General features: G+C 41.5%; 2 protein-coding genes across 4 annotated transcripts; one reads left to right on the top strand and one right to left on the bottom strand.

Annotated features, from left to right (window-relative positions):
• Positions 1–13,305: 13,305 nt before the first annotated feature.
• LOC109428592 (uncharacterized) lies at positions 13,306–22,025 on the top strand. Of its 2 annotated transcripts, XR_009998857.1 has the most exons (5): positions 13,306–13,403; positions 13,519–13,834; positions 20,010–20,206; positions 20,266–21,354; positions 21,570–22,025. XR_009998857.1 is itself a non-coding variant. In XM_062857114.1 (4 exons), the coding sequence occupies exons 1-4, from the start codon at positions 13,391–13,393 to the stop codon at positions 21,177–21,179; spliced, it is 1,440 nt and encodes a 479-aa protein (XP_062713098.1). In that variant the 5' UTR covers positions 13,306–13,390; the 3' UTR covers positions 21,180–22,025. The 2 variants fall into 2 exon arrangements, 1 of the variants encoding a protein (XP_062713098.1); XM_062857114.1 differs by having other exon boundaries at positions 20,266–22,025.
• Positions 22,026–23,511: 1,486 nt separating this feature from the next.
• LOC109428591 (uncharacterized) lies at positions 23,512–43,719 on the bottom strand. 2 transcript variants are annotated; one of them, XM_029877237.2, is made up of 6 exons: positions 43,356–43,719; positions 43,083–43,245; positions 42,764–43,015; positions 27,352–27,690; positions 24,750–26,110; positions 23,512–23,679 (listed from the first exon to the last, which is right to left on the bottom strand). In XM_029877237.2, the coding sequence occupies exons 1-5, from the start codon at positions 43,356–43,358 to the stop codon at positions 24,765–24,767; spliced, it is 2,103 nt and encodes a 700-aa protein (XP_029733097.2). In that variant the 5' UTR covers positions 43,359–43,719; the 3' UTR covers positions 23,512–23,679; positions 24,750–24,764. The 2 variants fall into 2 exon arrangements, with proteins under 2 accessions (XP_029733097.2, XP_062712975.1); XM_062856991.1 differs by having other exon boundaries at positions 23,512–26,110.
• Positions 43,720–72,089: the final 28,370 nt, after the last annotated feature.

The following is a 72,089-nucleotide window of genomic DNA, read 5'->3' as shown; positions in this document are numbered from 1 at the left end:
TGCACATTTTAGGCTATATTTTATTGACCGTTGAAAATAAGAACGATAGGTATTGAGTATAGTGAGGCGTCTGTTTGTATGTGGGTCTAATTTGCCAAGATTTTGCTCTCTTGCACATATTTATCGCTTGCATTGATTTTATTTACTTTCGTAGTTGCGGCGAAGCACCAAACGCTGGTTGTGCAATGCTACTGGTAGTCTCTAATGTGGTATGAGCCTATTTTCTAGTTAGTCGTTACTCGGGTTATTGAAAAAGCCGTAATGTGATGTGTCGCATGGTACATTTGGTTACTTTCGATGCAGTACCGGAACAGGTTCCGGAGCACTACCGGGTCTCCCAAATAGAGTCTGAGACTATTTCATTGCTAACGTTCATTACGTTACCTCAAAAAAAAAAAAAAAACCATTTGATTTATCTCATGCGTGGGCATAGATTACTTTTACATTTGACCACTTCCAGTGGGACACCCAGAACTGGTTTCGGGACACTACCGGTTGTCTAAAATATGGTCTTACGGATCAATCATCGTGTTATCAAAAAAGCTGCTATTTGATGTACTGTCAAACCCCGCGTATTCATCACTCTTTAATACGACACTTTTTAATTCGTACCCCGCTCATTCGACATTTTTCGAATTACAAAATGATCAAATGTCAATACAAATGATCAAATGTAAATACAAATGATCCGATATTGTGATGTTACTCACACCCGCAGCGGATCCTCGTGCAGCTGCTACTTCCGGAAGTTTAAATTTGGTGCTATCCGACACCTGATCAACCGCAGTGAACTTTGGAAGCCAACAATCGTAAAATGAACAAGCTATCAATTCGTATCACCTCCATATCTGTAGGATTTGTGTTCAAAAACAAATCCTACAATGTAAACAAAAACTGAGTTAGTTTATCGAATTAAAAGTTTACCCAGGTTATTTGACAGCAATCATTTCGAATTAGCGTGGTTTTATGGTACCACACGCATGGGATTGGTTCAATTTCACATTTTATCACTTTCCAAGTCACTTTCGGTTCACACTTACCGATTGTCCCTGATGTGGTCTTAGTCTAGTTTCATGCAAATTGTTAATCAGTTTTCCTAGAAAGTCGCGAATTGATTTACCGCATGCATGTGTGTGGTTCATTTTTGTATTTTGCCAGTTCCGGCGAGACACTCGAAATTGGTTCCGGAACACTACCGGTAGTCTTAAATGTGGCGTGAAACTATTTTCTTGCTGACCGTTCTTCGCGTTATCGAAGAAGCCGTTATTAATTGTGCTGCGTGCATGCGTTTGGTTCCGTTTTACATTTGACCACTTCCGGCGGGGCACCTGGAACCAGTTTCGGCACACTAATGGTTTTCCAAAGTTTGGTCTATGATTGTTTTTCTTGTTAACCGTTCATCAGGTTACCTAAAAAGTCATTCAATGTATCGCATTTATGGGTTTGGTTCTCCTTTACATTTGACCATTTCCGATGGGGCACCCGTAATCGGTTGTGGAATACTACCGGTTGTCCCAAATATGGCCGGAAACTTTTTTTGCCAAATCAAGATGCCTAAAAATCTGCGATTTCATGTGTCGCATGCATGGGTTTTGTTCACTTTTTTATTTGGCCATTTCCGGCGGGATATCTCGAACCTGTTCCGGAACACTACTGGTTCCGATACGGTCTGAGAATGCTTTCCTGCTTACTGTTCATCAGTTTATCGAAAAAGCCGCGGTATGATATGTCGCATGCATGGTTTTAGTTCAATTTTATATTTGGCCACTTCCGGCGGGACACCCGGAACTGGTTCCGGAACACAACCGGTCCAAATATGGTCTCAGAATACTTTCCTGCTTACCGTTCATCAGGATATCACAAAAGCCACTATTTGATGTCGCATGCATGGATTTGGTTAACTTTTATACTTGACCACCTCCAGCGGAACATCTGGAACCGGTTCCGGAATACTACCGGTTCCGATATGGTCTGAGAATGTTTTCCTTCTTACTGTTCATCAGGTTATCGAAAAAGCCACGGTTTGATATGTCGCATGCATGGGTTTAGTTCACTTTTATGTTTAGCCGCTCCGGCGGGACACCCGGAACCGGTTCCGGGACACTACCGGTTCAGATATGGTCTGAGACCATTTTTCTGCTTACCGTTCATCAAGTAATCGAAAATGCCGTAGTTTGATGTGTCGCATGGATGGGTTTGTAGCGTTTCCATATCTGACCCCTTCCTGGGGTACCGGTCCGGAACACCTAAATGGCCATACCTCCGGAACGGCTGGACCGATCCGAACCATTTTCAATAGGAAACAATGGGACCAGATTCCGCGTCGAATGAACCGTCGGTCATTAAAATCGGTTGAGGTTTAGTTCAAAAAAGTGATGTGAGTTTTTTTGGTCCACACACACACACATCACCTCAATTCGTCGTGCTGAGTTGATTGGTATATGTGACTCCACCCTCCGAGCCTCCTATCAAAAAGTCATTTTTGGAGTGAACATATAGCCTTTCCAGTACACTTGGTGTACGAGAAAGGCAAAAAAAATAGTTGATCCTTTTCAACAAGGGACTTAATTACTTAGTAGTTAGTACAAGACAAGATTCCACACAAACTATGCTCGACAGGCAAATTTACAGGCATCGCAGATTCTTAAAATCAGAACACAAATTGCTTACACTATTCAAAACACAAAAAAAAAACAAACACCACATGAAAGGACATCAAACAATATAAAAATAACACGAAGCAGGTTTTCTATCTAAAAGTTGACAAAGCAAACACAACAGTAATCATGAACGAAGACGATTACGACAAAATATAGAAAAACAAGATTCAAAATGGACAGAAAACAGAAAACTACTTACAGATTTTCTTCCAGATATGGTAAGATGTGTTGAAAAAATTCCTAAACGTCTATAAGATCGGTGTTCCTCTACAGACGCGAGAGAGATGGACCATGTTTTCGAGCGACACGCGCTAAGGACGATCTTTGGCGGTCACGAATAGGACATAAACGCTGTAAAATTGGTGTAAGTTCCTCAATGTGTCCGCAAATGAAGGAAGAATTTTTCCTCATCCAAATTGCCCCAGGCCCAAGGTGCGCAATTCAATTACAGTAATCTTTCCAAATAGCATTTCATTTTAATGGAAATGAACATCTTTTACCTGGGCTTCGAAATATTTTGAGATTCTACAGGGGATAGACAAAATGATCGGGACAGGCAAAGTTATCACTTTCCAAAAAATGTTCAACTAGCTGTAACTTTTCGAAAAGTGCATCAAATATTCTCAATTTTTTACTGTAAGTTCTTCAACTAGTTGTGTATCATTGGACAAAGTTTGAAAAAGATCGGACAATTCTTCACGAAGTTATAAAGATTTCTGAAAAAGATAAAATTATCCGATAGCCAACTTTGAGCTGCTGTATCTCCGGATTCAATGAACCGATCTCAATGAAATTTTGACAATTCATGACTTATATAATGAACTCTGGAAAACATTTGACTTAACTTGAAATTTTTAACAAGCGAAAAAGTTATAGCGATTTTATTTTTTTCACGATTTTTTAGTAAATTGGTCTGTTTTTAATATACATCCCATTACTTTTTCAACTTATTGGCGACTATGTTGTTACTTTCCTTCAAAACGCATTTATATATAAGTCAATTAGAGGGAAACTAAACGAACTATAATTTGCATCTTGAATTTTGAAACGATGTTGATGTTTTGGATAATTTGGTGTTTTATTAGAAAAATAATCTAATCGTTATAATTTTCTTTCGTATTAAGAATACTAAGTTAAGTCAATGGTTTTTCATGGCTCATTATATAAGTCATAAATGATCAAAATTTCATTGCATTCGGTTCATTGAATCCGGAGATATAACAGCTCAAAGTTGGCTATCGGATAATTTTACCATTTTCAAAAATCTTAAAAACTTCGTGAAGAATCGTCCGTTCTTTTCCAAATTTTGTTCACTGATACAAAACTAGTTGAAGAACTTACAGTAAAAATTTGAGAATATGCGATGGACTTTTCGAAAAGTTACAGCTAATTGAACATTTTTTGAAAAGTGAAAATTTTGCCTGTCCCGATCATTTTGTCTATCCCCTGTATATAACCGAATTCTACAAGAAGCAGACTCTATCGCAGTGGAAAAGCAGCAGATCCTTCACGAACGTAGTTTCCATCAACGCGTCCTACTCGATGAAGTTACTGTACTACCAATCGCTGGCGCTGCTGTCAACGACGAGCTTAATGACAAAATGATCCAAACGCATTTTATTTTATATTTTCAATTTCCTCCGTAAGCGTTAATTCCATTGAGTTTCCGTAGCTACCTTCCTGCGTTTCATCGTCACACTCTGTGCCGGGAGCTATCTGGTACCACCACCACCAACGCATTGACAGCTTCGGGAAATTGAGTTTTGCTTGAAATCTGAAAGCGCTTTTATATTAATTATGAACAGAAACAGCGTTGTGTAGAGATTGAATATTTATTGAATTCCAGGAAATTAGCTGAAACTGGATGATTTGTCCCTAATTAATCCACCTAGCGGTGATGGTGCCTTTCTCGTGCTTTAAAATATCCTTTCAACAAAACTCGAGCGACATGTTGATGACATTGACATAAATACAAAATGAAAACTGCTTGCTAAATCTACTCAATATGGATACATTTTATATTAGCATAACATCCAATATTCAGAAAATATAAGACAACGATCCAAAACTCAAACCAAACAAGTGTCATGAAGCCGCAAAATTTTGAAACGTCATTTTAGATTTTCCAGTCATCATTTTATGACTCCGGATATCTACCCCAACTAAACTCACCGCCATCTTGAACATTGAGACACCATCTTGGATGTTCTGGTATTCATTTTTGGACTCTGCACCTAAAATTACATAAAATAGTCGCCGTATTGAATTTTGGCATGTCGTTTATGATTTTCTGGTTACCAGTTTTGGACGAAGACCGGCATTCTTCCCCATTCAAACTACAGGGGATACTCAAAATAACTGGGACATGTGAAATTTTCACTTTTCAAAAAATGTTCAACTCGCTGTAACTTTTCGAAAAGGGCATCAAATATTCTCAAATTTTTACTGTGTGTTCATCAACTAGTTGTGTATCAGTGGTCAAAATTTGGAAAAGATCGGGGCATTCTACACGAAGTTATAAAGGTTCTAGAAAAAGATATTATTATCCGATAGCCAACTTTGAGCTGTTATATCTCCGGATTCAATAAACCGAATGCAATGAAATTTTGATCATTTATGACTTATATAATGAGCAATTAAAAACTTTTGACTAAACTTAAAATTCTTTACACGAAAGAAAATTATTACGATTGGATTATTTTTCTAATATTCCACCAATTTATCCAAAAATTCATCATCGTTTCAAAATTCGAGATAGTAATTATAGTTCATTTAAATTCACTCTAATTGACTTCAATATGAATATGTTTTGAAAGGAAGTAACATAATAACCGGCATTAAATTGAAAAAGTAATGGGATGCATATGAAAAATAGATAAATTTACTAAAAAATCATACATTTATTCTAACCGCCATAACTTTATTTTTGCCTTTCTCGTTCACCTAAGTGAACTGAAAGGCTATATGTTCACTCAAAAAAAAATTTTCGATAGGAGGCTCGGAGGGTCAAGTCACATATACCAATCAACTCAGTTCGACGAATTGAGATGATGTCTGTATGTGTGTATGTATGTGTGTCTGTGAACAAAATAAGTTTTTTTTTTTACTTAATCATTTATTTGCAGGCTTATGCGCCATTAGGCATAACGAAGCCGAGTTCATTTGAATATTTTTTTTAACAATTTCATGTTGGATTCTTATATACTATGTTAATTTTGGGGAACCGTAAAACTCGCGGTTTGGTCGAGGTTAGGGAGAACAAAGTTTTTCTTTGGGAAGGATGGGATTATGGGATCTTTCCGTTGACATTCAGCAGCGTAGAATATTGGCGTTTCACTGCTGGTCAAACGAAGAGTGGACAGACGACCTGTAACGATACAAACAAACGGGTTTCGAGGGGAAACAAGGTGGACAACCAAAGCGACAAGGGGGGATCAAACAACTACATTAATGTTCTTTAAGTACTCGTAAACGAGCCTCAAGTATTCTAGATCCCGCTTACCCAGCACATCTCTAATGTCTTGCTTTTCTGGTTTCCCTCGGGCCCTGAGGGATGCACATAAATCGGATCTGGCAATACCGTATTCGGGACATTCCCACACAACATGGTTGATGTCTTGATAGCCTGCACCACAGCTACAACGATTGCTATCAGTGAGCTTTATTCGATAGAAATGTGAGCCAAGAGAGTAGTGATTGGACATAAGCCGACACATTACCTTGATAAAATCTCGACCTATATCCAACCCTTTGAACCACGGTTTCTTCGACACCTGCGGGAGAATGGAATGTAACCATCTGCCCAAATCTCCATCATCCCATTTTTGTTGCCAACTGATCAAGGCATGCTGACGAGCAATTGAAAAAAATTCATCAAAGGCGATTTGTCGGTCATAAATATCGCCTTCCATAGCGCCCACCTTGGCAAGCGAGTCCGCCTTCTCATTGCCCGGAATCGAGCAATGCGAAGGGACCCAAACCAAGGTGATATTATATGCTTGATTCGATAAAGCACTCAGAGTAGATCGTATTTCACTGAGGAAATACGGAGAGTGCTTTACCGGCCTCATTGAACGAATAGCCTCTATCGAGCTGAAGCTATCCGTAAAAATGAAGTATTGATCAGAGGGAAGAGAGGCGATTCGCTCTAATGCGTAGTGTATAGCCGCCAATTCTGCGACGTATACTGAGCAAGGACTTTGAAGTTTGTGGGCGGCGCTATGAAGCTCATTAAATACACCAAATCCAGTGGAATCATTTGTTTTTGACCCGTCGGTGAAAAATCTTCTGTCGCAGCTGACATGACCAAACTTGCTTGCAAAAATTTTTGGAATGTGCTCCGATCGGAGCTGATCTGGAATTCCACGGATTTCTTGCTTCATGGTCAGATCAAAACCTATAGTGGAATTGAAGAAGTCTGGGAAGCAATCGCGGTTGAGAATATTCGAAGAAGGGCTAACCTCCAGAGTCATGTACGAGTAGTACACTGTCATAAATTTTGTTTGATGAATTCGTTCGATAAGCTTTTCAAAGTTTTCAATTACCAATGGATTTAGTACCTCACAGCGGATGAGGAACCTCAACGACAACTCTACGAATCGATCTGATAAAGGCAATACTCCTGCTAGAACCTCTAAACTCATTGTGTGAGTCGAGTTCATGCAGCCTAACGCGATTCTAAGACAGCGATACTGGATACGCTCTAGCTTCAGGATGTGTGTTTTCGCGGCGGACTGGAAGCAGAAACTACCGTACTCGAGAACCGACAGTATCGTTGTCCGATATAGCTTTATCAGATCTTCCGGGTGGGCTCCCCACCATGTTCCGGTGAGTGTACGCATGAAGTTGATTCGTTGTTGGCACTTCTGATACAGATAATTAATGTGCTTTCCCCAGGTGCCTTTAGAGTCGAACCAGACCCCTAGATACATATGTGAAAGAGCTTGAGAGAGTTCCTTACCCAAAAATTGAAGCTCTAGATCGGCTGGATCTCGCTTCCTAGAAAAGACAACTAACTCAGTTTTCTCCGGAGAGAATTCGATACCCAGCTTTACAGCCCAAGCAGACAAATTGTCCAGAGTATCTTGCAATGGTCCTTGCAGAGCTTCCGCCTCTGGTCCGGTGATAGAAACCACGGCGTCATCCGCAAGCTGTCTTAACGTGCAATTTTCCACGAGACATTCGTCGATATCTCTGACGTAAAAATTGTAAAGAAGAGGGCTTAAGCATGAGCCCTGGGGGAGACCCATGTAACTAATTCGTGAAGTTGCCGAGGTTCCATGAGAGAAAAACATGTGCTTCTCAGACAACAAGTTGTACAAGTAGTTGTTTAAAATCGGAGAAAGCCCACACTCGTGGAGTTTGTCTGAAAGGACATCAACGCAAACTGCATCAAAAGCCCCCTTAATATCCAAAAATACTGAGCCCATTTGCTCTTTTTGAGCATAGGCCAGTTGAATTTCTGTAGAAAGCAGCGCCAGACAATCGCTCGTTCCCTTGCCTCTGCGGAAACCGAATTGAGTATCTGAAAGAAGGCCGTTCGATTCAACCCATGTGTCGAGCCGATGGAGAATCATCTTCTCTAGCAGCTTCCGTAAGCACGACAACATCGCAATAGGACGGTACGAGTTGTGATCCGACGCGGGCTTCCCGGGCTTTTGGATGGCAATAACTCTCACTCGTCTCCAATCATCCGGAACAGTGTTGCTCTCCAGGAATAGATTGAATAAGTTCAACAAGCGCCTCTTTGCGACGTCTGGGAGGTTTTTGAGCAAGTTGAATTTTATTCCATCCATTCCAGGGGCAGAGTTGTTACATGATAGAAGCGCGAGTGAGAATTCCAACATCGAAAAGGCTGAATCCATAGAATCCCTTTCGGGTGGATGACGACGAATATTCGCTTGTACTTGGACCGAATCCGGACAGACTTTCTTCGCGAAGTCGAAAATCCATCGAGGAGAGCTTTCTCTGTCCTCATTAACCGACACCGCGTTGCGCATTCTTCTTCCGACCGTCCAGAGAGTTCGCATTGACGTCTCCCGCGATAACCCGTTCACGAAATTTCTCCAGTAACCACGTTTCTTCGCCTTCACGAGGCCCTTGAATTTGGAGACGAGAGAAGAATATCGCTCGTAGTTCTCCCGTGTTCCACGCTTTCGATATAATTTGAACGCGGCGGATCTTTCGCGATAAACTGTGGTACATTCGTCATCCCACCACAATGTGGGAGGTCGTCGTCGTACCGAAGTTCCCGGAACCGGTCTACGCTGCGCTTGAAGAGCACTGTTAACGATCAACTCGGACATGAACTGATATTCCTCCTGTGGGAGGAGAATATCAACCGACTGCTCGCCCTCGGAGATCAACTCAGCATATTTTCCCCAATCAATATGCTTTGTGAGGTCATATGCGATGTCGATCTGGTGAGCCTGACGCGTATCATTGGTAATCGAAATTTTGATCGGCAAATGATCACTACCATGGGGATCCTGAATTACATTCCACGTGCAATCCAATGATAGTGAATTCGAACATATTGAGAGGTCTAACATGCTTGGAGGATCTGGAGGTTTAATTCGCGTTGCTTCCCCGGAGTTCAAAATTGTCAAGTTGAAATAGTCACAGAGGTCGTATATCAATGTTGCGCGATTGTCGTCCTTCGGAGACCCCCAGGCTGTTCCGTGAGCATTAAAATCTCCTAGGATCAACCATGGCGCTGGCATAGTACTGCATATGTCCGCAAGATCTCTTCGAGATACTCTTGTGCTGGGCGGTATATATACACTGGCTATGCTTAAGCTTTTACCCCGTATAGTAATATGACATGCAACTATTTCAGTGCCGTTCATCGCGGGGAAATCAATTCTATAAAAGGAATGGAGCTTATTGATCCCCAAGATCACCCCTCCATACCCATCCCCTCGATCACGACGAATAATATTAAAATCGTGGAAAGAGATATCTTTATCGGAAGTTAGCCATGTTTCACTAAGAGCAAATATGTCACAGCGTGTATTGTGGACTAAAAATTTGAACGCATCCATATTTCTGATTAGGCTTCTACAATTCCACTGTAGAACTTCTATCATATCTCCGACCTCACTGGACAAATTAGCCATCGAAAGATATGAAAGATTCAAGGATTGGCCATTTTGAAGCCAGCTGCTTCAGAAGAGGATTCACAAAAGAAAGGACCATGTTGATCAAATTTCTTATAACGGGCGAGACATCCAACGTTTCGAAGATGATATCCACTATCCCAGAAAGAGAAATTTTTCCGGAAGCGTCGGTTGGATGCTGTCGACGTTCATTTTGTCGAGTTTGTTTGCTTTCTGAACGAGAAACTGGGACATCTGGGGTTTTAGATGTTCCCGGAAGTGACGGGAAATCCTCGGGTGAGAATTTAAAACCCGGAGGTGTAACCTTTTTCGTATTTCCGCCACTTCTTAATTTTGTCAGAGGGACGGGAGGAGCTTTTTGAACAACAGGAGCGATTTTTGAAGCCTGCTGTTGCATGTGCCGTTTTGCAACAGCACGCTTCCTTTTCGTGCCTGTCTCAATAATCGTGTACTCTTCTCCACCCTCAGAGTCAGAGCCTTGATCATCTTCCGGCAGGGATGCGAAGATGTTGTTACTAGCAATAGGCTGGGCCGATGGAACTACGGCCGGGGTAATCTTTTTCAGCATTTCTGCATAAGACCGCCTCGACCGCTGTTTTAGGGAGTTTATTGTACGTTTCTCCCGCTCTATGTACTTCGGGCATGCACTTAGCTCGTGTGGCGGTGTTTCACCACAAGTTATACACCTTGGTCCCGTGTTGCAGGGACCCTCGGCATGTTGTTCGCCGCATTTACTACAGCGTGGCTTGTTGCTGCAGTAAAGTGCGGTGTGGCCTAACTGCTGGCATTTTTCACAGTGCATGACCCTTGGCTCATAGAGACGCACAGGTAGTCGAAGAAGCCCAACTACGAGGACGCTTGGAAGAGCCGATCCGGAAAAAGTCACCCGAAAGGAATTAGATGGTTTTTTAGTTCCATCTGAGTAGTTTTTATTCAATTGCTGGACATCAAGCACTGGAACTAGTGGGACGGCACGATTTTTAAACCCACCAGCTCCAGACTTGATATCAGCACATGTTACATCATCTTCGGTGACCACTCCGTAACACTCTACCTCGATGCTGGGAACGTATACTTTCCATTCCCTCGAAAAAAGCTCATAGGCAGCAATTCTATTTGCTTCTTCGCGATCAGTCACGATAACACGCAACTTATCGCGACTGGGTGAGTCTATTTCGAGAATACCTCGAAACGATTTTGCCAGATCTTTTCCGATTTGGAGTTTGTTTAAACGTTTTCCATTAGCTTTGGGCCGAAAGAAAACCAGAAAGGGACCCTTAGATCCGGGCGGGTAAGCTTTCGGGCGGGGGTTCGCCGTATTAGAGGAGGAACCGGAAGTAGAGGGGAATACAGGGGGTTGAGTTGGAAAATCATGCAGTTCAGAATCGGTGTTCATCGTATTCACCGTTTGCCATGTTTCGTTTATCGGGGAGGTAGTCAAAGCATTTTCGGGAGGGACGGTACATGCAATCAGTTGGGGAACCACTGGAGCGATTGAAAATGCAGCTTTTTCAGTTTCTCCCGTATCCATGGCTTGAGTATTCTGGGAATGTACTATTGACTCAGCTGCCTGAACTGAGGCTGGCTCATCGTCCGATGAGATAACATATTCCGGCGAACCCCCACCGGTATCATTTGGCTCCATTGTGGGAAGCCACACAGAAAGTAAAAAACTTAACTATTTTTGTTGTTTTTTAATAATAATAATAAGGTGAATTAAAGACGCAGTCTAATGGGAATTCAATTCTTAAATCTACGTCTAAGATAAATAGCGAAAAAAAAATGCAGTCAAAAAAAATCAGACTGGAAAAACAAGAAAAAAAAAAAAAAAAAAAAAAAAGGAGGGCTACTCTACTTGGGGATGCCGGCGACAAGAGAGAGAAAACAACGAAATATTTACCACAGCAGTCAGCAGGGCGCGGTGACCTTGATTTGCTTTGCACTCGAAACAAAGCCCGTGCAGATGTCTGTTACTGCCGCCTGGTAGGTAATCGATTTGCTCGCACGCCGGCGAAAGCTGCTGTTTTGTCGTCCGTTCTGGGTGCGCCTGCACCCAGCGTGTTGGATTGAACGGCCTGCCGCCGCGACGACAATGGTGATGATGTTGATAACGGCGATGGTAGTAACGATCGGTAATTAATTACCGGATGGACTACAGATGAATAGTACACGTGTAAACACGTGTCTACTTCCTGCGTCTTTCACGGGTCGCCTTAGGCACTTGTACTTCGTCCACAGTGGGACAACACACGATATAAAAACCACTTGGGAAAAAAAACTCCACCGGCTACGAAGCCAATGCCTGCGACTCAGACACGGTAACACAACCGGCTGCTTCAAGCGAACGACGAGGAATGAACACAAAATAAGTTCACTCACTTTTAAGGCACTTCCCATTGGCCGATTTTTTGGATTATAGCTCGAATCGAACCGGAATTTTACCGCATTGTTTGCTATTGAAAATGATTCGGATCGGTCAAGGCGTTTCGGAATTATGGCCAATTTAGTGACCCGGACCAGCATTTATCACCCGAGCGACAGGTGCAATAGCCTGCTTAAGTTGGTGCGCGACGACCGCGACGACGGACGCCGCAGCCCTCAGCGCACCACCACGAGAACGAAAGGAAGAGAGAATGTGAGAGAAAACGACGACAAAAGAGCGGCGCTAACGTGCTATACATATAAGCATAAAAAAAGCCTAGAGTTGTCACCCATCACTAACGAACCACGTATGAGTGTAATGATGGCAACATGTCCTGATATTTCGGGAAATGGTCAAATTTTGGTATACGTGGTTTATGAACAGGCCCTTCGGAATGACGAATCAGTCGTACGGCCGATTGCTCCCTCCCCCAAAAATAATACGTCATCGAAATGGAACAACTGGCATGGATACCCAGCGCTTCGACGCCGACCTAAACCCACCCAAGTGCATGGGCTGGGTTGAGGAGGCTGACCGAGCATAGCACCCCACCTCACTGCCATTCATGGTTCGATAGCGATGGCGATGCTAAGTGACGGACGGGAGGCAGCCGAAGGTTTTCACAGGGAAAAATTTCTACTCAGTGACTGAGTTGGTCTTACTCAGAAATCGAAAAATCCTTTGTTTTCTTACTCAGTTTCCGTTAAAAGTGGGACAACCCATTGCCAATGGGTTGTCCCACTTTTAGCCGAAACTGAGTAGGAAAACAAAGGATTTTTCGATTTCTGAGTAAGGCCAACTCAGTCATTGAGTAGAAATTTTTCTCGGTGTTCGTTTTAAATTACGTTCCTATAGGATATTTACCTAAACGATGTCATGCATGTCCAAAATTACACTGAGAGGAAATTTCATTTCAATTGGAAAAAGTCAAATAACCGTTCGAAAATGATTTTATCAGTGAATTTACATGGATTAAGTGAAATTCGCTTGAAAACATAGTGAAACTCAAAAGACAACTTATAGAAGAATCCAAGTGAAACTTATGCGAGACTGGTGGCGGGAACCAACACTAGTCGGTGGTGATAAATTTTGACAGCTAAATTTCGTCGCCGTGAATTTGGGATCGGTTTCGGTGCGTCGTTTAATTTGGTAAAAAAAACAGTGGAAAAGCCAGCGGAAATTAATTTATAATGGACGAATCAGGTAGGAAATTGTTGATTTAATATTAGTTAGTGCAATTTTTAGTTGGAAACTTGCTCTAATTGTAAGAAAATATCATATTTAAGGCAAAGGTATTGAGGGTTATGTTTTGTTTCAGATTTTCAATCAGAGGTCGATGTCAACGTCGGGTTGGTCGATATTCTGGATTACGTGGGGGACTCGGTGCGGCCCATCCGCGAAGGACTGGCAGTTTTGGAGGCACAGCACATCGTATGCTTGGGGTACACCGCACGGTCAACCTCATCAGTGACTGCAAAAGGGTTCGTTTTACAAAGCTCCCATCCGGCAGAACGTCCTCATGAAGTGAGCCTGAAGCTGTCGCAGGATAACACGGCCTGGGATTTGGGCTGTTCCTGCAAAGCAGGGACGAAACGCTGCAAGCACATTATCGCTTGCCTGCTTCAAATCAGCCAGTAAGTATTTTCCAAGAGAAAGGTTGGAGTTTCTGTTTTGGCATATTGACCACAATGAATTTCATTTTATCATAACGCTTACATAGCATTGATTGCATTTGTGGAAAAGTTGTTGTTTGGATCGAGTCCGTTGCCGCGCGGCCAACAGCAAACCCAGATCGATACAAAATCCATTTAGGGTATTGTACCATTTGGGCAGGTGTACCTATTTTGGGCACACAGAGTTAGGTACTGTATAAAAATTCAAATCAATCGGTTTGAAATTGACTTAGTTATAGCGGCGAGTGCCCAAAATAGGTACACCTGCCCAAATGGTACCAGACCCTACCTGAGGTTTTAACACTGCTTTTTTACGCGGATTCACGAATTAACAACGAATTTCAGCATTATCGTATCGTTAAACGATGTAAGGGGATTTCGGGAGAAGAGTTGTCGGAATTGCGGAGGGTTGGACGAGAGTGGTTCATAGATGGTTCAAGGGATTTTGGGGTGTGATGTAAGGGCTTTCATGGGTTGATAAGGTGTGGGTAAAGAGGTTGGCTGGTGTTTAAGCAGGGAGGGCCAAAAAGGGATTCAAATGATTTTTGGGTGAATCGGGAAATTTCAGGAGGCTTCAGGGGCGTGTAAAATAGTTCCCTAGAAGTGTCACCGTACATTAGAACACCGCAGATCTTCGCAGGAGTTTCAGATGGTCTGTAGTTATTTGACTCTGATCTTCCGCAAGATTTTGCTGAGAATTTCTGTAGGAGTTCAAGAAAAAAAATCTCGAGGAGTTCCATCGATTATTCTCTAGGAGTTCAGCAGGAAATTCATATGATAGTTTCACTGGGAGTTCTACCGGAAATTTCTTTAAAAATTAAAAAAAATCGCTAGAAGTTCTTCCGTTTATTCTCATAGTGACTTATAGAAACTTCAAAGAATTCCATCGGAAGTTTGACCAGGAATTTCACTAAAATTGTTTGTTTAAATTTCACTGAGAATTACTCAACGAATTCCACCGGTAAAGACATTTGTTTGGATGTTCCTTTAGAATTTTCTCTACAAGTTGCACTAGAAATACAAGTGGAAGTTTCACTGGGAATTTTTCAATGAGTTCCATTAGAAAATTCTCCATTGGTTACTAGTTCCAAGTTCCATTGGAAATTCTTATAGAACCTTCACCGGTTATATCTTTTGTTGGTTCACTAACAATTTCAGTAGAGGTTCTACCGAAAATTTCTGTCGTTGTTCCACCACGGAATCCTGCAGCATTTCTACCAGGCATTTTTCTAGTAGTTCCACTAGGAGTTCCAATAGGAATCTCTGGGAGTTTTTCCAGAAATTCTTCTAAAAGCTTCACGACGAATTGCGGCTAGAAATTCACCGGGAATTCCTTTAAGACTTCCGCTGGGAGTTCTGTGAGTAGGTCAATTGCGATTTTATTTTGGGAAAATTCATCGGGTAAACTTTAATGAGTTCCATCGGGAAGTATAGCCGGAAACTTTCCAAGGAGTTCCACATAAATATATATCGAGGATTTTACTAGGAAATTCACAGGAAAGTCCTCTAGGAATTCAACCGCGGAATCCTATAATAGATCCACCATAAATTCCTCTTGTAGGTACACCTCAATACCAAGGAGACTTCTGCCGCATCCAGAAACAGTTTGTCCCGAAACGGCAGTTTTCATAATTTGGTCCGGTCAACTGAGGGATCCCTCCTTTCCAGTGGGCCCATAACCTATTGAAAGTTCGGGTGCTGGGTTGACAGCGAGGACTCGGTATTAACCTTCACGTACTTGACCCCCGACAACTCATTTTAAAAATGCTGGCATTTTGTGAATTTTCATCCGATTTTTTTTTGAAGACGCCCTTAACCCGTAAACACCCGTGACGATCTTTTTTGGCAGAAATACAATATATTTTTTGTTTTATAACATTTTACCCTGGGGTCTTTTTTATAGTCAAGTGTGCTAAGAAATGCAAGGTACCCCACCCCCAATACACTTAGAAGTTTGAGTTACGATATCTACATACTGTATCATGCTTTAATTGTAAAAACTATTCGTGGAACGTAGTCTATACTGCTGATGGAGCCTCAGTGCACAACTATAATGCTTCTGGTACATTCATAAATTCATGGGTTATTGAAAGCTTTCCAAGGCTTGGAATTAAGACCTTCAAGATCTACAGGCTCTACTCTTATTTACATGCAATTTATCGGCATAATTCTTTCACGATTGTGTCTGTTGCAGCTCATAATATTACGAGTATTCCTATGTGTTGCTTGTTGGGTGTTCAGTGGCATATAAATGAGCCCAATGTATTTGGAAGTATGGGTCGCAATATCTGTAAATCTGTGAATATTTTTATAGTAGCGAATGCTCTCGGAATATAATCTAAGCTACTTTTAAAGCCTCAATGTGCAATTCTGATAACTTAGCAACAGTCACTTAGTAATCTAGGTCATCCAAACTATTCTGGAATTAAGACTCCACAAATGCCTCCAGAAATTCTCCAAGGAATCCCTCTAGAAAATTCTCCAGGAATTTTTCAAGGATTCTTGCTCTAGAGTCATCCAGGATTTTTTTCTGAAAATTCCTACACTGAGGATACTGTACGCATGGTTTTCATAGTTTACATCTTATGAATCAGTTATTTATATATTTTTTTCCACGATTTCATAGTTCTCGTATGCTTTTCATACACTGAGCAGCGAAATCCGTAAGACTTTTCGTATGAAAAACTTCATAAATAGTTTCGTATGAAAATCATAAGATTGATTGATTAATCTTTATTATATATAATAAAATCAATCAATCAATCTTATGACTTTCAGCCCTTGGCTGGCTCGTCTCTAAAAAGCATAAGATATATTATGAAATGCCATAGCCAAAAAACAACAAACCACTTCGAAAGATGAAGTGATTAGAAGCCAATAAATCACTTCATGTTTCGAAGTGTCGATGGTCGCATCATAAAGCACGTGCTCGATTGGTTCGATTTCAGGTTGCGATTTATTTGAATTTTTGCGAAATATTTCATAAGAATATGTATGAAAGTCATAAGACATAATTTCAATTTTTATACGTTATACGTGAGAGCAATGAAATTTATACAGTATCGGTATGACTATAATAGTTGGCGCTATGAACACAAAATCATAGTTCGTAACTATGATTTTTGCAAGAAATTCTTGTGGCAAAAAATCATAGTAAATTCGTATGATTTTCGGAGTTGCAGTATCCTCAGTGTATACAAATTGTTTCTGGAATTACTTCAGGAATTAAATTACTCCATAAAGTCCCCAAGGAATTCCTACAGAAGTTCCTCCTCATTTTTTTTTTTAAATTGCTCCAAGACCTCCTATTCAAACTTATCCGTGAATACCTCCAGGGATTTCTTCAGAATTTTCTCAAGAAATTTCTTTACAAAATCTTCCAAAAACTACTCCAAAAATTTCTCTATCAATTCCTCGAGAAATTATTCCTGGCATTACTCTAAAAATTACTCCAGGAATTCCTTCACAAATTTATCTAGGAAACTCTAAAAAAAATCTTAAGAAATTACTTTATGATTTTTTCCCAGGATTGCTCCAAGAATTGCTCCGGTGATTTTTTTTTTCAAGAAAATTTCACAAGAAATCCCCCAGAAGTGCATACAGGAATTCCTCCAAAAGTTCCAATTTATCCAAAAGTTCCTTGAAAATTCTTCTAGGAATTCCTCCAAAAATTCATACAAGAGTCCCTCTAGGAATTCCTTCAATAATTTCACCAAGAGTTTCTGGAGATATTCTTCTGAAACTTCTCTGGGTATTCTTCCTCTGGGTATTTCTCCAAGCATTCCTCCAGAAATTCTACCGACAACTCCTCCAGGAATTCCTCCTGGAATTACTCCAAGAATTTCTCCAGGGGTCTCCAGTTAGCCTAGTGGTTGAGGCTATGGATTGCCAATCCGGAGACGGCGGGTTCGATTCCCGTTCCGGTCGGGAAAAAATTTTCGGCTCTCTGGGCATAATTGTATCATTGTACTTGCCACACAATGTACAAATTCATGCAATGGCAGGCAAAGAAAACCCTTCAATTAATAACTGTGGAAGTGCTCTAAGAACACTAAGTTGAAGAGAGGCAGGCCAAGTTCCAATGCGAACGTCGAGCCATTAAGAAGAAGAATTTCTCCAAGAACTTCTCCAAAAGTTCCTCCAAAAAATCTCCAGAAATTCCTCCGAGAGTTTTGCCAAGAATTCCCCAAAAAATCCTTCCAGGTATTTCTTTAAGAAATTCTGCCAATAGTTGCTCTACGAATTCCTCCAGGAATACCTCAAGAAATTCCTCGAAAATTCTTCCAGGAATTTCCCCAAGAACTCTGCCAAAAATTGCTACAAGAATCCCTCCAGATTTTTTTCCAGGAATTCCTTCAAGAATTCCACCAGGAGTTTCTACAGATATTCTTCTAAAACTTCTGCCAAGTATTCCTCAAAAATCTATGTAGGTATTCCTCAAAGAATTTCTCCAGGAAGTCCTACAATACTTCTTCCAAGATATTCTCCAAGCATTCCTCCAAGAACTCCTCCAGGAATTCCGGCAAGAATTTTCCCAGAAATTTCTCCTAGAATTCCTCTAGGAATTTCCCAGAAACTCCTCGAAGAATTGCCCCCAAAAACCCGCAGGAAATCCTCCAGAAATTCTTCTAAAAATTATTCCAAGGATTCTTCGGGGATTTCTTTCAGGCATTTCTCCAGGAATTCGTCAAAAAGTTTTTCAAGGAATTCCTACAGAAATTACTTCAGGAACATCTTCAGGAATTCCTCAAAGAATTCTTCCAGGAATTTCACCTAGGATTTTCAAAGATTTTTTTCAAGAATTTTTCCTGAAATTCCACCAGGATCCTTCTGGAAACTTTTAGAAATTCCTCAAGAAAATACTCCTGGGATCATTTCAGATTCCTTCAGAAATTTCCTCAGAAATTCCTCCAAAAATTTCTTGAGGAACTATGCCGAAAATTCTTCCCGAAATTACTCCAGGACGTCCTTAATAAATTCTTCTTGAAAATCCACCAGAAAATTCTTCAGAAATTTCACCACAAATTACTCCTTCAGGAAGTCCTCCAGGATTTCTTCAGGAATCTCTCTTATAATATATTCAAAATTTCCACCAAGAACTCCTCAAGGAATATTTCCAAAAATACATTCAGGAATCCCTCCAAGACATCTGCTTAGAATTTCTTTAATTCCTCAAAAAATCCCTACAGACATTTCACCAGGAGTCACTCTAAGACTTCTCAAATAATTCCCCCAAGAATCCCTTCAGGAATTTCCTCAGAAATACCTCCAGGGATCCTCGAAGTATTCATCTAAAAAATCTTCTATAAAATTTTTCATGATTACCTCCAAGATTCTTCAGGGAACCTATAAAAATACTCATGAGACTGGGATTCTTCTGAGAATTCCTTCATGGATTTTTTCAGGAACTGCTCCAAAACTTCTTCCGAGAATTCCTCCAAGAATTTCTCCAAGACCTGCTCCAATACTTCTGTCAAAAATTCCTCCAAGAATTCTTCCAGAAATTTGGCCAGGGATTCGTTTTGAAATTTCTCTATAAATACTTACAGGGATTTTCAATAAATATCTCCAGGAATTCTTCCAGGAAATCCTTAAGAAATTCCTAAAGAAATGCCTACAAGAATCCCCCCAGGATGTCCTCCAAGACATCCGCCAATAATTCTCCGAACAGTCCCATTCAGAATTCCCTTTCAAGACTTTCTTCAGGAAAATCTTCAAGACTTCTTTCAAGAATTCCACCAAGAATCTCTAAGAATTTCTCCAGGAATTCCTTAAGGAATTATTTAAGGAATTTCTCCAATAGACTATACAAAAGACTCCAGGGTAAAATGTTATAAAACAAAAAAGACATTGCATTTCTGCCGAAAAAGATCGTCCCGGATGTTTACGGGTTAATCGATTATGAATTGGTGTTCACGAGTTTTCTTACAATAAAATTGCAAACAAATACTTTCATCTAGACGCATGCTATGCTTTCAACTGACACTGAGGAAAATTGTAATTGGTGATCGAAATACGCGTATCTATCACAGAATAAGGGCGGAATCAGGCGCAAAACTGATTACACTCATCCGAAGTTTAGTTATATATGATCAAATCATGCTACCTCATACGCATCTCCTCTTATCTTTTACAGGTTCAAAACGTTGGAGTATCTTTCCTGCACAGATGCAACGCAGGCCTGGGGCTTTTCGAAACAAGAAAAAAACGGCCTATGGGGAGCACGTGCTGTCGAAGAAATGTGCTGCGTAAGAAGAGCGAAACCTTTGGTCAGCAAAGATGACAAATTCAAATTACATTTGTTGTCTGATGCGTTTTCAAAGTTGGTAGCAGGTAATTTGTTTGAAATTGTGCTTCATAAGTGATACTTAATTTTATCTAAAATATTTCAGCTGCTCCAAATTCGTCGATCGCTAAACATCAGACTGGACGTCATCGTAATCCGGTAGAATTTCGATCTGGAATAAGTGCTGTCGGTGTCAAGACTACACGAGTCCATTGCTCACGCGGGGATCTACAGCTGTTGTTGTTCAGCACAGATTCGGCCGTATCTAATTGTCCGTTGGATCGTGCGTTGGAAAGCCATGCCCTGCGACCAGAAGACAAGGAGTTTTACAAAAAAGTTGTGTGTGTAACCCAGGACGATGTGTTGCGGATTGCTGTCGAAACTGAATCTCAAAATACTAAGGAGTGGCAGCTACAGAGATCTGTTCGAATTACTGCCAGTTCTTGCTACGGGCTGTACACTTACAGCAAAAACGATAATCCGGATTGGAAGAAAAAAGTTGTACATTACCTGAAACCAAAAACGATCCTCACTAAAGAGATGCGTTATGGTAAGGCAACAGAAGAGAAAGCATTCATCTGCTACTCTCAAAAAAGAAATCCACTAATACAAAAAACTGGTTTCATTGTACACCACAAGGAGCCCTGGATCGGCGGAAGTCCAGATGGCATTGACACGCTGTCCGGCCTAATCCTCGAGATTAAGTGCCCTTTTTCAGGGAAGGACAACGGCCTTGACTGGATAATCAATAATTGTCCTGCAACGAAACGATATTTAAAAGTGCAGGAACTAAATGGAAACATTCAGTTCACGCTACACAAAAAACACTGTTACTATGCCCAAGTACAAGTAAATATGTGGGTAATGAAATGTACTAAAGCAGATTTTATCGTGTACTCATCAAAGGATGACGATTTCATTGTTGTTGAGGTTGAGTATGACAAATATTTTATTCAAGATCTCCAGGAAACACTTCAATCAGTTTACTTTAACTATGTACTGCCCGAATTAAAACGATGAAAACGTTAAAATTTTACAATAATAAATGATTCAAAGCCAAGAGTTTTTTTTTCTGAGAAGGAAGACTGACTAAAATAGATGATTATCGCTTTCCTAATCTGTACATCGAACCTAATGTTGGGCATAGCATGCTGGGTAGCAGATCAGATCCGTTATCAAGCACACTACGTCCAACGTTATGGTGATACGGGACACCGTGTTAATTTTACTATGTTCCGTCTCTTTCGTCATCATTACCCTCGAAGCTTTTGCGATGCTAATCTACAGTTACAGTGGACTGATCAAACTGAAAATTTAATCGATTGTTTATCACATGTAAGCATACAAACGATCCAGCCTTCACCCCATTTCATACAGCAGAACTCGAGATTTGCATCGTCAAATTTTAAGAGCAATGATTGATGATTCTGATAACGCCCCGTAAAGATTGACGTAGACGTACGAATCGAAAGACATTGCTCCGAATGGAACGTTAACTCGAATGATGTATTATTCCAACACCGCCTCCGGCCAGTGGCCGCACAGATTGAACATTACTGACATTAGACAACGGACAACACATACAACACTCAGTGACTCAATGGAGAATTTTCCGTTTGACAAAAAGTTTCCCCCGACTGGAGCGGGAATCGAATCCACACTCCGAGGCATACGAGACACCTAAACGACTGACGCCGCTATCCGCTCGGCCACGAAGCCCATAATAATTTATATTAATATTCCTGTTAAAAACACATCGCCCAAGAATTTTTACATAATAGAGGTAAAAAACCAATATCTGATTTAGTTTATTCAAATGCTATCTTTCATTCAGGTTAGTTTCAATAAATGACAATGAGAAGGTGACAGCGTTGCCTCTTGCCCATCAAACTTACTTCCGACTTCAGACTCTAGTTTAATTTAAAAACACTTCACTAATACTTTACTTTTGCAAAAGAAAATAAAAAATGAATAACTCTTTTAAAGAAAAACTAGAAAGGACGAGCAAATTTTGCTCGTCCTTTCTAGTTTTTCTTTAAAAGAGTTATTCATTTTTTATTTTCTTTTGCAAAAGTAAAGTATTAGTGAAGTGTTTTTAAATTAAACTAGAGTCTGAAGTAACAAGTTCTACTAAAAGCTCTAAAGTAATAGTAAAGTTACTTCCGACGACAAAGCTTTCAAAACTGTCCTACGGTTGGTTCTATAAACAAAATTTACAACAAGTAAAAACCTTGAGTGCCAGTCACTGTAACAATATAAAGAAATATATCAGAAAGAATGTTTTTTTTTTCTAAAAATAATCAATAATCCCATGAAAACTACCAATGTGCTAATCTTTAATCTTTATTCTTGATGAGGGGCAGAGGGCGGGGCTTCTGATTTTTTTATTACTTGGAATGCCGACAGGGTACCCATGAAACTTCAATGATCATATCTCCGTCAATTTTCCATCCATTTCAAAATTGTTTGGCTCATTCAACTTAAAAACTCATAATAAAACGAGAAAAAATTAGGCTGGACCGACCTGATCACCGTAGATTTCGGAAAATCCGGATTTTCGGGAACATGTTCTTATGTCATTTTTGAGGCAAGAATACCTTAAAGCGGACATAGCCCCACGAGAAGCCTGTCCCAAAATCACTGCTTCAAAGTCAACACGTTTTATGATCCCAGGCTGATCAGATACTATATGCTGAAGCAATTTTAGGATCATTCATACTGATATTTACCAAATAATTAGGTATCCCAATAGATAATGAGTTTTTGAGTTGAATGAGCCAAAAAAAAAAATGAAATCGGTGGAAATTTCACAGAGATATGACTATTTAATCTCGTGGGTACCGGGGTACCCTGCCGGCATTCTACGGGTGTTTTTTTGCTAGCTAGGTTAATATTGTTTTCACTATTATGTTTTCTGACATTCGCACTACATGCCAGGCCACGGAAGTATGTCGCATTGTATATGTTTCGCAATATTCGCTTTTTGTACACTGGGTACCCAGTTCGTGATTCATGCGTCTGTGCCACACCACATTTTCTAGTTTCCCTTTAAGAATTGTCCGCAGCATTTTGCGCTTCTAAACTTCGAACGCTTTTCGGACTCTTTCTTAACCCTAAAAGGGATACCTGGGGTCCATTGGACTCCAGGCGCCTTTCAGAGCTCGTCTTTGATGGAACACACTCAGTGAGGTGACGAAACTGAGGCCATGAAGGTATCCCTTTTAGGGTTAAACATCCACGCCTCGTGGCAGCATACCGCACAATAAAAAAGCTTAAAAACTGCAACTTAAGCAACAATATACTTTTTATTTATACTTATGAGTTTTCTTATCCTGTAATTGCAAACAAATGGTTTTGGGTTTTGTTTTTTACTTTATTTGTACTTTACAACATATACTTTCATGTGAACGTATGCTACGCTTTCAACTGAGTGTAACGATTTTTTTCTATTCTACCTATAATAGGTATTTCTGTGAGTACAATATGCTGATACTAGTTGATTGAGGTGGCATTCGTAGTGCTGGCGTTGATTAGAATAAAATAAAATCAATATTATTTATTAGTATTGTATGTTGAACTACACCGGAAACACTCATAGTCAAGTAAAATACAGGGTGTTAGGTTCCTGAGTGCAAACTTTTTAATGGGTGATAGAGGACCATAAATGGTGAAAAAAAATTTTCTACACATATGGTCAAATCTCAACCGTTACGTAGTTATTGAACTTCTCATGTTTTTTACTCTTAATGCCTTAACTGGCTATAACTTGAAAATGATCAAACTTATCGCAGTTTTTTTACCCTTATTCGAAAGATTATTGAATTTTCTATCAAATGGCCTCTTGATTCGATTAGTTTAGTTAAATAACTAAATTTTCTAGAGCAAATAGCTCAACAGTAGTGTTTTAATTTGTTTTTGTCAATTATCTTTGGAAAATGCGTAATAAATTAAAATTCTTTCTTTGGCAAAGTTATGGCCCCTGTTCCACTGTACAATTCGTTCTTTGACATCAAACTTCTATCTCATATCGTTTTCTTGCAATTTCGATTAAAACATCGCATTTCAGATCATAAATTAGCAACTGTCATGGTAAGCACATTTTTTCGCACCGTGCCGCACATTTAAATCAAAATTTCAAGAAAACGATAAGAGTTAGAAGTTTGGTGTCAAATAACGAATTGTAGAGTGTAATAGGGGCCACAACTTTGCCAAAGAAAGAATTTTAATTTATTACGCATGTTTCAAAGATAATTGACAAAAACAAAATAAAACAAACTATTTTTAGCTATTATGCTCTAGAAAACTTAGTTATTTAACTAAACCAATCGATTCAAAGATGCCATTTGATAGAAAATTCAATAATCTTTCGAATAAGGGCCAAAAAACTACAATACGTTTGACAATTTTCAAGTTATAGCCAGTTAAGGCAATAAGAGTCAAAAACATGGGAAGTTCAATAACTACGTAACGGTTGAGATTTGACCATATGCGTAGAACAATTTTTTTCAACATTAATGGTCCTCCATCACCCTTTAAAAAGTTTGCACTCAGGAACCTAACACCCTGTATAATGAAAACTGAATTACTTACCAACAATTCATTACGTCAAAACTTATCATCTTTCAGGATCGGTGCCGTCAGGTTTACAATCCCACAAGCAATCATCATAATGTCGTCGATATGCCTTAGCACGCTCGCATCAACGCTACCCCGCAGAACTCCGAACCTTTTTACTCTTTCAATTGCACGTTCTACGTGCACACGAGCTTTGGCTATGGATTCATTTAATATGGCGTCTTCTGCCCTTAACCTGTCTTCTCGTAAGAAAGGCGGAATATGCAAACGAATTCCGTTCTCAGCGCACTCTTTCTCTATGGCGAAGCCTTTATCCACCATAATTTCATCATGATGTTTTTCAAGCTTGTCGATGAAGTTTTCCTTTATAAAAATATACTTATCCGACGACTTCCCGGAATATCCACGGCTGCAGAAGCTGATAAGGCCAGCTGGAGTAACACCCAGTAGAAATTTGACCGTGCGTTTATGTTTGTAATTGGAGTAGCAAGCGATCCTACAGTTTAAGCAGTTTGGTGATGCAATACTCATTTCCGTGCAATCGAGAATGCAACGAACTTTTTCGAATTTCCCTTTGAAGCAATGAGGAATGTTCTTTTTGATTTCTTGTTGCGACGGCATATACACCATAGTTCCTAGAACTTCTGCAAGCACTTGGACAGTATAAGAGAAATATTCTGCGACTGTTGTGGGCGATATACTGAAAACTGTGGACAGTGCGGCGAATGATAAATTCTGCTTCAATTTCACCAATGTCAGTATAACACGATCGGTTGCATGCATTTTATACTTTTTCGGGTAGACGTTGTCTTCCATAGTTTTGACCATTGCACATAAAACTTCCAACAGCTTCAAAGATGGAATTCCCGTCCATGTAGTTATGTGTTTTTCTGTTATTAAAAAATCGCTCAGGATGGCAATGCCGTGGGTTTGAAGAGTCTTTTCAAGAACATTTGAATCCATCATTGCTTCGGTGTTCTCGTCTTGATGTATGTGGTCTTTTTCAAAGCAGTTCAGGGGATTCGTCTGATTTTCGCTATTGGTAGAGATCTCTTCGGTGCACACTTCAGAAGGGCCTGCCTCCGTGTTCCTGTTTAGCGAAGCTTCCGTAATAAACTCAAAGGTGGATTTATCTACAGCACACAGTCCAGACGGCCCAGACTCAACGACGCTGTTGAGTAATTTGGAAGTTTCCAGCGATGAACTTTCTTGTGGGTTATGACTACCATCTGAGTGGTGTTCGACATCCTTCTTTGTTTTTCGGAAGGATTTAAAGATTCGCTTGTAGGGGTCACTGGTACGCGACTGAACTTCTTGTAAGAATGTTTGAGGGATATTACGAGAAGGCACTGCACATTTCCTCAATACATTCGTTCCTGTAAATACAATAGAATAATATAACAAGTATTAGTTCCTACTTTGAAATTCAGTGAAAATACGGAAACTAGTTGTGAATTATTGCTATAAATTTCTGTTATATAGGTAGGGTAGGGCAGAGTAGCCCAAATACAACTAGTTCAAAAGCGCCGTTAGCCCGAATAATTAATCCATCTTAACATATGTATGTTGAGTTGATTGAAAAAATCAAACAAAAAATCAACTCATTGACCACACGGATTGGTATACAGAAGACTTGGCCTTAAGTCGTTAGTAAATGGTTTTCACCAAAAATGGATCGGTTATAAAGAGTTTACGTACCTAACGTCTTCCAAAAAACATTATTGTCGGTGCGGTAGAATGTTAGAAAATGCACTTCACCGAAAATGGATTTATCTCAAAATCTATGCGAGATACCCAACTTCGGAAGACGGGCGCTCTAAGGCACTTCTGGTTGCGAATCGAATGCATCACTTACCGAAGTTAGGTGTCTCGCATAGATATTGAAAATAATTCAATTTTCGGTGAAGTGCATATTCTTCCTCCTTAGGTACGTAAACTTATCTTTATAACCGATGTGATCATTGCATATACAAAGCATTACAATATTACAGCTGTGTTCATAAAAATAGCAGTGAAAGCCGTTTTCCATACAAAATGGCCAACTTTGGCATGCTGTAACTTTGTTCTCCTATGAGCGATTGAGCTGAAAATTTGACAGCGAACTACAAATATAGTGAATATTGTTATAGCAAAATCTGAGAATTCTCGAAGCACGTGGAAAAAAGTTAAACACTATGTGAAATTGTTCAAAATAATAGCAGAGGAAATAAATTGGATGTAGCTTTACCTCGAAGAAGCAAGAAATATTTTCGCACGATATTCGAACAGCTTCCGCCTTAATTACAAGTTAACGTTCAAATATAAAATTTTTAAAATTGTTTGCTGAATTAAAAATATCAGAACAAACACTGCTATTATTTTGATCAATTTCACATAGTGTTTAACTTTTTTCCACGTGCTTCGAAAATTCTCAGATTTTTCTATAACAATATTCACCATATTTGTAGTTTGCTGTCAAATTTTCAGCTCAATCGCTCATAGGAGAACAAAGTTACAGCATGCCCAAGTTGGCCATTTTGTATGGAAAACGGCTTTCACTGCTATTTTTATGAACATAGCTGTATATGTTGGCATATAAAGGGTTAAGGAATATTAATCTCAAATTCAAGCAAATTACCGGTGCTGTAATCACTGTCGTGGAAGTGTTGGCTGCAAACGTAGGAGTTTTTTGTCGGAGTTTTCCCTGTTTTAATAGCATGCATCCATACTTTTAACATGCTTATTTCTTTCGGAAATTTGTGAAGAAACACGCCTTTGCTCGTCTTTGCAGTGCAACCAAACACGGAGCACATTCTGTTGCTTTTTGGTTGTAGATTTTCGGTAGAATAGTTATGGTCAATCAGACACTCTGGAATTGGCGTCTCTATGACTCTTCTGCGATGGACTGCTACCGTCTTTACAGGTCTTGACAGCTTCTTGGTTGGGACGGAATTACTTTTCAAATAGATCGATGTTACTGAAAAAAAAAATGGAAATGATGTTTAATTTGCAACATTTAGTGGGGCAATAAGAGCGCAAGTCAATCCAAAGCTGCAAATTAGGGAGGTTTATGGACGTAATAGTCCTTGTGGAGGTTTCCTCCAGAAAATCCTAAAGGAATTTATCCAGAAATTCTTCGAGAAATTCCTCCATGAATTTCTCTAGAAGTTTCTTCAGGAATTCCTGCAGGTATTCATCCAAAAATTCTTCAAAAGAAATCTTCAGAAATTCCTCGAAGAGTTCCTTTAGATATTCCACCAGGAAGCTTAAAATATTTCATCAAAAAATCCTTAAAGAATTTCTTCAAAATTTCCTTTAGGAATTCCTGACCTCCACGAACGAATTCCTACAGGGATTCCTCCAGAAATTCCTTCATAAAATCTTCTAGGATAAAATAAAATCTTCTGCATGAATTCTTCTAGGATTTCCTCAAATTCCTCAAAGAGTTCCTCCAGGAAGCCTAAAATATTTCTCCAAAAATTGTTTAAGGAATCCCTACAGAAATTCCTCCAAAAAATTTCTTCAAAATTTCCTTCTGGAGTTCCTGACCTCTAGGAATTTCTGCCAGAATCCTTCCAAGATTTCTTTCAAAAATTCCCCCAGGAATTCCATCGACGAACCCCTGGAGGATTTCCTGAAGTAAACTCTGGAGGAATCCCTGAAAGAAACCCTGGAGAAATTCATGGAAGAACCCTTGGCGGAATCCTTGGTAGAATTTCTGGAGGGATCCCTTGACGCATTCCTGCAGGAATCTTTGGAAGAATGCGTGGAGGTTTCCGTGAAGGAATTTTTGGAGGAGCTTTTGGAAAAATGTCTGTGGAAATTTCTGGAGAGACATTTAGAAGATTCTCTTGAAGAATTCCTGGAGGAATTCATTCACGAATCCCTGCAAGAATTCCTGAAGAAATCTCTGGAGGAATCCTTGGAGGAATCATTAGAAAAATTCTTGGATGAATTCCGTGGAGGGGTTTCTGGAGAAATTCCGGAAGGAATTTCTGGAGAAATTCCTGGACGAAATTCTGGATATTTTTTTTGAATAATTTTGAGAATTCCCTGCAAAAATTCCTGGAGGATTCCCTGAACAATTTCCTGGAGGTATTTCAGAAAGAATTTCTGAAGGATTTTTTTGAGGAATTAATAAAGGAATTCCTGGAGGAGGTATTTTTGGAGAAATATGTTGGCCTTCCTGAAGAAATTCCTGGAGGAATCCCTGTTTGCATTCCGGAAGGAATTTCTTGAGAAATTTCTGAAGAAATTTGTGGAGGTATTCATGAAGGAATTCATTCATGAATTAGTGGATGAATAACTTGAAAAATTCCTTGAGGAATTCTTTAAGAAATTTTCGGGCTAATATTTAAGGTTTCCTGGAGAAATGCCTGGAGGAACTCCTCAAGGAATATGTGAAGGATTTTTTTGAGAAATTTCTGAAGAAACTCATGGATGAATCTTTGAGGAATTCCCGGAGAAATTCCTGGATAAATTCCAGGAGAAATCCATGGAGGAAATCCTTAGGATTTTCTGGAGGAATCCGTCGAGGCCAAGAATTCCTGGAGAAAATATTGGAGTAATTCTGGCAGAAATTCCTAGAGAATTTTCTGGAAGAATTCCTGGAGAAATTCCTGCAACAACCCCTGGAAGTATTCTTGGAGGTACTTCTGGAGGATTCCATGGAGGTATTCCTGAAGGAATTCCTAGAAGAGATCCGTGAGAAATTGATTTAGGATTATGTGGAGGATCCGTGGAGGAATTCCTGGAGAAATCCCTTGAGAAATTTCTGGAGAAATTCCTGGTAGAATCCATGGAGGAATTTGTGAAGGAATTCCTGAAAAAAAAAATCCTGTTGAAATTCCTGAAGGAACTCTGGCAGAAATTTCCTGAGGATTTTCCGGCAGAAATCCCTAGAGGATTTTGTGAAGGAATCCCAGGAAGAATTTCTAGAGAAATTCCTTGAGAACTTCCTGGAGGAATCCTATCAGGAATATCTCAAGGAATTCTAGGAGGAAATCCCGGAAGAGTTCCGTGAGAAATTTCTTTAGGATTATCTGGCGGAAATTCCTCCGGGAATTCCTTCGGAGATTCCTCCGGGAATTCCTTCGGAGATTCCTCCGGGAATTCCTTCGGAGATTCCTCCGGGAATTCCTTCGGAGATTCCTCCGGGAATTCCTTCGGAGATTCCTCCGGGAATTCCTTCGGAGATTCCTCCGGGAATTCCTTCGGAGATTCCTCCGGGAATTCCTTCGGAGATTCCTCCGGGAATTCCTTCGGAGATTCCTCCGGGAATTCCTTCGGAGATTCCTCCGGGAATTCCTTCGGAGATTCCTCCGGGAATTCCTTCGGAGATTCCTCCGGGAATTCCTTCGGAGATTCCTCCGGGAATTCCTTCGGAGATTCCTCCGGGAATTCCTTCGGAGATTCCTCCGGGAATTCCTTCGGAGATTCCTCCGGGAATTCCTTCGGAGATTCCTCCGGGAATTCCTTCGGAGATTCCTCCGGGAATTCCTTCGGAGATTCCTCCGGGAATTCCTTCGGAGATTCCTCCGGGAATTCCTTCGGAGATTCCTCCGGGAATTCCTTCGGAGATTCCTCCGGGAATTCCTTCGGAGATTCCTCCGGGAATTCCTTCGGAGATTCCTCCGGGAATTCCTTCGGAGATTCCTCCGGGAATTCCTTCAGAGATTCCTCCGGGAATTCCTTCGGAGATTCCTCCGGGAATTCCTTCGGAGATTCCTCCGGGAATTCCTTCGGAGATTCCTCCGGGAATTCCTTCGGAGATTTATCCAGGAATTCCTTCGGGGATTCCTTCAGGAATTCTTTCGGGGATTCCTTCAGGAATTCCTTCGGGGATTCCTTCAGGAATTCCTTCGGGGATTCCTTCAGGAATTCCTTCGGGGATTCCTTCAGGAATTCCTTCGGGGATTCCTTCAGGATTCCTTCGGGGATTCCGTAAGGACTCCCCGAAGGAATTCCTGAAAGATTCCCCGAAGGAATTCCTGAAGGAATCCCCGAAGGAATTCTTGACGGAATCCCCGAAGGAATTCCTGACGGAATCCCCGAAGGAATTTCTGACGAAATCCCCGAAGGAATTTCTGACGAAATCCCCGAAGAAATTTCTGACGAAATTCCCGAAGGAATTCCTTACGGAATCCCCGAAGAAAACCTGAAAGAATCCTCGAAAGAATTCCTGAAGGAATCCCCGAAGGAATTCCTGAAGGAATCCCCGAAGGAATTCCTGAAGGAATCCCCGAAGGAATTCCTGAAGGAATCCCCGAAGGAATTCCTGAAGGAATCCCCGAAGGAATTCCTGAAGGAATCCCCGAAGGAATTCCCGGAGGAATATCCGAAGAAATTCCAGGAGGAATCTCCGAAGGAATTCCCGGAGGAATTTCCGAAGAAATTCCCGGAGGAATTTCCGAAGAAATTCCCGGAGGAATTTCCGAAGAAATTTCCGGAGGAATTTCCGAAGGAATTTCCGGAGGAATTTCCGAAGGAATTTCCGGAGGAATTTCCGAAGGAATTTCCGGAGGAATTTCCGAAGGAATTTCCGGAGGAATTTCCGAAGGAATTTCCGGAGGAATTTCCGAAGGAATTTCCGGAGGAATTTCCGAAGGAATTTCCGGAGGAATTTCCGAAGGAATTTCCGGAGGAATTTCCGAAGGAATTTCCGGAGGAATTTACGAAGGAATTTCCGGAGGAATTTACGAAGGAATTTCCGGAGGAATTTACGAAGGAATTTCCGGAGGAATTTCCGAAGGAATTTCCGGAGGAATTTACGAAGGAATTTCCGGAGGAATTTACGAAGGAATTTCCGGAGGAATTTCCGAAGGAATTTCCGGAGGAATTTCCGAAGGAATTTCCGGAGGAATTTCCGAAGGAATTTCCGGAGGAATTTCCGAAGGAATTTCCGGAGGAATTTCCGAAGGATTTTCCGGAGGAATTTCCAAAGGAATTTCCGGAGGAATTTCCGAAGGAATTTCCGGAGGAATTTCCGAAGGATTTTCCGGAGGAATTTCCGAAGGAATTCCCGGAGAAATCTCCGATGGAATTCCCGGAGGAATCTCCGAAGGAATCTCCGAAGGAATTCCAGGAGGGATTCCTGAAGAAATTCCCAGAGGAATCTCCGAAGGAATTGCCGCAGGAATCTCCTGGAGGAATTTCCAGAAGAATTCCTGGAGGAATTTCCATAGGAATTCCTGGTGGAATTTCCGAAGGAATTCCTGGAGGATTGTCCGGAGGAATTCCTTTAGGGATTCCTTCAGGAATTTCTTCTGGGATTCCTCCAGGGATTCCTCCTGGGATTGTTCCAGGAATTCGTCCGGAGATTCCTCCGGCGATACCTCCAGAATTCCTCCGGGGATACCTCCGCAGATTCCTATAAGGATTACTTCAGGAATCTCTCCGTGACTTCCTCCGGAAATTGCTGCAGTAATCCTATCTGGGATGTCTCTTGGAATTTCTTCTTGGGTTTCTTTAGGAATTTCCTCAGGTTTCCTTTAAGAATTCCCCTTGGAATTCCTGACGGAATCCCCTTGGAATTCCTGACGGAATCCCCGAAGGAATTCCTGACGGAATCCCCGAAGGAATTCCTGACGGAATCCCCGAAGGAATTCCTGACGGAATCCCCGAAGGAATTCCTGACGGAATCCCCGAAGGAATTCCTGACGGAATCCCCGAAGGAATTCCTGACGGAATCCCCGAAGGAATTCCTGACGGAATCCCCGAAGAAATTCCTGACGGAATCCCCGAAGGAATTCCTGAAGGAATCCCCGAAGTTATTCCTGAAGGAATTCGCGAAGGAATTCCTAGATAAATCTCCGAAGGAATTCCCGGAGAAATATCCGAAGAAATTCCCGGAGGAATCTCCGAAGAAATTGCCGCAGGAATATCCTGGAGGAATTTCCAGAAGAATTCCAGGAGGAATTTCCAGAGTAATTCCTGGAGGAATTGCCGAACGATTTCCTGGGGGAATCTCCGAAGGAATTCCTGGAGGAATCTCCGGAGGAATTCCTGGAAGAATCCATGAAGGAATCACCGAAGGAATCCCCGAAGGAATTCCTGGAGAAATCTCCGAAGGAATTCCCGGAGGAATTCCTGGAGGGATTTCTGGAGTTCTTCCTCGACAAATTTCTGAAAGAATTCCTGGAGGAATTTCTGGGGGAATTTTTGAGGAATTTCTGAAGAATTTCTTTTACAATTTCCTGGACGAATCCATGGAGAAATCCTTAGAGGAATATCTCGAGGAATTCTAGGAGGAATTCCTGGAAGAGTTCCGTGAGATTATCTGGAGGAATCCGTGGAGCAATTCTTGGAGGAAATTTTGGAGGAATTCTAGCAGGCTTTCCTGAAAGATTTACTGGAGGAATTTCTGGAGGAATTATTTGAGAATTTCTAGAGAAGTACATGAGGCTTCCTGGAAAAATTTCTGGAGGAATGTCTGAAGGAACTCCTCGAGGAATTTCTGAAGGAGTTCGTGAAGAACTTTCTGGAGGAATTTCTTGAGGAATTTCTACAGAAATCCATAAATTCCCTGGAGGAATTCCTAGAAAAAATCTGGAGAAATTCCTGGAGGATTCCGTGAAGGATTACGCTGAGGAATTTCTCGCGAAATTCTTCGAGGAATTCCTGGAAGAGCTCCGGGAAAAATTTCTTTAGGATTTTCTAGAGAAATCCGTGGAAAAATTCCTTGGAGGCGTCGTGGAGGAATTTCTGGAGAAATGTCTGAAGGAATTCCTCGAGGAATTTCCGAATGATTACCTGGAAGAATTTCTGGAGGAATGTTTTGATGAATTTCTGAAGAAAATCATTAATGAATCCCTGGAGGAGTTCCTGAAGAAATTCCTAAAAACCTCATGGAGAAATTCCTTGAAGAATCCGTTGAGGATTTCCTGGAGAAATTCCTCGTAGGGCTCCTGGAAGAGCTCCGGCAGGCATTCCTTTAGAATTCTCTGGAGGAGTTCTGGCAAAAATTCCTAGAGGATTTTCTGGAGGAATCCCTGGAGGAATTCATGTAGGAATTTCTGGCGTACTTCCTCGAGAAATTTTTGAAAGAAGGTATTTTAGAAGGATTTTCAGTAGAATTTCATGAACGAATTCCTGGAGGAATTCCTGAAGAAATTCCTTGAGAATTTCTGGATAATTTTCAGGAGACATCCGTGAGAAATTCCTAGAGGAAATCCGTATAGATATCCCTAGAGGAAATATTGGGGGATTCCTCAAAAATATTCCGGGAATTCCTCCGGAAATTCCTCCAGGAATTCCTCCAGAAATTCCTCCAGGAATTCCTCCGGAAATTCCTCCAGGAATTCCTCCGGAAATTCCTCCAGGAATTCCTCCGGAAATTCCTCCAGGAATTCCTCCGGAAATTCCTCCAGGAATTCCTCCGGAAATTTCTCCAGGAATTCCTCCGGAAATTTCTCCAGGAATTCCTCCGGATATTCCTCCAGGAATTCTTCCGGAAATTCCGACAGAAATTTCTCTAAAAGTTCCTGCAGGCGTTCCTCCCGGAAACTATTGGTGGAACTCCCTGGAAGAATTATTGGGGGAACACCCGGAGGGACTCCTAAAAGTATTCCTTGAAGAACTTCTGGAGGAGCTCTTAAATTAATTCCAGGAGAAACTCCCGCAAGAATTTACAGGGAGAATTCCTGGAGGAATTTTCGAAGGAACTCCTGGAGGAAATGTTGGAGGAATTCCCGGAATATTTTTGAGGAATTTCTGGAGGAATTTCCGGAGGAATTTCCGGAGGAATTACTGGAGGAATTTCCGGAGGAACTCCTGGAGGAATTTCCGGAGGAATTCCTGGAGGAATTTTCGGAGGAATTCCTGGAGGAATTTCTGGAGGAATTCCTGGAGGAATTTCTGGAGGAATTCCTGGAGAAATTTCCAGATGAATTCCTGGAGGAATTTCCGGAAGAATTCCTGGAGAAATTTCCGGAGGAATTCCCGGAGGAATTTCTGGAGGAATTTCCGGAGGAATTCCTGGAGGAATTTCCGGAGGAATTTCCGGAGGAATTTCTGGAGGAATTTCCGGAGGTATTCCCGGAGGAATTTCCGGAGGAATTCCTGGAGGAATTTCCGGAGGAACTCCTGGAGGAATTTCCGGAGGAATTTTCGGAGGAATTCCTGGAGGAATTTTCGGAGGAATTCCTGGAGGAATTTTCGGAAGAATTCCTGGAGGAATTTTCGGAGGAATTCCTGGAGGAATTTTCGGAGGAATTCCTGGAGGAATTTTCGGAGGAATTCCTGGAGGAATTTTCGGAGGAATTCCTGGAGGAATTTTCGGAAGAATTCCTGGAGGAATTTTCGGAGGAATTCCTGGAGGAAATTCCGAAGGAATTCCTGGAGGAATTCCTGGAGGAATTTCCGGAGGAATTCCTGGAGGAATTTCCGGAGGAATTCCTGGAGAAATTTCCAGAGGAATTCCAGGAAGAATTTCCGGAAGAATTCCTGGAGAAATTTACGGAGGAATTCCTGGATGAATTTCCGGAGGTATTCCTGGAGGAATTTCCGGAGGAATTCCTGGAGGAATTTCCGGAGGAATTCCTGGAGGAATTTCCGGAGGAACTCCTGGAGGAATTTCCGGAGGAATTCCTGGAGGAATTTTCGGAGGAATTCCTGGAGGAATTTTCGGAGGAATTTCTGGAGGAATTTGCGGAGGAATTCCTGGAGGAATTTTCGGAGGAATTCCTGGAGGAATTTTCGGAGGAACTCCTGGAGGAATTTTCGGAGGAATTCCTGGAGGAATATCTGGAGGAATTTCCGGAGGAATTTCTGGAGGAATTTCCGGAGGAATTTTCGGAGGAATTTCCGGAGGAATTACTGGAGGAATTTCCGGAGAAACTCCTGGAGGAATTTCCGGAGGAATTTTCGGAGGAATTCCTGGAGGAATTTTCGGAGGAATTCCTGGAGGAATTTTCGGAGGAATTCCTGGAGGAATTTCTGGAGGAATTCCTGGAGGAATTTCCGGAGGAATTCCTGGAGTGATTTCCGGAGGAATTCCTGGAGAAATTTCCAGAGGAACTCCTGGAGGAATTTCCGGAAGAATTCCTGGAGAAATTTCCGGAGGAATTCCTGGATGAATTTCCGGAGGAATTCCTGGAGGAATTTCCGGAGGAATTCCTGGATGAATTTCCGGAGGAATTCCTGGATGAATTTCCGGAGGAATTCCTGGAGGAATTTCCGGAGGAATTCCTGGAGGAATTTCCGGAGAAATTTCCGGAGGAATTCCTGGATGAATTTCCGGAGGAATTTCCGGAGGAATTCCTGGAGGAATTTCCGGAGGAATTCCTGGAGGAATTTCCGGAGGAATTCCTGGATGAATTTCCGGAGGAATTCCTGGATGAATTTCCGGAGGAATTCCTGGAGGAATTTCCGGAGGAATTCCTGGAGGAATTTCCGGAGGAATTCCTGGAGGAATTTCCGGAGGAATTCCTGGAGGAATTTCCGGAGGAATTCCCGGAGGAATTTCCGGAGGAATTCCTGGAGGAATTTCCGGAGGAATTCCTGGAGGAATTTCCGGAGGAATTCCTGGAGGAATTTCCGGAGGAATTCCTGGAGAAATTTCCAGAGGAACTCCTGGAGGAATTTCCGGAAGAATTCCTGGAGAAATTTCCGGAGGAACTCCTGGATGAATTTCCGGAAGAATTCCTGGAGGAATTTCCGGAGGAATTCCTGGATGAATTTCCGGAGGAATTCCTGGAGGAATTTCCGGAGGAATTCCTGGATGAATTTCCGGAGGAATTCCTGGATGAATTTCCGGAGGAATTCCTGGATGAATTTCCGGAGGAATTCCTGGAGGAATTTCCGGAGGAATTCCTGGAGGAATTTCCGGAGGAATTCCTGGAGGAATTTCCGGAGGAATTCCTGGAGGAATTTCCGGAGGAATTCCTGGAGGAATTTCCGGAGGAATTCCCGGAGGAATTTCCGGAGGAATTTCTGGAGGAATTTCCGGAGGAATTCCCGGAGGAATTTCCGGAGGAATTCCTGGAGGAATTTCCGGAGGAATTCCTGGAGGAATTTCCGGAGGAATTCCTGGAGGAATTTCCGGAGGAATTCCTGGAGGAATTTCCGGAGGAATTCCTGGAGGAATTTCCGGAGGAATTCCTGGAGGAATTTCCGGAGGAATTCCTGGAGGAATTTCCGGAGGAATTCCTGGAGGAATTTCCGGAGGAATTCCTGGAGGAATTTCCGGAGGAATTCCTGGAGGAATTTCCGGAGGAATTCCTGGAGGAATTTCCGGAGGAATTCCTGGAGGAATTTCCGGAGGAATTCCTGGAGGAATTTCCGGAGGAATTCCTGGAGGAATTTCCGGAGGAATTCCTGGAGGAATTTCCGGAGGAATTCCTGGAGGAATTTCCGGAGGAATTCCTGGAGGAATTTCCGGAGGAATTCCTGGAGGAATTTCCGGAGGAATTCCTGGAGGAATTTCCGGAGGAATTCCTGGAGGAATTTCCGGAGGAATTCCTGGAGGAATTTCCGGAGGAATTCCTGGAGGAATTTCCGGAGGAATTCCTGGAGGAATTTCCGGAGGAATTCCTGGAGGAATTTCCGGAGGAATTCCTGGAGGAATTTCCGGAGGAATTCCTGAAGGAATTTCCGGAGGAATTCCTAGAGGAATTTCCGGAGGTATTCCTGGAGGAATTTCCGGATGAATTCCTGGAGGAATTTCCGGATGAATTCCTTGAGGAATTTCCGGAGGAACTGCTGGAGGAATTTCCGGAGGAATTTCCGGAGGAATTTCTGGAGGAATTTCCGGAGGAATTTCTGGAGGAATTTCCGGAGGAATTCCTGGAGGAATTTCCGGAGGAATTCCTGGAGGAATTTCCGGAGGAATTCCTGGAGGAATTTCCGGAGGAATTCCTGGAGGAATTTCCGGAGGAATTCCTGGAGGAATTTCCGGAGGAATTCCTGGAGGAATTTCCGGAGGAATTCCTGGAGGAATTTCCGGAGGAATTCCTGGAGGAATTTCCGGAGGAATTCCTGGATGAATTTCCGGAGGAATTCCTGGATGAATTTCCGGAGGAATTCCTGGAGGAATTTCCGGAGGAATTCCTGGAGGAATTTCCGGAGGAATTCCTGGAGGAATTTCCGGAGGAATTCCCGGAGGAATTTCCGGAGGAATTCCTGGAGGAATTTCCGGAGGAATTCCTGGAGGAATTTCCGGAGGAATTCCTGGAGAAATTTCCAGAGGAACTCCTGGAGGAATTTCCGGAAGAATTCCTGGAGAAATTTCCGGAGGAACTCCTGGATGAATTTCCGGAAGAATTCCTGGAGGAATTTCCGGAGGAATTCCTGGATGAATTTCCGGAGGAATTCCTGGAGGAATTTCCGGAGGAATTCCTGGATGAATTTCCGGAGGAATTCCTGGATGAATTTCCGGAGGAATTCCTGGATGAATTTCCGGAGGAATTCCTGGAGGAATTTCCGGAGGAATTCCTGGAGGAATTTCCGGAGGAATTCCTGGAGGAATTTCCGGAGGAATTCCTGGAGGAATTTCCGGAGGAATTCCCGGAGGAATTTCCGGAGGAATTTCTGGAGGAATTTCCGGAGGAATTCCCGGAGGAATTTCCGGAGGAATTCCTGGAGGAATTTCCGGAGGAATTCCTGGAGGAATTTCCGGAGGAATTCCTGGAGGAATTTCCGGAGGAATTCCTGGAGGAATTTCCGGAGGAATTCCTGGAGGAATTTCCGGAGGAATTCCTGGAGGAATTTCCGGAGGAATTCCTGGAGGAATTTCCGGAGGAATTCCTGGAGGAATTTCCGGAGGAATTCCTGGAGGAATTTCCGGAGGAATTCCTGGAGGAATTTCCGGAGGAATTCCTGGAGGAATTTCCGGAGGAATTCCTGGAGGAATTTCCGGAGGAATTCCTGGAGGAATTTCCGGAGGAATTCCTGGAGGAATTTCCGGAGGAATTCCTGGAGGAATTTCCGGAGGAATTCCTGGAGGAATTTCCGGAGGAATTCCTGGAGGAATTTCCGGAGGAATTCCTGGAGGAATTTCCGGAGGAATTCCTGGAGGAATTTCCGGAGGAATTCCTGAAGGAATTTCCGGAGGAATTCCTAGAGGAATTTCCGGAGGTATTCCTGGAGGAATTTCCGGATGAATTCCTGGAGGAATTTCCGGATGAATTCCTTGAGGAATTTCCGGAGGAACTGCTGGAGGAATTTCCGGAGGAATTCCTGGAGGAATTTCCGGAGGAATTTCTGGAGGAATTTCCGGAGGAATTTCTGGAGGAATTTCCGGAGGAATTCCTGGAGGAATTTCCGGAGGAATTCCTGGAGGAATTTCCGGAGGAATTCCTGGAGGAATTTCCGGAGGAATTCCTGGAGGAATTTCCGGAGGAATTCCTGGAGGAATTTCCGGAGGAATTCCTGGAGGAATTTCCGGAGGAATTCCTGGAGGAATTTCCGGAGGAATTCCTGGAGGAATTTCCGGAGGAATTCCTGGAGGAATTTCCGGAGGAATTCCTGGAGGAATTTCCGGAGGAATTCCTGGAGGAATTTCCGGAGGAATTCCTGGAGGAATTTCCGGAGGAATTCCTGGAGGAATTTCCGGAGGAATTCCTGGAGGAATTTCCGGAGGAATTCCTGGAGGAATTTCCGGAGGAATTCCTGGAGGAATTTCCGGAGGAATTCCTAGAGGAATTTCCGGAGGTATTCCTGGAGGAATTTCCGGATGAATTCCTGGAGGAATTTCCGGATGAATTCCTTGAGGAATTTCCGGAGGAACTCCTGGAGGAATTTCTGGAGGAATTTTCGGAGGAATTCCTGGAGGAATTTCCGGAGGAATTTCTGGAGGAATTTCCGGAGGAATTTCTGGAGGAATTTCCGGAGGAATTCCTGGAGGAATTTCCGGAGGAATTCCTGGAGGAATTTCCGGAGGTATTCCTGGAGGAATTTCCGGATGAATTCCTGGAGGAATTTCCGGAGGAACTCCTGGAGGAATTTCCGGAGGAATTTTCGGAGGAATTCCTGGAGGAATTTTCGGAGGAATTCCTGGAGGAATTTTCGGAGGAATTCCTGGAGGAATTTTCGGAGCAATTCCTGGAGGAATTTTCGGAGGAATTCCTGGAGGAATTTTCGGAGGAATTCCTGGAAGAATTCCTGGAGGAATTTCCGGAGGAATTCCTGGAGGAATTTGCGGAGGAATTCCTGGAGGAATTTCCGGAGGAATTCCTGGAGGAATTTCCGGAGGAATTCCTGGAGGAATTTCCGGAGGAATTCCTGGAGGAATTTCCGGAGGAATTCCTGGAGGAATTTCCGGAGGAATTCCTGGAGGAATTTCCGGAGGAATTCCTGGAGGAATTTCCGGAGGAATTCCTGGAGGAATTTCCGGAGGAATTCCTGGAGGAATTTCCGGAGGAATTCCTGGAGGAATTTCCGGAGGAATTCCTAGAGGAATTTCCGGAGGTATTCCTGGAGGAATTTCCGGATGAATTCCTGGAGGAATTTCCGGATGAATTCCTTGAGGAATTTCCGGAGGAACTCCTGGAGGAATTTCTGGAGGAATTTTCGGAGGAATTCCTGGAGGAATTTCCGGAGGAATTTCTGGAGGAATTTCCGGAGGAATTCCTGGAGGAATTTCCGGAGGAATTCCTGGAGGAATTTCCGGAGGAATTCCTGGAGGAATTTCCGGAGGTATTCCTGGAGGAATTTCCGGATGAATTCCTGGAGGAATTTCCGGAGGAACTCCTGGAGGAATTTCCGGAGGAATTTTCGGAGGAATTCCTGGAGGAATTTTCGGAGGAATTCCTGGAGGAATTTTCGGAGGAATTCCTGGAGGAATTTTCGGAGCAATTCCTGGAGGAATTTTCGGAGGAATTCCTGGAGGAATTTTCGGAGGAATTCCTGGAAGAATTCCTGGAGGAATTTCCGGAGGAATTCCTGGAGGAATTTGCGGAGGAATTCCTGGAGGAATTTCCGGAGGAATTCCTGGAGGAATTTCCGGAGGAATTCCTGGAGGAATTTCCGGAGGAATTCCTGGAGGAATTTCCGGAGGAATTCCTGGAGGAATTTCCGGAGGAATTCCTGGATGAATTTCCGGAGGAATTCCTGGATGAATTTGCGGAGGAATTCCTGGAGGAATTTCCGGAGGAATTCCTGGAGGAATTTCCGGAGGAATTCCTGGAGGAATTTCCGGAGGAATTCCTGGATGAATTTCCGGAGGAATTCCTGGATGAATTTCCGGAGGAATTGCTGGAGTGATTTCCTGGAGGAATTCCAGGCGCAATCCACGGAGGAATTCTTGAAGAAATTCCTGGAGAAACCCCCAGAACAATTCCGAAAGGAATCCCCGGAGAAATTTCTAGAGGACTTCCTTGAGAAATGCTTAGAGGAATTCCTGGAAGAATTTCCAGAAGAATTCCTGAAAGAATATCCAGAGGAATTCCTGGAGGAGTTTCCGGAGAAATTACTGTAGGAATTTCCGGAGGTATTCCAGGAGGAATTTCCGGAGGAATTCCTGGAGGAGTTTCCGGAGTAATTCCCGGAGGAATTCATGGAGGAATATCCAGAGGAATTCCTGGAGGTATTTCCGAAGAAATATCCAGAGGAATTCCTGGAAGAATCCCCGAAAGAAATTCCTGAAGGAATCTCCGAAGGAAATCCTGACGGAATCCCCGAAGGAATTCCTAAAGGAATCCCCGAAGGAATTCCTGAAGGAATCCCCGAAGGAATTCCTGAAGAATTCCCCGAAGGAATTCCTGAAAGAATCCCCGAATGAATTTCTGACGGAATCCCCGAAGGAATTCCTGAAGGAATCCCCGAAGGAATTCCTGAAGGAATCCCCGAAGGAATTCCTGAAGGAATCCCCGAAGGAATTCCCGAAGGAATTCCTGAAGGAATCCCCGAAGGAATTCCTGAAGGAATCCCCGAAGGAATTCCTGAAGGAATCCCCGAAGGAATTCCTGAAGGAATCCCCGAAGGAATTCCTGAAGGAATCCCCGAAAGAATTCCTGAAGGAATCCCCGAAGGAATTCCTGAAGGAATCCCCGAAGGAATTCCTGAAGGAATCCCCGAAGGAATTCCTGGATAAATCTCCGAAAGAATTCCTGGATAAATCTCCGAAGGAATTCCTGGATAAATCTCCGAAGGAATTCCCGGAGGAATATCCTAAGAAATTCCCAGAGGAATCTCCGAAGGAATTGCCGCAGGAATATCCTGGAGGAATTTCCAGTGAAGTTCCTGGAGGAATTTCCAGAGTAATTCCTGGAGGAATTTCCGAACGATTTCCTGGGGAAATCTCCGAAGGAATTCCTGGAGGAATCTCCGGAGGAATTCCTGGAAGAATCCATGAAGGGATTCCTGAAGGAATCCCCGAAGGAATTCCTGAAGCAATCTTCGAAGGAATTCTCGAAGGAATCCCCGAAGGAATTCCTGGAGAAATCTCCGAAGGAATTCCCGTAGGAATTTTTGGAGGGATTTCTGGAGTTCTTCCTCGACAAATTTCTGAAAGAATTCCTGGAGGAATTTCTGGGGGAATTTTTGAGGAATTTCTGAAGAATTTCCTTAACAATCTATGGAGAAATCATGTGAGTTAGTATGAAAACAAACATAAGTTAATTTAAAACTTCTGGAAGAATGCCTGAAGTAATTTACGAAAGAAATAGTACGAAATTCCGAAAAAAAAACTTGCAGAAACTCCTAAATGAATACCAAAAACTCCTGCAACTGACAGATAAGCATCCACATAGAACGGCTCGCTATATTTTTTTTGTATTCATGACCCCCCTTGTCACCACTTTTTGCGTATACTTAACACGTTCCTGGTCATAATTTCGAGAACTCGGCTTCCCCTCTTTGAGCGTGATGTATTTTGTGGATAACCTCTGTGGGAATTTCCGTATAGTAAGCAATAAAGGGATATTGCCGTGTGCGTTCAAGATGCAAACGGTGTCCTAGGATTCAAAAGCTCCAACTGACATCGGGTTTACTTATTAGAAAATCTTACCGCATTTGGTGCACCCGCATTTCATAATTGCATCTCGAATGCACACAGCAATACACAAAGGAACATACGAAATCGCTTGACACAAAAAAGTTACAAAAATACTAACCTGTAGTAAATGCGTCATCTTTGAAGTGGTTCCGGCATATCCTCCAGCCTATTGTACTGGTGTCTTTACAGCCAAGTAGCTCGACCCACTTCTTCCATGCTGGCGAAGTTGATGAGGGAAACCTTTCCATCTTCCTCAAATCTTTGGACCGGCAGCCAATAATGCAGCAGCCCGATTTTGTTGCTGCCTTCATGCTCACAGCTGGCAACTGGATCGACGGGGTCGCACTGGTCTTCAGCTTCTTCCGGATATCTGTTAACACAAATCCAAAACAGATAATTAAAGAAAGTTGTGGAAACAACATTGAGGAAATACTCACTTTTTTGAAAATCGTGTTTTGTAAAATGATGCGAGCATATCCGCTCGGTGCCGGTTCCGTATACCGGAGCAACTTTCTTCCACCGCCGGAATACATTACTTCCTGCATTCGGAACTCGGAAAAGTGGTCTCTCGCCCGCGCAACCTGGGATTATGCAGCAGTCCTGAAGAAAACAAAACAAAAACATACATTGGATGATGTTAGTGTAAACCTCCGAAACATTTTTCACATTCTAAGCTACATACAATCTTTTAAAATATTGATACTACTTACCATTCGAATCTATTTCACTTTCCTTACAACTTCAGGGTGTTTTTCAGCGATAAATTTGACGAAAAAGCACTTTTTTTTCAATTTTAAATTTGAAAATTTGGAAGCCGACGCGCATGACAGCTGGTTTTTATTTCCATCACCACTGCGACAACAGCGCCACGCGTGGCGGGTAGCAGGATGGATTTCGCTATTGGAAATTGCGCACTATATTGTACACTGAGAAAAAATTCTACTCAGTCGATGAGTAACGACAACTCAGTTTCGTCGACCGCGAAGAGTTGGCGCAAACTGAGTAAGCTCGCTTGATGACAATGAGGTGCTTTTACTCAGTTGATCGCGATTACTATCGGTTACTCATTTTTGAGTAAAGATTGATCGAATCGATGTTCACGGAGAAAAAATTCTACTCAAAATTGAGTTGGATCCGACTCAGTTTCGTTAAAAGTGGGACAACCCTAAAACTGAGTAAGGTGTAGGTTACTCAATTTTGAGTTGTTGTTCTACTCGATGAAGACTGAGTAAAGTCAACTCACGGCATTCAAGATCGACCATGAGTTGCTTCTACTCAGTTTGTTGAGTAGATTTGAAGCAATTTCTTTACTGTTGCCGGACATCCTTTCAGAAAAAGACAATTTACGACATCGGCAGGTGGTGATTTTTCTGAACAACTTCTAGCACCACTCATTGCCGAAGTCGTAAATCACTTTATTTTGTCCAAAAAAGAGACAAATTCCACTAAAATTGAGGAAATTTGTTGCTTCCTTGCAGCCGCTGCCGTCCACCATGAGCAAACTTTTGTTTTGCCTTTTCGTCTATCTCCGGATCTGACAGTTGAATACCTGCAAATACAACATAAAGCAATGAATTCTTCGATTGATATAGAAAAAGTATTAAATACTCCCCCGGTTTATCGATTTTTTTTATTTTTGCTTACTCGCGACCGCGACGATCTCGACAATCACCACCGATACCGACTGTTGTTTTTGTTTTCGTTTCTTTTTGCATTCCTTTCGTCTCGCGACGGTGACAGCGCAAACGTCACTCGCGTTGACAATACGTTTCGTTACAGTTGGTAGTAGAACTTGCATGCAAGATTTTATGCTGTCAGTTTACATTGGATGTTTACATAGAGCTGTGCGTTATTTTTTGCAGATTCTGAGTTTTGTCAAATTAAGTTTGATGTTTAGAATTTGTTTCTGCTTACGTTTATGCAGTACTTGATTGCAGATGAGTCAAACAGAGTTTTGATGTACAATCAGCTGCGGTTTAGTTCCGTTACGTTAAGGAGAGTCAGGGAGGAGGTCAGGCGCAATAGGCTGATGGACTCTGACGATCCGAGTTTAAGCAGTATGGTTTGCGATTATGTCAACAAGAGTGTTGCTGATGCAACCAGCTGTAGTTCCGTTACGTTAAGGACATAGTTGCTGGGGTTACAAAATGGCAGCGAGTATGGCCGCCACTCTCTCTCTTATACCTCCCTCCCCTCATCCTAGCCATCGAGTACCACGGAAGTAAGCAAACAAATTCTCAAAATTATACGTGCTTACCTTCTCAAAATGCACTTAGGTTGCTACTGGTGGTAGACAACTATATTTTTCATCCGTCGGGAAGTTCTGCTTAGCATTTTTCACAATCTTTTCACGATTTCGTGCCAAAATGTAGCACACACTGCACTTTTTTTTTCTTCGACAAGTGCATCCCACCTTTTTAAATCACTTTTTGGCAGTCTTCCAAACAACACAGCACTGTCATAAGTTAATCGTTTATGTGAAATTGTGCTCACTTTCACCTGACCTACTGCTTATTACGAAAAACTTACGCGTTTACCACTTTTTTGGTCGAAAACCCGAATCAATTTACATCGCGGTTTGCTAAACCGGAAAAGCGTACCGTTAAACTGAGTGGTATTGTTCAACGTACGGTGAAATTGATTAAACCGCAGCTCATGTTTATCACCAAACAAGGCTGTTATTTTGTTAATATTTTTAACTTTTTTAAATATCATACTGCCAATGTGATTTCAATAGATAACAGAACAATCGTTCACTGTTTATGAGTTGAAATTACATCAATTAATGTCACCCCATAACACGGTAGTTTTCTACGGTCAGAGAGAAAAAGTACGAGAGAAGAGAGGAGAGAGTTGTCAACAAAACGTAAATAAAGCGGTTCACAAAGGGATAATTGCTGAAAATATTGGGCAAAGTAGGAATTCAAATAAATTTCAAAATGCTTTACAAGAACAAATTGTGTTGGTGGGCATATGCAATAGATCAAATGTGTGCCAAAATTTAAAGGTACAACTGCTATTTTATTGCAGTTCATTTTGGAACATTTTTGTTAGTTCAAGCAACCTTCACCTTAAGGAAAATCAGGGAGGAGGTCAGACGCAATGAGCTGATGGACTCTGATAATCCGAGTTTAAACAGTTAGATTTGCGAATGCGTCAACGAAGGCGTTGATGATGCAGCTAACTGTAGTTCCGTTACGTTAAGATCACGGCTATGTAAGTTTATTGACATTGAGGAGTTCCCATTGTGGTAATCGTTCAACGAGTAACGATTATGTAAGTTGTTTGACAGTCGAGAATTCCCTTTGTGGTAGTCGTGTTCGAGTCTTTCCGTGTTGTTAATTGCTCTATGACCATCAATGTAAACTGGACATAAGTTTTGTGTTTTACGTTAAGTTTGATTCAACTGTGCCGTTTTTTTTTGAGTATTTTGTGAGTTATGAAAATTTGATCAGTTTCTTTGATCAAATTTTCATAAAACTGGGTGGTGTGATGTAACGTTTTGACGTTTTTTATCTTTTTAAGTAAAATAAAGTTTGAATTGAATTGGATAAATTTGGATAAATCTATTTTTTTTTATATATTTTAGATTTATAATTCAAAGTTCGTTTCTATTTTAGTTAATTTGTAGCTTTTGACGTTTTCATCTTTTTTAAGTAAAATCTCATTTGAATTAGATTCGTTGAATTTGACTTTGAGTTTGAACCATTTCCATTAGTGGAGATTATCCGTTTCATATAAGGTTTGTGTCTAGGCTAAGCTTATGACGATTCATGTTATGTATCTTTTTGGGTTTTTTCGATGGCGCAAAATACTTTTACGGCCATGTGCGATTTGAATTTGGCGCACTTGTATATAATAGTTTGTAAATTGAATAGACGACTGCTTCAATAGCAGGAAATTTACTTGACTAGAGATTTCGACTGACTCCATCACTTTCAGTTTGAGTCGGCTGGTGAACAGAAGTGAGCTTCGGCGACCTTCTGCCACTTTTGTAGTTTGTAAAGGTGTGTAGTGTTGTAATTTAGTAAATCAGTGTTGTTTGAAGTGAATTTAATGTAAATTGTCTTTATTTTCGTTGATTAGTGAACTAGATTTTGGATTTTGTCGCCAGGGGCAGACACTCTGTTCCCTGTGCGTTAATTTGTTGACAAAAAGGTAATTATTAAATTGAATTCGTTTTTAGTGTATGTTATTTTAATTTTGTGTTTCGTGTTTGGACCAAAGCGTCCAAACGGCGCTTTTTATTTCGGGCTTCAAGCCATTTTTTGGTGCTCCACGACGCTCATCCTCGCCCGCCAAATTACTGGCAGTCAAACGGAGAGTTGGGTTTTCTTAAAGTTCTGGAGCTCGATTTGAATAGGTCGTATGTGCTTATGTCGATTAAAAATTCGATCAGTTGGATTCGCTTATTATAGCGAAAACAGTTGAAATTGAGCAAAGTTGATACATACAGCAGAGTCCTCACAAAACAGGCTTTCTGTTTCATCATTAAAAGTTTGCAAAATATCTGCCATATTGCTACAATGACTAAAATAAACTGATCGAATTTTATATCGACAAAAGCACATACGACCTATTCAAATCGAGCTCCAGAGTTTTTCGTTTTCGTTCAGTTCAGGCTAACTGAGAATCGGACTTCCACTCTTCAAAATCGATATTGCGTCTAGGATTGAACGAGCTGAGGTTGTTGGGGTCATTAAGGAAAAGGTTGGGATAGAGTTCGGAGTTGATCTAGATTCGAAAGGATTTTGAGTAATTTTGGAGTCAAACGACCGTTCGAAAGCCCTGAGGAACTTGTCTCAGCAAAGTCGGGCAAACAACAGACTAGTGGTCTCTCAGACGAGAGTGGCGCTTAAGCCACCAGGTTTACCAAACCCTCGTGCGAGTTTTAGAACGGTTACACGCTTTAGTTTTGTCTATATTTTGTTCTCATATATGAGAACTTAGACCTATTCGTCACTGTTGTTCATACCTAATGTTTATCAGGCCATTAAACAAAGCCACGATTTAATTTTTCACATGAACGTTGGTTCTGCTACACAACAGCTAGTCTCTAATGTGATGTAAGGCTATTTTCTTGCTAACCGTTCATTAGATTATCAATAAATCTGCGATCTGATGTGTCGTATGTATAAGTTTGGTTCATTTTTATATTTGGTAATTTCCGGTGGGATAGCCGGATCTGATTCCATGAGTCATGGACCATGACACTACCGGTTGTCCCAATTATGGTCTGAGAATATTTTATTGCTATTTATTCACCTTTACCTAATCACCGCGATTTGATATATCGCATGAATGGGTTTGCTTCACTTTTACTTCTAATCACTTTCGAAGCCACAGCTGAACCCGCAACACTACCGGGAATCTAATGTGGTCTGACCCTGTTTTTCCATCAGGTTGTCGATAAGTCGTGATCAGTCTTGTTAGAGATCACAGTCATTTGACCCTATTCGTCGATATTTGGCCTCCTTTGTCTCCGACATTCGCAACACAAGCAATCAAACTACTGTTCGAAACAAAAATGTCAAACGAATGCACTTCACCACGATAGCGGCTTCGGGAGACGGTTCGGCTTTTGTTATTCCTGTCTTCTTCCATAATAAGAGTTATGTTGCCCATCTGTGTGTCGTATTCAATGCAACATGCAATAGTAAACTAATATTAACATTCACAATCGGAATTGGCTGAAAATCTATGCTTAAAGCTAGAATTAGACACATGTCATCGTGTCAGATGACATTGATTTGACCCTTTCTTATGTTTATTGATCTTCGTTCTACTGCTCGTGTTGTGTGTAGGTAAGAGGTAACGATAGCGCACGAATGTAACAAAGCCGACTGACACCCGACTGCGGCAACGAAATGAAGGTAGTAAAAAGTGTCGAATGTTTACAATACTGGTCTTGATTTGATGTACCGCATCCATGGGTTTGGTTAAATTTTACATTTTACTACCCGGATCTGATTCCGGGTAACTACCGGCTGAACCAAATATGGTCTGACATTTTCGAAATTGTCAAACCCTGCATGTGACACCTTCAATTTGCAGCGTTTTTGGTTAGCCGATGAGCAGTTAACAAGACAATAATGGTCTTACATTATTGTCTTGTTAACTGCTCATCGGTTAACAAAAAACGCTGCAAATTGAAGGTGTCACATGTAGGGTTTGACAATTTCGACGGGACTCTTGGAACCAATTCCGGAACACTACCAGTTGTCTTTAGTGTGACGTAAAACTATTTTCTAGCTAACTGTTCATCAGGTTATCGCAAAAGCCACGATTTGATGTGTCACATGCCTGGATTTGGTTTACTTTTACATTTGGTCTCTCCGGTCACTCAAAACCGATTCCGAAACATTTGCTGGCCGTTCATTAGGTAATCGAAAAAGCCGCTATTTGATGTGACGCATTTACGGGATTGTTTCTCTTTCAGATTTAACCACTTCGGCGTGAACCCCGGAACGGGTTCCGGAACACTACTGGTTCAGATATGGTCTGAGATGGTTTTCCTGCTCATTGTCCATCAAGTCATCGAAAATGCCGTGGTTTGATGTGTCGCATGCATGGGTTTGGTTCACTTGTATATTTGGCCACTTCCAGCAGGACGACTAGAACCGGTTCCGGAACACTACCGGTTCAGATATGGTCTGAGATGATTTTCCTGCTCATTGTCCATCAGGTCATCTAAAATGCCGTGGTTTGATGTGTCGCTTGCATGGGTTTGGTACAATTGTATATTTGGCCACTTCCAGCGGGACGCCCAGAACCGGTTCGGGAACACTACCGGTTCAGATATGGTCTGAGACTATTTTCCTGCTTACCGCTCATCAGGTAATGGAAAATGCCGTGGTTTGATGTGTCTCATGCATGGGTTTGGTTCACTTTGATATTTGCCACTTCCGGCGGGACACCCGGAACCGGTTCCGGAACACTACCGGTACAGATATGGTCTTAGACTATTTTTCTGCTTACCGCTCATCAGGTTATCAAAAATGCCGTGGTTTGATGTGTCGCATGCATAGGTTTGATGCATTTTCATATCTGGTCCCTTCCTGGGGTACCGTTCCGGAACACCTAAATGGCCATATCTCCGGAACGGCTGAACCGATCCGAACCATTTTCAATAGGAAACAATGGGACCAGATTCCGCGTCGAATGAACCGTCGGTCATTGAAATCGGATGAGGTTTACTGCCAAAAAGTGATGTGAGTTTTTTTGTACACACACATACAGACACACACACACACGCACACACATACACACACACATACACACACACAGACATCACCTTAATTCGTCGAGCTGTGTCGATTGGTATATGTGATTTGACCCTCCGGGCCTTCTATCAAAAAGTCATTTTTGGAGTGAACATATAGCCTTTCCAGTACACTTAGTGTACGAGAAAGGCAAAAAGGTAGATTTCAGTGAGCTGAACACGTAGTGCGAATATCTATCACTACAGTAGAACATTGGAGTAGTTACTTTGTAACCTACAAGGTATAAAGGTAGGTAGGTCAGTGGCGTCAGTTTTGTGAATGCATAATGTCCCATGGTTAAATTTCCGATATTGTTGAAGATAGCATCTTCATTGAACACCTTATTGTTATGAGTACTACCCGTTCATTCGTTTGTCTGTACCGCTTGTTGGATTCCTATGGTTGATCCTAAATGCTACAGAAAACATACAAAAAATTCTATGTAATCATTCGAAATAAATGTTGTAGGGGAATGAATGTGAAACCAGAATTTATCTGATAACTTGTAATTCCCTCTTATAGAAATAGTACATTGCTAAGGTACTCTTGAACAGAAGAATTTGTCATGTATTTGCGTATGTAATGTTGCATATTCAAGTTAGAGTCAGCGAGTGCCAAGTTGAAAATTGTGCTCAAATAGTTCACACCTCTTCGTTAGTTCATTATTATTTTTTGAAAAGACTTTGGAACAATAATACAATCCCATTATTGGCCATGGAAGGTGGCCAGTTTCTAAAAAAAGAGCAATGTTTTCTTTGTGATTTTTTTTTATTCCTGAGAGGAGGGTGGATGTGTGACAGTAGATTCATGTTAGCATATTGAACCGTGGACAACAACTCACGGCACATCAACTGATCCTAGTAGGCATGGCCAATCTCAGCCACCCGCGTCGTCGTCACTCATAGTAACGTCACAGTGTGAAGTCAGACTGCATTCTGGCAGCTCCCGCTTACTCGCAACAAATCTAAAGTGCACATTTATTTCAACGCAGAACTAGGGTCTGGGACCATTTGGGCAGGAGCACCTATTTTGGGCACTTGCTACTATAACTCAGTCAATTTCAAACCGATTGACTTGAATTTTGAAACATGGCTAGCTACTGTGCCTAGCTGATCGTGTCTCAAAAATCAAGCCAATCGGTTCAAAATTGACTGAGTTATAGCAGCAAGTGCCCAAAATAGGTGCTCCTGCCCAAATGGTCCCAGACCCTATTTATTTTAGCTTCTATCAATCCCATTTTAAGGTTTAACCAACCAAAACTAATATACTTAATTTTTTTCATGACATTTTATGCAATAATTTGAACATTTCTAACAATAATTCTGCACCATATTTTCAAAACTGCTAATCTAGCTTACGTTTGAGTGTTTACAGAAATCACGTTTCTCTAATAAATTTGTTTATCATTGCTTCTCCTTATCGGGACATTTTTGCCTTTCTCGTACACTAAGTGTACTGGAAAGGCTATATGTTCACTCCAAAAATGACTTTCTGATAGAAGGCCCGGAGGGTCGAGTCACATATACCAATCAACTCAGCTCGAAGAATTGAGGTGATGTCTGTGTGTATGTATGTGTGTGTGTATGTATGTGTGTATGTGTGTATGTGTGTGTACAAAAAACTCACATCACTTTTTGGCAGTAAACCTCAACCGATTTTAATGACCGACGGTTTATTCGACGCGGAATCTGGTCCCATTGTTTCCTATTGAAAATGGTTCGGATCGGTCCAGCCGTTCCGGAGTTATGGCCATTTAGGTGTTCCGGACCGGTACCCCAGAATGGGGCCAGATATGAAAATGCTACAACCCTATGCATGCGATACATAAAACCGCGGCATTTTCCGTAACTTGATGAACGGTATGCAGGAAAATACTGTCAGACCATATCTGAACCGGTAGTGTTCTAGAACCGGTCCCGGGCGCCGCCGGAAGTGGCCAAATAAAAATGTGAACCAAATCCATGCATGCGACACATCAAATAGCGGCTTTTTCGATAACCTGATTAACGATATGCAGGAAAATAGTCTGAGTCTCAGACCATATCTGAACCGGTAGTATTCCAGAACCGGTTCCGGGTGTCCCACCGGAAGTGGCCAAATATTAAAGTGGAGCAAACGTATGCACGCGACACATCAAATCGCGGCTTTCTCGATAACCTGATCCGGTTAGCAAGAAAATAGGCTCACACCACATTAGAAACTACAGGTAGTGTTCCGGAACCGGTTCCGAGTGTCGCGCCGGAATTGGCCAAGTACAAAAGTGAACCAAACCCATGCATGCGGCACACCAAACTGCGGCTTTTCTGATAACCTGATTAACGGTAAGCAGGAAAAGAGTCTTAGACCATATCTGAACCGGTAGTGTTCCGGAACCGATTCCGAGTGTCTCGCCGGAAGTGGCCAAATATATAAGTGAACCAAAGTAATGCATGCAACACATCAAATTGCGGCTTTTTCGAAAACCCAATGAACGATTAGCAAGAAAATAGAACCAGACTACATTAGAAACTACCGGTAGTGTTCCGGAATCGGTTCCAGTTGTCCCGCCGGAAGTGGTCAAATGTAAAAGAGAACCAAACACATGCATGTGACACATCAAATCGCAGCTTTTTAGGTAATCTGATGAACGGTTAACAAAAAAAAAAACTCAGACCACATTAGGGAAAACCAGTAGTATTCCAGAACCGATTCCGGGTGTCCCGCCGGAAGTGGACGAATGTGGATGGAAACCAAACACATGCGTGCGGCTCATTAAATACCGGCTTTTTCGATAACCTGAAAAACGATCAGCAAGAAAATAGTCTCGGATCACATTAAAGACTACCGGTAGTGTTCCAGAACCGGTTCCGGGTGTCCTGCTGGAATTGGTAAAATGTAAAAATGATCCAAACCCATGCATGTGACACATCATTTCGTGGCTTTCTAGGAAATCGGGTGAACAGTTAGAGGAAACTAGTTTCATGCCATATTTGGGACAATTGGTACTGTCCTGGTTCCAGATGTCCCGCCGTAAGTGGTATAATGTAAAATTGAACCAAACTCATGCATTCGGTGTAGAGGTGGGCAAAACGGCTCACTTCAGTGATCGGATCCGAACCGGATCCATCACATTAGTGAACCGGATCTTTTGAGCAGATCAGCGGCTCATTTATGGAATGAATGACCAAGCTTCACCGAACCAAATGGGGTTACTTGCTTCCAGTTTATTCTCTCAAGGGGACCCCACACGAGCATCAATACTTCATCAATATCACTACTTCTTGACAAAATTCCCATCAAACCTTGAGCCTTATCGAAAGATTTTCCAATTGAGTTGTCCAAAAAAAGTCTCACGAAACCTACTGCAAGCCTATCCATATATGTACGTGAGAACAAAAGATGTTTACAAAGTTCTTACAGATAGATTAACACGGGAAATCTGAACACAAACCACTACCACACAGGAATTTGGATTGGTCAATAATACATAGGGGTAACCACGAGCTTGACGAAAATTCCAACAAAAAGTATCGATATTGACGAAGTATTGATGCTCGTGTGGGGCCCGCTTCACACACAGCAAGCGGCATTCATTCTCTTGATCTTCCCGACCCGCATTATCTCTCTCCCAGCGCAGCGCCAGCACCACACAACCTACTGGATACTGCTGAAGAACCGAACGAAAGAAGTGATAATGTGTGAGTTCGTGTTCGAGTTCGGTTTGTTCGGATCAGATCTGTCCGGACTGCCGGTACTGCTCTCCCGCTTGAGCTGAGAGCGATAGATCGTGTGCGTTGTTTGCGGCAGCACGGCCAGAAGGAGAGAACTGGACCAACGCTGCTGTTGGTTGTGTATGCTTGGCGCGTTTCGTAGAGCTGCTGTGTTTTGGAAATGACCCAGAGCAAAACAAAGAGAACCTATCGGTTCTTTTAGGCTCTTTCTCACAGAATCATGTAAACTGGTGACCCGGCTCTCTCTGTAAAAGATCCACGGTTCACTCACTCACTTTACTGATACGATTCTTTTGAACGGATCCGGATTTGATTGCCCATCTCTAATTCGGTGCATCAAATCACGGCACTTTTGATTACCTGATGAACGGTTAGTAAGGAAATAGGCACAGACTACATAAGTTACTACCGGTAGTGTTTGTGGTTCCGGGTGTCCCGCCGGAAGTGGCCATATACAAAGTTAACCAAACTAATGCATGCCACACGTCAAATCGCGGCTTTTTTGATAACCTGATTACCGGTTAGCAAGAAAATAGGCTCAAACCACATTAGAGACTACCAGCAGTATTACAGAACCAACTTTGGGTGCTTTGCCGGAACTACGAAAGTGAGAAAAACCATAGCAAGCGATAGATATGTGTAATTGTTCTCTTCATCATGACAAAACTAAAGTAACTCATCAAATCACACAATTTCAGATTCCTACTCATCCTTACAGTCAACGTTGTATGGGAAAATTAAAATTTAAATGCAACAACCCTGAACATTTTTTTTTTCAATCCCCTTTTGCGTCTAAAGTTACTACACAAAATTCTGATGTGACTGGTTGCGCCCTCGCGCTCTGTAATGTGGTTGAAATTTTATTAGGATTTAGTTTGGGAAATTTCACTTGCTTGCAATTTTTTTGTTCAATTTTACATGGATCTTGTAATCAGTGATAATAAAATATAGCCTGAAGTGTACAGAAAAAACTTTGTCGACGACCCCAAAGTGATCTGTGGTTGTGAAAAAGGTTATATCTTAGCTTGTAATCATCGTCTTCATATTGATTGGCCTCCAATGACAGTGAAGGTGGTCAAGCAGTCAACTGAGAGCTCTGATATTTTTAAGCTCTGCCTATACGTTGAACATAACGTCGGAATATGCGTCATCAATAAGTTTTTCTATTCGATAATGGCTTTCATAAAATTCTTGCTTTTCTCAATAAAGTATTCTCAGAATTCAGAAACACTTCGGCTTACGTCGACATCATGAGTACATATTCGACGAGAAAGGCGCTATCACCACTAGGTGGATTAATCAGGGTTTTTTATAATATTTCTTTGAATTTCACAAATAAATAAACTTTTAAGGTCAATTATCTTGCTAACACGTCATAAACTAAATGCCTTGGGGTATATCCTCGAAATATACTCACGAAATTGCAAAAAAATCTATTGAAAACCAATTTTTCATTTTCCTAGGCTAAACGAATGTTTAGGCAAAAAATGACATTTGAAGGGTTTTTACCCTCGTTTTTGTTTCAGTGTACATGTAAGTGTGATGTATCACATTTTTATAAAACAGTACTAGATATACTATCACTACGATAAAAAGTTTTATCATAAAATCTTTTGTATGAGTTTCCTGACACTTTTTTGAAAATTGTTTGGCCTCGGCTAAACGAATGTCTATCACTGTATATGATTCATCTATCGATCCGGTTCTAGCGATTGCTAGACCCACTTTCAAACTGCGGCGGCTGATTTGCTGCGTGGAACGGATGTAATTTGTACATCACTTTTACGACGCAACTGATGTGCAGCGAAAATGATGTGATATCACAAGAATTTTCTTGCTGTGTGCGGCGGGAATCGAACCCGCGCTCCCCAGCACGATGCGGCTAAATGCTTGGTGACACTAGCCGCACAGCCACGAAGCCACAAGATTTTGTACTCATATACTCAACATTCAGCATATTTGTAGCTTCGTGTCAAAATTGAGCTCAAATCCACCAAAGCAAACCATAGTTACAGCATCTTAAAGTTGGCCATTTTGATCATTTTATATTTTTGTTTTGTCTTTCTGATCAGGAAGCTACCGTTTCAAGCACAAATGTTGATAGTGATATGAGATGTCAGAGTGATGCCACTGTAATCTTTTTGACCTGAATAGTATGTCATATGTCAGAGTAGAATAAATCAAGTTAAAGAAAAGATCACCTCAGACATCTGACCCACATGTGTGAAACATTAATCTTCCTGGTGTTTGGGCGGTGGGCAATAAAGTTGACCACGTGGATGAAGATTAAGCATCCACATTGATCATCATCAACCGCAACTGGATTCAATTGAGAGCTCGGCATCTGTGTCGTGCAGGGGGGTACGAACTTTCACTTCCTCGAACTATGTATGTATATCGTTGTCGTTTTGCAGGAGGAAGATTTATAGGAAACAGGAGATATTCCACCCACCTACTCCTCGCTCGCCATGTTTGTGCACAAGGGAAATGATAGAGAAAATCAATCCTTACCTTCGAATGTGCGTTGTTGTGTATATGTGGGTTCTGATACAGATCCGCCATTCTGTAGAAAGCCAGAAGCTAACAGCTTTTAAACGATGCGGAAAATCAGAAAGCAAAACAGATTGCGGGCCGAATTGTGCTCAATTTATTCGACGCTCACCACATCGTAAGCCGCTTACCAGTTTGAGGGAAATGGATTCCAAAATGCGGAATCCAAGTGGTAAATATGTGCCTAACAAGACGAAGCGAAATTCGCCGAAGGCATGAAGTCTGGATTTATTCAGCTTGCCTGCCATAATCATTTAATGCTCTGTGAAACCCAGGTTACAATCTCATTTGATAGTATTTCAAGAGCATCCAGCTGAAAACCAATAAAACTAAGGAGCACTTAATAAACATAGCCGGAATTCCATACTGTTCATTTCTTTAGTCCTATGTTTGCTGACATTGATGGACACGGATGTCTTGAAATGAGAAAGGAGCTGTCGGAAAAAGTATATTCGCATCTCGTTTTGATACCTTCGGAGGTGTTTCTGGTTCTGATCATCTGACATGATATGACGGGCAAAATTTATCAGTTAAAGCATTGGAAGAATGTGAAAATTTGATCTACTAGTGTTTGACAGACGGCTGTCTGTTTGTAGCATGTACATATTTCAAACTTCATTATTGATTAACAAATTGACGATTCGAAACAGTCATTCACCGAAAATATCAACAATGTTTATAATTGTTTTCCATCCTGAAGTTTAGTCTACCCGGATAAAAACTAACCATAGGGTGTTTGGTGAAAACCATTTCTGTACCATACAGTGTATCAGCTACAATAAAGTGTATTGTAATGGAATGGTTCGCTAAAAGCTGTGCACATTGTAGCTACTATACATTTACATCCGATCTTTATGTAACAATATATGATACTGTTTTTCTTACGTTTTAACCAATATTTATTCAGTTTTAGATTATTTCCGTGCTTTGTTTTGTTGCTGTTCGTGGCTTTTTGCCTTTCTCGTACACCAAAGTGTACTGAAAGGCTATATATTCACTAAAAAAACGAGTTTCGATAGAAGGCTCGGATGGTCAAGTCACATACACCAATCAACTTAGTTCGACGAATTGAGGTGATGTCTGAATGTGTGTATGTATGTGTGTGTGTATGTATGTGTCTGTGTATGTATGTCTGTGTACAAAAAGGTCATTTACTTTTAAGGCATTTCCCATTGGCCGATTTTTTTGGATTATAGCTCGAATCGAACCGGAATTCTACCGCATTGTTTGCTATTAAAAATGGTCCGGATCAGTTAAGGCGTTCCGGAGTTATGGCCATTTGAGTGATCCGGACCAGCACCGGTAGAACTCTCCACATATAAAACTGAACCAAGCCCCATCATGCGACACATCAAACTGCGGCGATTTTTGTAACCTTCAGCGTGGTTGACAAACTTTGTGCGGAATCAACACAGGAGATCGAAAATTCTACGATGTCGGTCCAAAATTCAAGATGGCGGTCTAAAATCCAAAATGGCGGCTCCAACTTCAAGATGGCGGCTGTATAATGCAGATTTAAGCCCTAATCCATACAATATGGGTATATTTTGTATGGGGAAGATGTTTGGAGTCCAATAATGGCGACCAGAATATCCAAGATGGCGGTCTAAAATCCAAGATGGCGCCTCCAATTTCAAGATGGCGGCTGTTTAATGGAGTTTTAGGCACTAAAACCATGTAATACACGCAGAAAAATGGCGCTTGTTTAAAACAATAAAACGCATGGTTGATTTTCAAACTAAGAATTTACTTATTCCAAAGTTATATTTAACTGTTTTCATTTGGAGTTTATCGATAAAAACAACCGATTACCATCATTTGATATAATATCAAAACTTTCATTTGTTTGAACAAAATAAAAACCATAAACATGGTCCGAAAGCACTCACACATCTATAAAATGCTTACCCTAACATCGCCACAACGAAGAAGGTGCAGCAAATCCATCACGCCAACTTCCAAGTGCAGCTTTGGCCGTGATGGATCGGTTTCGCCTTTTTTGTCTTTTTTTTTAGTCGTTTTCCCCATCCGCCTACCGACGGTCTAAAAATGGATTTCCGAGCTGCCGCAGTTGCTGCCGTCACCAACGCAATCACACTCCGGGTTTGTTAGTGGCGTTAGTGGCAAAAGTGCAGTCGTTTGAATCAATCCATTATTTCATGTTGAAAATACCATATCTCTGTTTGTTTTAACAAACTGTCACAAATTTCGACAAATGAAAATATTTGTATTATTAAACAGTAGAACAGTTCAGTTTAAACTAGAACTCAGTTTGTCGCTATAGTAAACTGAAAAATCGGTTGATTTGAACTAGAATTTAATTGTGTTTACAATTTATTTTTCTGCGTCTACGGGTATATTTTGTATAGGGAAGATTTCCGGAGTCCAAAAATGGCGACCTGAATATCCAATATGGCGGTCTAAAATCCAAGATGGTGGTTCCAAATTCAAGATGGCGGCTGTATAACGAAGTTTTAGGCCCTAAAACCATGCAATATGGTATATTTTGTATATGGAATACAATACGTCTGGAGTCCAAAAATGGCGATATGAACATCCAAGAAGGCGGTCTAAAATCCAAGACAGCGGCTCTAAATTCAAGATGGAAGCTGTATAGTGGAGTTTGGCAACCTGAATATCCAAGATGGCTGCTCGAAGTTCAATATGGCGGCTGTATAACGGAGTTTTAGGCCCTTATTTTGTATGGGGAAGATGTCCGGAGTCCAAAAATGGCGACCTGAACATTCAAGATGGCGTTCCAAAATTTAAGATGACGGTTTCAAATTCAAGATGGAGGCTGTTTAAAAGAGTTTTAGGCCCTAAAACCATGCAATATGGGTACATTTGGTATGAGGAAGATGTCTAGAGTTCAAAAATAGCGACCAGAATATCCAAGATGGCGATATAAAATCCAAGATGGTGGCTTCAAATCAAAGATGGCGGTTGTTTAGTGGAGTTTTTCGCTCTAAAACCATGCAATATGGTTATAAGTTGTATGGGGAAGGTGTCCGGAGTCCAAAAATGGCAACCTGAATATCCAAGATAGCGGTCTAAAGTTCGAAATGGCGGCTCCAAATTCAAGATGGTGATTGTTTAACGGAATTTTAGGCCCTAAAACCATGCAATAAGGGTATATTTTGCATGGGGAAAATGTCTGGAGTCCAAAAATGGCGACCTGAATATCCAATATGGCGGTCTAAAATTCAAGCTGGCGGCTTCAAATTCAAGATGGAGGCTGTTTAGTGGAGTTTTAGGCCAAAAAACTATGAAAAATGGGTATATTTGGTATAAGGAAGATATCCGGAGTCCAAAACTGGCGACCACAATTTCCAAAAGGGCGATCTAAAATCTAAAATGGCGGCTTTAAATTCAAGACGGCGGCTGTATAACGGAGTTTTAGACCCTAAATGCATGTAATATGGGTATATTTGGTAAAGGGAAGATGTCTGAAGTCCAAAAATGGCGACCTCAATATGCAAAATGGTGGCCCAAACACCAAGGTGGCGGCTCCAAATTCAAGATGGTGGCTGTTCAATGGAGTTCTGGGCTCTAAAACCATGCGATATGGGTATATCTGTTATGGGGAAGAAGTGTGGAGTTCAAAAATAAAGACCATAAGATTCAAGATGGCGGACTTAAATCCAAAATTGCGGCTCAAAATTCAAGATAGCGGTTTTTATTAAGGTGAAATGGAAGAGCGAAAACGCCCGAAACGAAAATGCTACTCAATGTTTATCACGAGTGAGCAAGGCTACTCATTGCTTTTTCAGCTCTGTTTGTTGTTTAGATGACGAGATCCGTGCTTTCGGTATTTGCAAGGCAGCCATTGTGGCGGCCATCTTTGAATTCACTCATATATGTCCTTAATAGTTTGAGGCTCAAACACCAAAGCTACATAAACGATATGATTTCTGGTGCCATGTAATGGATTTTTGTTTAACGTATGAATGTGCGATATTCATCAACATGTCACTTGAGTTTTGTTGAAATGTGTTTTCGAAGGCATAAGAAAGGCGCCATCACCGCTAGTTGGATTAATTAAGGTTTTTATGCAAAGGAAAGGAAAGAGAAAAAAGCCATTAGGTTGAAACATCTATTTAAAGTCAATAAAATGTTTAAATAAGTGAAGTGGTAAACCAGGTGTCCTAAGGACTGCAGATGCAAGAAATATGGCAGGCTAGGTAGGGTCTTGTACCATTTGGGCAGGTTTATAGGTATTTTGCTATTTTGGGCACTTGCCGCTATAACTAAGTCAATTTCAAACCAATTGAATTGAATTTTTGTACAGAGTTGGATACTGTACGTGCCTAACTCTATACAAAAATTCAAATCAATCGGTTTGAAATTGACTTAGTTATAACGGCAAGTGCCCAAAATAGGTACACCTGCCCAAATGATACAAGACTCTGTGTAGGGTGAGATGAGAGGAACACGAATGTAGGTCAACCCGGAAAGACGCAGGTCAGATTACCGTAAATCAGTGGATGAGTTCAACACTATTCTTTCTGTATTTTCATTTAGGGGAGTTTTCTCCTCTTCTCTCATGTGAACTTGCCTTCGGTAATAACCTAATCAAATGTGATTGACGAAATTTATCTTTAACATATGGACTGGACTTCGGACTGGACTAGACACTGAAACGACTTCTAATATAGGTTCGCAGCGCTTTTTAACCGAACTTATATTACCCATTGCAAGAAAATAGAGAGTGAAAAAGGTGCAAAATCGCTAAAAGACCTCCGCTGGTATGTTTAATCTTCATAGTGTCTTCTACAATAAGTGCGCGAATTGGCCAGGGAATACTGCGCCGAAAACACCAAAATGATTTTTCTTACAGGCGGAGATGTATGGGCGCTTGCGCGTACAAATTTTCGCGCAACGCATAATATTTGAATCGAACTTGACAGTTTTCTCGTGAGTTGTTATGTATTTCAAACTTTAATCAAACTGGAGCCTCAATATTGCAATAACGGTTAAGCAGGCTGTAATTATACTTATGTACCTCGTCACCCACTTCATGCAACTGCATTAGTGGTCTAACAACACTTAGCGCGCTCGGCATAGTTCCATCATGCCGCTCAAAGTGTTGCCACAAATAATGCTTAGTTTGCGAAACCCGGTTATCTGGATGGTGGGGCATGGGAGCCTAAGCTTCAACTGTTAATGCAATCAGAGACTACCGTCTACCCCGGTTGGTTTGAACGACACCTCATGCAAACCAACGGGGTTCATTTTTTAATTCGAACTTCTAGTAACCCTGTGGACATCGAAAAACACACTGATGGCAACCCTTTTTGTTGTTTTGTTTTTATTCTGCGTTCCGTTTCACCCCGATCTATGAGCAGACTGACGTTTGAACCGCTTTTAGTTTGAACGATGTGACCAGTCGCTTCGCGATGTCCACTCTTTTTCAGCGACTTTCAGCCAAAACTCAGTTAATTAATTCATATAAGAGGGAAAAACAACGAATATACTTAGCTAGCTATACCCTACTAAATAGTTAAGACAAATATAAAATAAATAATAAAACTTTTTTAAACCATGCAAATCTAAAACAAAAACCCATGCTATTCCATACGAGCTAGATAGGAGAACGGCAAACGGTCAAATTAAAGCCTAACACCAAATATAGAACACAATTTGTTTAATTGACACACAACACAACACGACCACAAAACACCCCATGCAGACAGCGCTTGGTAGCCGATGCAGTTTGGCACTTCGATAGCTACCAACCGTGGGGAAAGGGCTATTCGCCGGTTCCGAATGGGATCCAAGACCTAAGCTCGTCCACTTTCTGGTAGACCACGATAGAAGCTACAAGTGTTGGAAAGTTGTTGAGAAGTTATTGGCAAGTGTTGGGACGGGACTCGATCCTCCCAGGTTAGATTGGCAGTATACCTGTATAGTGAAGATGCGGAAGAAGGCGGAAGAAGGAGTCCTTTGAAGACCGCATTAATCGATAGCGAGATCCATAGTGACGTGGCCAGCAGTGAAGAGCTCCAGATTGGGACTGCGTAACACATCCTCCGGTGAAGGAAGCGTACCAGTGACGGGAGCAGTCGCCTTAAGCATCAGGTTTCGGGTGGACCACACGCCCTGGAAACCCCCAGGCAAGACACGTGCGACGTCTACGGACGGGCCAGGAAATCCCACGCGGCCGTAGTGAGCGGACGAACGGTGGCCGGCAGGTCTTTAAGCGACTCGGCCAATCTTGACCGGACAGGAGCAATACGAGCGCCAAGCGACAGCGTTACCGGCCAGCGGATCGGCCAATTCCGGCCGAACAGGACACGAGCGCCAAGCGACGACGGCACCGGCCAACGAGACGGTCAGGCGGAGTTCATCAGGGCCCCTACACTAACACCACATACTTTCTGTAAGTACCACGTTGTTGAATAGGTAGGAGTTGGGGCCGTAGGGACACTAAGGACTTTTTATAAAGCCGTCATTTAGTAGGTAGACCATTTGTTACTTTTCCCTCTTCTATCAAAACCTCGGCAGAACTAGCCGACCCTGAGTGGGGTGGGAGTCCTTGGGACTGAGCGGGCGTAACGAAGGTGAGTTACAACGATGTGCAGATTAGAGGGGGTCAAATTAAAAAGTGTTCAGATTAGATTAGGTCAAACCAACGGGGGTAGACGGTACTCAGACTAAGACGAGGGTTGTCCAAGACGTTCTGGAGAATTCCCAAAGCGCATTCTTATAATCTGAAACCCTGGTTGAACTTGATTGACTCTAGTCCACACTATTAAAGATAGTTCTATTTAACATTATTTTTAGGATCTCTCTCTCTTCTTGGCGTAACGTCCTCACTGGGACAAAGCCTGCTTCTCAGCTTAGTGTTCTATGAGCACTTCCACAGTTATTAACTGAGAGCTTCCTCTGCCAATGACCATTTTGCATGCGTATATCGTGTGGCAGGCACGAAGATACTCTATGCCCAAGGAAGTCAAGGAAATTTCCTTTACGAAATGATCCTGGACCGACCGGGAATCGAACCCGTCACCCTCAGCATGGTCATGCTGAATACCCGTGCGTTTACCGCCTCGGCTATATGGGCCCTATTATTTTTAGGATAGTTTGCCTAAAAAGTTTAAGATGCCATTAACAGGAGGAACATGACAAGATAATATAACATTATATGGTTTATGTAATGTAAAACCTCGTGTAAAACCTAGCGGCAGAACACTGTGCAAACGAGAGTAACTCTGAGAAATTCTGAGTAACGCTTTTTACCAATGATCGACGAAATTTGTTGAAAAACAACCCTAAAACTGCAAGAAAAGCGGGAGATTGGGCAATATTGTTTTGTTTTTGCGATAGTATCTGGCAATACTCAAGCAAAACGGGAGCAATCCGGACAAATTCTGAGCAACTCTGTGAAGGAAAATGTACACTGGGAAAAAAATCTTCATTCCTTCTATGTGTCCGGGACATGGATTTTTGCCACGGGGGTAAACAAATGCTTTCCATTAGTGCGACTCATACTTTTGATGAGGCACCATACAGCAGCGCCTCATACAATTTAGAGCACATACTATTCATGCGCTAATTTGCCTGCGTAATCGGGTATTGGTTGCATATACTTTGGATGTGGTTTAGCACATGGATATTTGCCATTAAGTAGGAGGCAATTTTCCTGAGTGTACTCTCCAGCACAGTGTCTTGCCCCAAGTGTTAAACAATACAACATAACAAAATAGAACCATTCCAAAACCATTGATTACATGTATAGCCAGTAGTGAAATTACAATTAAAAACCAATATATTTACAGTTCATTTTATTGTTTGAAACCATTCATGTACCGTACAATGTACGGTAGGTATATTAAAACCCACGTATCAGTAATACGTTGATGACTTGTTCTTAGTGCTACCACCGAGCAAGATAGACGAAGTGAGAGAGATATTCAATCAACAACACACCAGTATAAAATTCACGGTCGAAACAGAAACAGATGGACGGCTACCCTTTCTAGACATGATGCTAATTAGGAAAGAGGATCACACTGTCGTCACCGAATGGTACGCAAAACCCGTGGCTTCCGGAAGAATATTGAATTATTATTCATGTCATCCGATGCACACAAAGATGAATGTTGCGGTGAATTTTGCTAAGAGAGTCTTCCAACTTTCGACAAACTTGGAGTCATCAGCAATCAACAGCATCATACACGACCGTTTGAAGCAGAACGACTATCCAAAACAAATAACAAGTCGAATCATAACCCGAATAAACAGAAGAGTAACACCAAATACAGCTCTGGAAGTGAGCGTAGAGGACACTGGAGAAAAATGTTTCCGCTCACTCACCAATATCGACGGCCTAACAGAGCAAATAACTAAAACCATACGAAAAGAATATCCCAATATACACATAGCACACAAGCAGGCAAAAACAGTTGGCTTGATTCTACCCATGGTAAAAGACAGAATCAGCCAAGGGGAAAAGAGCAATGTAGTGTACAGGATAGACTGCGCAGACTGTGATGCATGTTATATTGGGATGACAACAACAAAACTAAAGAGCAGGCTCTCTGGCCATCGATCAAACGTGAGGAAGCTGCAAAAGCTGAGAGAGGAGGGACACACAAACAGGGACGGAGCAATAGCAGAAATCAGAGAGAAGACAGCATTAGTTAACCACGCAGCAGCAATGGAACACTCGTTTAAGTTAGATGAAGTAGTAATAGTAGACAAGACACACAAATCAACCAACCTCCAATTCCTAGAGAGTTGTCACATATACAACACTGAGAAAACAGTAAACAAACGATCGGACACAGAAAATCTACACGCAACCTATGCAGGAATACTACACACATTTAAAAATGCTCAAAATAGAACCAAAACAAATCACACCAATAGACCTAACACAAACAGACCATAGACCATAATATTATTGACACACTTCCAAACTAGATAATTCATCCAAAGTTGACCCTGCTAAATTAGTGCTTTCCGTAATGCTACCACCCCCAAAACAAATTGTAAGTACACTTTAAAAATATTTCACACAAATCACACCATAATCTTTGTAAAATATCCACAACAGACTCTAGCAATATTGACATTTCAACGTTTAACAAATCCGACTAGACAAAAAAACGATACAAATTGGTAAGAAATTAAGCACTAATGACAAACAAACAGTAAATAAACTACACTTTTAGAGTCCCTGAAGAAGCTTCCATACGAAGCGAAACGTTGGATGAAAATATAATCATCGTTTTCAATCAATTTGATGACTGAATCGCCAACTAAACATAACCTGAAATTGTTACGATACTTAACAACCCGTATAATATATTGAAAAAATCTTATTTACAATTCACTGTATGGTGTCTACATTACATCTTATTGTTTTTGTATTTTTATTTTTACAGTGCTGTCTATTGTAAACATATGATTCTAAATAGTACTGTTACAATACAACGTTCTGTTTTCTAATGTATTTTTTATTCGGGTAGGCTAGTCTTTATTTGGATTGATCTTCTCACAAGCAAGGTACTCGGATAATTCAACGTAATCCTAACACATAAAGCCGGCAAGCATCGACACACTTCAAAGCAAAGCATTTCATTCGAGCAACCACATTTATTCAGGTTTAAAAATCAATTTCAAATTCAATTCCATTGCATGTCAACCGTAAGCATGATTTGCATTCAATTGAAACTACCGCACGCTACCAGGAGAGAGAAGAAAAAACACTATGTTCTTTTATCTCCTATGTAGAGGTACGACGTGATTTTGGTCGTACCGTTCCGATATCTTTCCGGAAAAACGTTCCACATCGACAAGCTTAACCCCAAAGGAACCCCAAACAATCGGAGATCTGTGTTTTCTTTTATTGAAAATATTTTATGCAGTAGTCCCATTTCTTCTAATACCGTTGAAATTGGAAAAGATGAAGAGAGGAAATTGCAGTTCCGTGTCGTCTCTGTTGCCTATTTTTCGCCTATGTGTGGTATACATAATCATTTTGGTGTCGTTGCCATGAGATAAAAGGCCTGCAGATCACTTTTGATAGGGAAAAAAACATGTCTAATTTTTTGATATGTTATGTATGAATGTCTCAGCTTTCAATTGATGCAAAAATTTGAAAATCGGTGGTTGCCACCATGGTGAAAAAAATGTTTTGGTATAAAAATCCAAGATGGCGGCCAAAATCAATATGGCCGACCCAACTTTTTATTATTGTAAATAGTAGTTCTATCTTTTGAGGTGGTTTTTGGAGAAACTTTCGAGTTATAACGGTTTAAATGAGCCACCATTTGACCAACATCGACCAAAATCATCCCTTTTAACATTTTCGAAGACAAGGTGTAAATAGTGGGCCGGTCTCAGCGAGAGTTACCCATAGAGAACCATCGAACGTATCTGGCTGAAAATGTTACTTGATGCTTGCTTCCGCACAGGGAACATTGAGTTACATTTTCAGCCAGATCGGTTGGACGGTTCTCTATGTTTGTGCTCCAGACAATTTTAGCGGTGTACTCCAAATACCTTGCCCTTAAAGGCTTCGTGCAGGAAGGGAGTGACTGTTTTGTTGACCGTTCTTCCATTTTCTGCAAAGATCTTTGCTTAGCTTAATAATTGTTCCTTCTAGCAGGCTCAAATCCTGGGCATTACCAGGAATTACTTCACGGATTCCTCCAGAAATTCCACCAGGAAGTCCTCCAGGACAAGGATGGGAACACTCACTTGCAAAGAGTTGCACTCACTTGCAGTTTTCTCAGCTCAGAAGCGTGCAATCAAGAAATGATGTATGGACGACTTTTGCCTTGAGGTTTGGTCTAAAACTCTTTCCGAATACACCAAAACCTCTATTTAGGTAACGAGTCGGGACTGCCTAAATAGAATTTTTACCTAAATGGATTCGGTTTATTACCTAAATGGAGTACAAGGTTGCAAAGAAGTTTAAGAAGGGAGAGTTACTAGGAGATTTAAAGGAGGTCATGCGGAATTTCAGATGGCTTTCAAAAAGTTTCAGGGGGGATGGGTTTCAGGAGGAGAGGGGCTTCAGAATTCAGAATTCAGAATTGTCATTCAAATGACTAGCTGGGCACAACACACGAAAAATCCTGCAAAATTCCGCCAGACTGAAAAAATATTGAATGCCGGGTCAAAGTCGCGTCAATTTTTATCGTATGTTAAGCCATTGTTGGACCAACATCGAACAACTGTTGGGTCTATGATGGGTTTGGTGGCCAAAATAAAAACAGGTGAATGATAGGTTGATGTCGGGTTTGACGTCATCAATGCTGGAGCTGACTGATATCAATTGAATGATGGAAGGATGGTTGTTTATCGCAATTTCAGCTGGAAATGACGCTGGATACTGACACATTTCAACACTGCGTGTGTTCGTGAAGTTCGGTGTTCTTGAAGCAAAGTCGTTTTCTATGGGGGCTATTTTATAACTCGAGTCGATTAAATCGGGTCGCCTGCTATCACTGTCGAGTCGAGCAGAAAAGCGATCACAGAAATCGACTAGCTCGACAGTCGACAGCAGAAGAGTGGTCGATTCGCGATTTTGACAGTTTACTGAGAGGAATGTTGTTTACACAAGCTTTTTACGAGCGGCCGCGTCGTTGAATGTTGGTGTCTGCGGCAAACATGTCCAGCTGGGTGATGCGTGTCTGGTAGTGGTCATGTGGAACCGGCCAACCCAATCTGGTCCTGTTGCGGGCACCGAAATTACACCCGCGGGGACCTGGATCGTGAACATTTCGGTCAGGACACCAAAACCAGGCATGCGAAGGCTCTGTCTACATGATTTTTTATATTCATCTTCTTGGTCACCGTAAAAAGGTCCAATGTCCTCCTTGGCCAATCGAAATGCGTCCTGAAGGTGCTTTCTTCGTGAATGCCAAAACTAGGTATGCGACGGTCTATCTTCTTGATTCTTTATATTAATTATCTTTTTTTCCTCCCCGCTGTTAGGGCAATCAAGCCACTATATATAGTTTATTGCATTGCTAACTGGACTGCGACAGAGTGCGGAATATTAAATAAAAGTGCGATATTGCATCAAATCGTTCCGGTGTCTTCACCGCACTTATTCATCATGAGCTAATGAATAAGTGCGGTGAAGACACCGAAACGATCTGACACCAAATCGCACTTTTATTTGAGATTCCGCACTTCCTCGTCGCACTTTTAACTGCGCAATGCGCAATATAATAAGCTGAACTTTTGTGACATCCATCATCCATAAAAAGGACCAATGGCAAGGCGACTGTGGTCATCCCGTGGTCATAAGAATGTGACCTGGAGAAATCTGTTTCGAGGACGTTCAGGCCATGGAGCCAGAACTACGCATGCGACGGCTCTATTTTCATGAATTTTCCTCTCTGGTCCTCAAGGAATTCCTCCGAAAATTCCTCCAGCAATTCCTCCGGAAATTCCTCCAGGAATTCCTCCGGCAATTCCTCCAGGAATTCCTCCGGCAATTCCTCCAGGAATTCCTCTAGAAATTCTTCAAGGAATTCCTCCAGGAATTCCTCCGGTAATTCCTACAGGAATTCCTCTAGTAATTACTGCAGAAATTCCAGTAGGAAATCCTTCAGAATTTCTAGGAATTTCTCCGAAAATTCTTCTAAGAATTTCTCTAAAAATTCCTCTAGGAATTCCTCCAGAAATTCCTCTAGGAATTTGTCCAGAAATTCCTCTAGGAATTTATCCAGAAATTCCTCTAGGAATTTGTTCAGAAATTCCTCGAGAAATTGATCCAAAAATTCCTCTAGGAATTTCTCCGGAAATTCCTCTAGAAATTTAACCAGGAAACCCTCTAGAAATTCCTCTAGGAATTTTCCCAGAAATTCCTCTAGGAATTGCTCCAGACATTCTTCTAGTCATTTCTCCAGAAATTCCTCTAGGAATTCCTCCAGAAATTTCTTTCGGTATTTCTCCAGCAATTCCTTTGGGAATTCCTGTATAATTCCTCCGGAAATTCCTCCAGTAATTTGTCCACAAATTCCTCTAGCAATTCCTCCAGAATTCCTCAATCCGGAAGTATTCCTAGAGGAATTTCTGAAGGAAATCTGGATGAAACCCTGGAGGAAATTTTGGAGAAATACCTTGAGGAATTCCTTCGGAAATTCCTGCAGCAATTCCTCCAGGAATTCCTCCGGAAATTCTTCCGAGAATTCCTCTGGAAATTCCTTCAGGAAATCTTCCGGAAATTCCTCCAGGAATTCCTCCAGAAGTTCCGCCGGAAATTCCTGCAGGAATTCCTCCGGAAATTCATGCAGGAATTCCTCCACAAATTCCTCCATAAACTCCTCTAGAAATTCTTCAAGGAGTTCCTCCTGAAATTCCTCTAGTAATTCCTCCAGAAATTCCAGTAGGAATTTCTTCAGAAATTTCTCTGGAAATTCCTCCAGAAATTACTTTGGAAAATACTCCAGAAATTCCACTAGGCAATACTCCAGAAGTTCATCTAGGAATTTCTCCGAAAATTCCTAGAGGAATTCCTAGAGAAATTTCAAGATGAATTTCTGGAGGAATTTCTAGAGGATTTTCTGGAGGAATTCCTAGAGGAATTTCTGGAGAAATTACTAAAGGAATTATAAGAGGAATTTCTGGAGAAATTTCCGGAGGAATTCCTGGACGAATTCCTAGAGGAAATCCTGGAGGAATTCCTCCGGCAATTCCTCTGGGAATTCCTCCGGCAATTCCTCTGGGAATTCCTCCGGCAATTCCTCTGGGAATTCCTCCGGCAATTCCTCTGGGAATTCCTCCAGCTATTCCTCTGGGAATTCCTCCAGCAACTCCTCTGGGAATTCCTCTAGCAATTCCTCTAGGAATTCCTCCAGGAATTCCTCTAGGAATTTCTCTAGGAATTCCTCTAGGAAGAATTTCTGGAGAAATGCCCAGAGAAATTTCTGGAGGAATTTAAATTATTGGAGGAATTTCTGGAGGAATTCCTTGAAGAATTTTAAGAGGAATTCCTGGAGGAATTCGTGGAGGAATTCCTGCAGGAATTTCCGGAGGAATTCCTGCAGAAATTTCCGGCGGAACTTCTGGAGGAATTTCCAGAGGAATTCTCGGAGGAATTTCCGGAGGAATTTCTGGAGGAATTTCAGGAGGAATTTCTGGAGGAATTTCTGGAGAAATTCCCGGAGGAATTGCTGCAGGAATTTCCGAAGGAATTCCTCAAGGTATTTCTCCACAAATTCCTTTAAGGGTTTCATCCAGAATTCCTCCAGAAATTCCTCTAGGAATTCTTCCGCATATTCCTCTGGCGGAATTCCTTGGGGAATTCGTAGAGATATTTGAGGAGGAACTCCTAGAGAAGTTTCCAGAGAAATTTCCAGAGGGATTTCTAGAGGAATACTCGGAGGAATTCCTAGAGAATTTAACGGAGGAATTCCTTGATGAATGATGTTGGAATTTCTGGAGGAATTTCTGGAAGAATTCTGGAGGAATTTGGAAGGAATCTCTAGAAGAATTTGTGGAGGAATTCCTTGAGGAGTTCTGGAGGAATTCCTAGAGGAATTTGTGGATAGATTACTGGAGGAATTTCCGGAGGAATTCCTAGCGAAATTTCCGGAGGAATTCCTAGAGGAACTTTCGGAGGAATTCTTGGAGGAATTTCCGGAGGAATTACTAGAGGAATTTTTGGAGTAATTCCTAGAGGAAATTATACAGGAATTGCTGGAGAAATACCGAAAGAAATTTCTGGAGGAATTCCTAGAGGAATTTCTGGAGAAATGACTAGAAGAATGTCTGGAGCAATTCCTAGAGGAATTTCTGGAAAAATTCCTAATGGAATTTCTGAGGAAATTCCTAATGGAATTTCTGAGGAAATTCCTAGAGGAATTTCTGGGAAATTTCTAGAGAAATTTCTGGAGAAATTCCTAGAGAAATTCCTGGTTAAATTTCTGGAGAAATTCCTAGAGGAATTTTTGGAGAAATTCCTAGAGGAATTTTTGGAACAATTTCTAGAGGAATTTCTGGGAATTCTTAGAGGAATTTCTGGGAAATTCGTAGAGGAATTTCTGGAGAAATTCGTTGACGAATTCCTGGTGAAATTTCTAGAGGAATTTCTGGAGAAATTCCTAGAAGAATTTCTTCAGAAATTTCTTTAGGAATTTCTGGGAAATTCTTAGAGGAATTTCTGGAGAAATTCCTAGAGGAATTTCTGGAGAAATTCCTAGAGGAATTCTTAGAGAAATTTCTAGAGGAATTTCTGGAGAAATTCGTAGAGAAATATTTGGGGAAATTCCTAGAGGAATTTCTGGAGAAATTTCTTGAGGAATTTTTGGAGAAATTCCTAGAGGAATTTCTGGAGAAATTCCTAGAGGAATTTCTGGAGAAATTCCTAGAGGAATTTCTGGAGAAATTCCTAGAGGAATTTCTGGAGAAATTCCTAGAGGAATTTCTGGAGAAATTCCTAGAGGAATTTCTGGAGAAATTCCTAGAGGAATTTCTGGAGAAATTCCTAGAGGAATTTCTGGAGAAATTCCTAGAGGAATTTCTGGAGAAATTCCTAGAGGAATTTCTGGAGAAACTCCTAGAGGAATTTCTGGAGAAATTCCTAGAGGAATTTCTGGAGAAATTCCTAGAGGAATTTCTGGAGAAATTCCAAGAGGAATTTCTGGAGAAATTCCTAGAGGAATTTCTGGAGAAATTTCGGAGGAAACTCCTAGAGGAATTTCTGAAGATTTTCCTAGAGGAATTTCTGGAGAAATTCCTAGAGGAATTCCTGGTTAAATTTGTAGAGGAACTTCTGGAGAAATTCCTAGATGAATTTTTGGAGATATTCCTAGAGGAATTTCTGGGAAATTCTTAGGGGAATTTCTGGGAAATTCGTAGAGGAATTTCTGGAGAAATTCCCTGAGGAATTCTTGGTGAAATTTCTTGAGGAATTTCTGGGGAAATTTGTAGAGGAATTTTTGGAGAAATTCCTAGA

The sequence above is a fragment of the Aedes albopictus genome, chromosome 3 (assembly GCF_035046485.1).
Source record: "Aedes albopictus strain Foshan chromosome 3, AalbF5, whole genome shotgun sequence".
Classification (NCBI taxonomy): Eukaryota; Metazoa; Arthropoda; class Insecta; order Diptera; family Culicidae; genus Aedes; species Aedes albopictus.
Note: the sequence above shows the minus strand (reverse complement) of the source record. Positions and strands in the feature narration are given on the sequence as shown.

Excerpts from the sequence above, each read along its gene's own strand:
- LOC109428592 (XM_062857114.1), top strand. Across the intron at positions 13,835-20,009 it reads TGCCTGCTTCAAATCAGCCA|GTTCAAAACGTTGGAGTATC; the intron begins GTAAGTATTTTC and ends TATCTTTTACAG. Across the intron at positions 20,207-20,265 it reads GTTTTCAAAGTTGGTAGCAG|CTGCTCCAAATTCGTCGATC; the intron begins GTAATTTGTTTG and ends AAAATATTTCAG.
- LOC109428591 (XM_062856991.1), bottom strand. Across the intron at positions 43,016-43,082 it reads AAAACACGATTTTCAAAAAA|ATATCCGGAAGAAGCTGAAG; the intron begins GTGAGTATTTCC and ends TTGTGTTAACAG. Across the intron at positions 27,691-42,763 it reads AGATGACGCATTTACTACAG|TAACATCGATCTATTTGAAA; the intron begins GTTAGTATTTTT and ends TTTTTTTTTCAG.